Below are 72,089 nucleotides of genomic sequence, written 5' to 3' on the forward strand. Positions count from 1 at the left end.
AGTACTGCCACCTCCTCCTCACTGAATAAGCCCCGTGCCCGCACCCTTTGTGGGTGCCGCCTTCAGTAAGGAAGTTGGTCACGACTCTCACTCAGAGCCCTCCTTTTATTCTTCCCCTGGCCTTTTACCATTGTTCTGGGCAAGGGGGGGACGGAAAATAAAAGGTAGGAACTAAGAAAGTAAGTAGAAGAAATGAAAAAGCAAGTAATAGAAAAAGGTGAAAAACGCAGTAAGAAAGACACAAAAAGTAGGAAAAACGCAAAATATACAATCAGGAATCGAGAGGGATAGATAATAAATAAAAAAGATTTAAAAAATGTATCCAGAAACAAAGGATTGAAAAGATATGAGGATGGAAAAAAAGGCCCAGGACCATAGCACAAAGTGAAAAACAAGATTGCCTATTGGTGACCGCGTGGTAAATGTTGTGCGATATTTCCACCAGAGCAAATAACAAGCGTCCCAAACACGCAATACGCATTCCTGAACAGGAAAATCACATCACAAAAGGGTGGAACAAAAAACTCTGCATCCTTGCGGAGCTCCGCGGAGGGTTAGATATAATCATTCAAGTCCACTGTCACCAGAAATTCCATCAGGTTCTGGTGAGCTATTGCTACTTCTGCCGCACAGTCTGTTGAATGGGGAATGGGCTCATCAGAGCCCATTCCCCATTCAGTAGTCGAGTCCTCAAAATCCTGGGCATGTCTGATCTTTAGACCTGCAACATTCTTTTTTTTGAACTTTTGTTTTGGTTTTGCTTTATCTTCTTTTTTGGAATTATAGTCTTGAGCGTTCTGCTTGTCTCTGGACTTTGCATGCTCTTCTTGTCTGTCTGACCGTCCTTTCCTCTCTGAGTTTTTTGATAAACCCTGAAAGGAACGAGAGGAATGTATATCAGTATCCTGATACCTGTCAGGTTTCGTAATATTTTCCCTATTCCGGGGGTTATACCTCCTTTCTGAGGGCTCCTGTGTAGGAGATCTACCACTGGATTGAGATCTGTTTTCTTTAACTGTTTGTTTTTTCTTATTGTCCCACTTCTTTTTAGAAAGAAGTAGGGGGCATATTATCAAGGGGGTTTATCCCCGCTTTTGTGGCTTTAGAAGCCAAGAAAGCGGAGATAAAATTATCTCCCTATTAGCTAGCTGTCGCTAACACCAGTTAGCGACAGCTAGTAGGAGATAGCGACCATCTTGGGCCCTACTTTGCATGTCAGTGATATTTATCACTAATGACATGCAAAGTGGGTGTGCCAAGATGTTAGCGACTGAAAACAGTCGCTAACATCGCTATCTCCTATTACCAACTTTTGGAGATATTCGCGCTAAGCGCGAACATCTCCAAAAGCTAACACCTGCCCTGAGCAGTTCTTAGCCATGTTGTCCAATGGGAGGGGGATAACATGGCTAAGAGCATTAGCTCGGTAATGCATGAATATCGCTGACTTTTCAGCGATATTCATGCATTGCGGTGATTTTTATCGCATTTGCGATGAACCTTGGTAATACCTGGACTCAACGCTCTGTATGACCCATCAAGTCAAAGCTGTCTCCTTCTCCTGCTTCAACACCCTCTGCATGCTCTGCAAGATCTACATATGGATCCCCACCAACACCAGGAGGGCGGTCACCCAAACCCTCGTCAGCAGCAGGATGGACTACAGCAACGCCCTATACGCGGGAACCACGGCCAAACTCGAGAAAAGACTCCAACACATACAAAACGGCCTTGCATGCCTCATCCTCGGTATCCCCTGCCACAGTCACATCACTGTCCACCTGAAAAACCTGCACTGGCTCCCGATCAACAGGAGGATAACCTTTAAGCTCCTCACCCACGCCCACAAAGCACTCCACAATACTGTACCAGCATACCTCAACGAACGACTCACCTTCTACACCCGTTGCACCAGCTTTGCTCCGCAGACCTCGCCCTCGCCACCATCCCATGCATCCGCTGAACGAGCACTCATGGCAGATCATTCTCTCACCTCGCCGCCAGGACCTGGAACACCCTCCCCATCCACCTGCAACAGACCAAGGACCTGCTGACCTTTAGGGGACTCCTCAAGACCTGGCTGTTGGATCAGTAGCTGCTTCACCCCCCCCCCCATAGCACCTTGAGACCCTCATGGGTGAGTAGCGTGCTTTATAAATGTTCTGATTGATTGATTGATCTGTGGTGTTATCCCCGTGGGCAAGCGCATTGTCAACATTCTGTGTTTTTCATAAGGACTAGTATTTGGGAATACTGCTTCTGTTATTTTCTGAGCTATCCAGACCGGCATTTGTTCACGTTTTGCGGGCATTTTATCCATTACTGCATGAAATGCTTGTGGTCTAATTTTAGTTGATATGCTTTGAACATGAGCTGTATTTGTTGTTTCCATTGCTGGCTGGACTGTAAGTGTCCTCATGACGAATTGTCATGTTTCTGTAAAGTTTTTTAAATTCTTTGTGAAGTATGAATACGTCTGGTCCTGGCATTGTTTCAATGTCAGGATGTGGTGTGTAGGCTGCTAATATTGGCCATGTTGCTGTTTCTCTTCCGAGAGGACAGAGTCTTACTCTGCCTGTTATATGCGGTAGGGCACCTTTAAACCAGCATAAGTGTTCCTGGTATGCGAGCAGAACCTCAATGTTATCATATGTACAGTATTCCGCTGGAGCATCACCTTCTGTGTAGAAGTGAAATGTTTTTGTCCTTGCATTTGCTACTGGGATTTTAACTCATGAATTGAATATCTATGTTTTGTATGATTAGTGTGCCTCAATCATGAAAGCTACTACATCACCCCTAGGTGTTAAACCATGTGCAAGCAGTTTCAGGGTGACTGCATTTCTAATATTTTTTGCAATGTGAATTGCATCTGCATTTTCTTCTTCATCTGAGAGGTGCAAGTTTTGCACGGCTCCTCCTGCATTATCCACGTCTTCAGTCATTGTTTTAGAGAAGAACTATTCAAGGAAACTTAAGATAAGGTGTTTTGCACAATTTTAGGAACACTGTGTCCTTCAAGCTTGATTAACAACCAGCCAATAAATAGGATAGTTTGCGTACCCAGCTGTGGCAGAGGGTAGCCCACCCGCTCCAGACGTCTCTGGTTCTTTGTGAATAGGGATTTCTGAGAATAGCACAACTCTACTGTTAAGTAAGTGCCCAACCAAATTTGGTGGCGCCATGTCGTGTAGTTCCTTTAAAAAGTATACAGTATCTGAGCTGTTGGACAACATGCACTGTAGGATTGGTGTCAGACGAACTGTAATCACCCCTACAGGGTATGTTGGCCCTTTTGTACCAACTACCTCACAGTGCCACAATACTCTCCTCTTACCAAGGAGGGAATAGTTCTTGGCAACCATCGAACATGACAACCCTGATACCTCAGGACCGTGGAAACCATATACTACCTTTCGCTTAGTCACTTGTGCTTACTTAGTTTGTCTCAGAGAGATACACCAAATAAACAGGCTGGGTGTTTTTAATAATCTTTTTTTGAAAAGTTGTCATTCTGCAACAACCGTTAGACAGTATAAGATATAAATGATTAACAATACTACAAAGGTAAAAGGATGGTATGGTTCTACCATCTTGCTACATTCATGAATATAGTCAAGTATGTAAAACACATGTTAAAAGATGTGTACTCCTACGATGCCTGCCTATCTAGATGTATCTAAGTGTACCTAGCATGGGTGTAGGTGTTAAGCCAAGAATCCCTCAGTGTAATGTAGGGAGAGAATATTCGTGAAGGGTAACGAGTGTACCGAGGCCTATATTATGGTACTTATATGGAATATAACACTCGAACATGACAACCCTGATACCTCAGTACAGTGGAAACAATATACTACCTTTCGCTCAGTCACTCGTGCTTACTTAGTTTGTCTCAGAGAGATACACCAAATAAACAGGCTGGGTGTTTTTAATAATCTTTTTTTGAAAAGTTGTTATTCTGCAACAACCGTTAGACAGTATAAGATATAAATGATTAGCAGTACTACAAAGGAAAAAGGATGGTATGGTTCTACCATCTTGCTACATTCATGAATATAGTCAAGTATGTAAAACACATGTTAAAAGATGTGCACGCCTACGATGCCTCCCTATCTAGATGTATTTAAGTGTAACTAGCATGTATGTAGGTGTTAAGCCAAGAATCCCTCTGTGTAATGCAGGGAGAGAATATACGTGAAGGGTAACGAGTGTACCGAGGCCTATATTATGGTACTTATATGGAATATAACACTTTGGCAGAATGGTTGCTGACGAAGAGCAGCCAGTGACTCCCCCTATTTACACACGTATATTTTGGTCCACAAAGAAAAACATATTATGAACTTTTTTTGAGATTTTATTGCTATTGATTCAGGGTAGGGTGTCCTGGGGTTTGGAACGTGATCAGGATATACTGTCATGTATTAAGAATAAGGTTGCTTTCCAAGTCTGTAAAAAAAGGACAGTCCGAGTAATGTATTTCTAGATCCTCATAAAACGTTTTTTGGAGAAGGTACTGCTTGCTACCCTACTGAGTCTGTTACTACCTTATAGACAGATTATCCAAAGTCAATTGTTAATTACACTTATACTTGACCCCCTGGTTTCGTAGAAGTGCAAGGAGTATTTGGGTTTGGTTATCTGGACCCTTGTTTATATCACAGAAAGCCAAGAGGCATAGGTTATCCAGGGTGTAACAACAACACGTATTGTGACAATTTCTTTAAGGAAAAACAGAATGTAACATTGGTGGGTCTGCTCAGTGATAGTTCTGCGTAAATGTGCATATTCTATGGTAGATACAAAGAATCTTAGTACTGTTGGGTGGAATTCCAGGGGCCTCATTTATGAGGCTGTGCGTCACTTTTACGCCGCCGGTGCGTCACTTTTTGTGATGCACCAGTGGCGTAAAAAATGCGCCTTGTTGCGCCATATTTACAAATTGATGCATCTAGGTGGATGCGTCACTTTGTAAACCCCTGCGCCACATTATACCTGCGCCAGGTATAATGTATGGAAGAGGGGCGTATTGATGCAAGGAAGGGTCGTGGAAGTGACGCAGTGAAATCTATGAGATTTCACTGCGTCACTTTTAGGACGCTGTTGCGTCAAAATCTTGCGCCTGCCTCACAGCAGACGTAAGACTGATGCAGGCCCTTTCACATGGGGCTTGCCCCATGTGAAAGGATGCATTGCTGGAGTTGTGTCACTTTTGTGACACACTCCAGCAATGCGTCACTTTTGCACCACACAGATACGTCAGAAATACTGACGTATCTGTAACTCCTTGCGACATGATGCGTCATACATTAAATATGACGCATCAGGAATGTCCCAAGGAGTGCGCACTGAGAAGTGATGCATCACTGCTTTCACGCAGCGATGCGTCATTTCTCATAAATGAGGCTCCAGGTACTCTGCTGTAGATTATGTTAGGCCTATTTATGCACACCTCGGCTTTTTCTTTTTATCTTATGGGACCTATTCTAATATGCATAATGGTACCAATGATTTGGCCCTTGGGATGGTGTTGCCTCCTGATGTGCCTTGTAAACACGATATGCCTAAGGTAAGGTTAAAAGAAAGCTGACAAAGGAATTCTGTGAAGGAGTGACAGACCTCAAAGTCAATCATTATAGTAATGATATCACCTTTGGGTATATTCTCTCCTCTATTATTACTTTTGTTGGTAATGATATGTCCAGGCATGGGAGAGCTAGAGAATGTTTTGGATGTAAGATTCAAATATTGTCTAACTCTACGCCCCCACCCAACTGGAAAGTATGCAAATATATTCTGAACAAACTAGATATGCAGTCGATTTTATTTTAGCTAAGAGCAGTGGTGTGTGCACTGTAGTAGGAGACCAATGTGTAGTCTGGATCACCAATATGGAAAAAAATTACCCAAGATATTTTAGACATTCTAGAAAATGTTAAAGGAATGGAAAGTGGGAACTGGAGTTGATCACTTTCTGGTAGTTGGAAAAAGTGATTTTTGATGTGTGTTACATTTTGTTTATAAACCTTATTTTCATTGCCCTTATTTTAGCAAATTGTATTTAAAGACCTATTCATTTTTAGGTTGTGCATAGGCAGGGCTTGCACTGTCTCTTCCAGACCTCTTGCTGTGTCCTGGTTCTCCCATTCTGTTTTTCTTATTGCAGCACCCTTCTTGCTCCTAAGAAAATATTGATTCATTATACTAATGCATCAATTAAGATTCAGCAAGAAGTAGAAGACATCATGCAAATAGAGGAGGGCATGTTTTAGACTTCTTCCCTGCTTACTATTTCCCTTCCTAATGCTGAAGACATGGAGTGCTCTTAAAGCAGTTCATTAACAATTTATGAAATTGCATGTATTTTGCTATAATACAAAATGTTTAGCTCATGCTATAAGGAGGGTTTGTTAGAATAAAAAAAAGATATGCTTTTGAATTGTTTTACATAAGTTAGCATTCACTGTGCCATTTTGTGTATGGACACCATTTTAAATCATGATCAAAACGAATCCTTTGCAATTTCTGAGAAACAGCTTCATCTGAGTTATGTTTCTTCTCTTTAAGTTCTACTACACTAATGAATGCACTGTTCTTATTAGCGCATACCTTTCCATTTAGATATAGGCCTTTTCCCACTAGTCTATCGGTGGGCACAGGCAGCGTAACCTTGAAAAGTAGATAATGTGTGCCCGGTCTCGGAATCAAAACCTACTCCTTTGTAATTTTCTGTTCAGCTGCATTTGTTTGGAAAATGTCATGGTGGGCATGCTCTTTTTGGTTTTCGAAGTGTACATCGTTAAGATTGTTGAGGGCAGTCCCTCTGCAGCACTCCTAACAGACTGGGCAGACTGAGCTCCACTCTGAGTGTATCTGAGTAAATAAATAGATATTGGTTTGTATTCTCTACTGTTTACCGACTCTTCATTTGGTATGGCAAGCTGAGAGGTTGTAGTGAGTGACCCTGGGGAATCTATTTGGTCCATTTCCTTCATATGCAAATCAGTCTTGACCCTGTTCCCCATGGAAACAGTCCAGCCTGAACAGTGGTGTGTCCTAGATAACCCCACGACCACCAACGGTTGGCCGCAGAGACAAGGGGGCCCGGCAAAGTCGCTTTGAGACAGCCTTTTTTTTATCAGAAAGGCCAGCTCAGAAAGGCTGTGGAAAACTGACATCGTAACCCAGATGGCGGAAACACCTTCCATAGGGGATTACAGGGCAGGTCCGACTGGCCAGAAGACACCGAGAGCCGGTTGGAACCAAGTCGGAATGACTGGCCTGTTTACATTCTGAAAGCGAACATTGTAATCAGGTCGTACCACAAACCAACCGTGCCGGTCTAAAAGCCTCCAACTGCAGTCGAAAAGCTTCTAACTAGCAGTCGAAGGCTTTCCAACCGACATCATACTGGGCCCCATTGAGTTCTACAGATCGAAAAAACAGGAATCAGCAAAAGGGAAAAAAATCCAGGGTGATCCTGCAGAAAAGGTAAATTTCCAACAGATGGCCTTCTGTTTAATGACTGCAGTAATTCTCATGGATTTTTTGTAGTGCCTTAGACAGTGTTTAAACATTGCATGGAGCTGACCACAGAAGAAATCTCAGTCTGCCTTATCCTCTTTTGTTTTTTTTTCCAGGATGTCTGTCTTCCCCATGTTGATGTGTGCCCAGTACATTTTGGTCCAGAGAGCAGATGAATTCCTAGCAGCATCAGCTTGTCTACCACAGGAAAATCTGCAGCACTTATGTGGAAACCACAGCACCATCTTAATTTGAAGCACAGCATTTCATCCTATTGACAAAATGGTGCAATACAGTCTTCCATCTAATACTGGGTGTTCAACAGCCCTGTTCTGCATTGAAGCACATTGTGAAAGGCACAGATTAGAATGCAGGCACTCAGATTGTTTAACCTGTGATTCCTTGGACCAGTAGGAGCAATGTGAGTTGATAGAATGCCAATAACGGGCTGCGCATTCCAAAGTGAGCAACTTGAAGACGGTGGGGGGATCGCCATTAAAAGACATATGAATATCAGGTAAGCTTGATGGAACAGCAACTGTTTGCTTCTGCCTAGAAAGACTTTGCAAGACGTTGCTGTATATTTCAAGAGGATTCTAGAGATTTGATGTGCTTTCCAAGTGAAGTGAGAAAGACTTTGATAGAAGTTTCTGGAAGCTTCTAGATGATTCAGGTGATTGAGGATGTTGTTTGTGAGTCTTTGCTAGAAGATTGTGGGAGTTTCTAGATGCTTGTGGAGATGTGCTTTGCAAGTTCACCAATGTGGGCATTTACTCTGTGGCATGCCATATAATTTATTATCCAGATAACAAATCAAAAATCATTCCTAAAAACAGAGTTCAGGCTCATTAAGGGTATATTTTACCAATGCGTGAGCCTGCAGGTTTCAAGGGCATTTCATTTGTACCCTGATTGATAATAATTTAGTATAGCAGAATCTTGTCATGAGAGGGCTCAATCCAACATAGGCCAGAAAGGCTCATAGGGTAGAGTGCATGGAAGTTAGAAAATAGGACATGTATATGGAAAATCCTAACTTTGCTATTCTTAAATGCCTTTTGTGAATATCAAAAGATGTAAAGTTAGGATTAGTCTCAGTTTAGGAGTAGTAAAGTTAGGAATCCTAACTTTGCTACTACTAAATGCCTTTTGTGAATACCAAAGGTCGCAAATTTAGGATTTTGTCCCAGTTTAGGAGTACTAACTTTACTACTCCTAAATGCCTTTTGTGAATACCTAAAGTCGTAAAGTTCGGATTTTGTCTCATATTACTTTTGTGAATTGGGCCCAATAACTCTAAGTTAGGCCTGACTGCTTCTGTGCCAAGCTACCAAAGTGTTAAAAACCCTGACAAAGATTGCCTGGATTTAAATTGCATTTATATAGTGCTTACAACCTCTGAAGAGGGTTTGTGTTTATTACTTGAGTCGGGCTGTTACCCCTCTCAACTAATCACCAAGGGGTATATTAGCAAGGAATAGCGATATTTATCGCAAAATGCGCTTAGGGCATTTTTTTTATTGATGGCTATCACTGGATATGTTAGCAGAGAAAACATGCTATTAGCAACGTTTTTCTCCATTGTGCTAAAATATCCAGCGATAGCGGCGAAATGCTTGAATATCGCTGGAAATCCAGCAATATTCACGCATTAACAGCAATAGGGACTTAACCTTAAAATCCACCTCCCATTGGATATACAGGTAATTCATGTTTTTAGCAGGCGCTAGATTACAGCGATAATCACGCTTAGCGCAATTTTTTATTTTTTCAGGCTTTCAGTCCTCATCAGCCAGGATGGTTTGATTCCAGTGGCATGGAGAGCACGAGACTCACGTCAGAGCATACCCGTCCCACTCGGGTTACCAGTTGCAAAAACAACAGTTGGTGGACAGAATGCAAGACAATGTCCTGCATTCACCCTAGTACAGAGATCTGAGCCAAAATCCATCATTTTTTTCCTCACCATGCCATTCCAGTTTGAACCCAGCCATGTGCAAATCAGTCTTCACCCTGTGCCCCAAGGGTACAGTCCAGCTCGAACTGCCATGCCAGGTGCTCCCTAGATGAGAAACAAGCATCCTAGGACAGGTATCTGGCTTCTCAGCACTCATCAGCCAGGACAGCTTGATTCCAGTGGCATGGAGAGCATGGGACTCACGTCTGAGCATACCCGTCCCACTCGGGGTGACAAATGCAAAAACAAGTTGATGGACAGAATGCAGAAAAATGTCATGCATTCACCCCAGTACAGAGATCTGAGCCGAAATCCATTCTTTTTTTGCTCACCATGCCATTCCAGTTTGAGCCCAGCCATATGCAAATCAGTCTTCACCCTGTGCCCCGTGGGTACAGTCCAGCCCGAACTGCCAAGCCAGGTCCTCCTGGGACTGGAAACAAGCATTCTAGGACCGGTTTTGGGCTTTCAGCCCTCATCAGCCATGATAGCTTGATTCCAGTGGCATGGAGAGCACAGGACTCACATCTGAGCATACAGGTCCCACTCGGGGTGACCAATGTAAAAGCAACAGTTGATGGACAGAATGCAGAACATTGTCATGCATTCACCCCAGTACAGAGATCTGAGCCTAATTCCATAGTTTTTTGCTCACCATGCCATTCCAGTTTGAACCCAGCCATATGCAAATCAGTCTTTACCCTGTGCCCCATGGGCACAGTCCAGCCTGAACTGCCGAGCCAGGTCCTCCTTTGACTGGAAACAAGCATCCTAGGACCGTGTTCAGGCTTTCAACACTCATCAGCCAGGATAGCTTGATTCCAGTGGCATGGAGAGCACGGGACTCATGTCTGAGCATATCTGTCCCACTCAGGGTGACAAATGCAAAAACAACAGTTGATGAACAGAATGCAGAACAATGTCATGCATTCACCCCAGTACAGAGATCTGAGCCAAACTCCATCATTTTTTTGTTCACCATGCCATTCCATATTGAACCCAGTTATATGCAAATCAGTCTCCCCCCTGTGCCCCATGGGTACAGTCCAGCCCGAACAGCCAAACCATGTCCTCCCGGGACTGAAAACAAGCATCCTAGGACTGGTTTCTGGCTTTCAGCCCTCATCAGCCAGGATAGCTTGATTCCAGTGGCATGGAGAGCACGGGACTCATGTCTGAGCATACCCGTCCCACTCGGGGTGACCAATGTAAAACCAACAGTTGGTGGACAGAATGCAGGACAATGTCCTGCATTCAGCCTAGTACAGAGATCTGAGCCAAAATTCATCTTTTTTTTGCTCACCATGCCAATCCAGTTTGAACCCAGCCATATGCAAACCAGTCTTGACCCTGTGCCCCATGGGTACAGCCCAGACCGAACTGCCATAAACAAGCATCCAAGGACCTGTTTTGGGCTTTCAGCCCTCATCAGCCAGGATTGCTTGACTCCAGTGGCATAGACTTCACGGGACTCACGTATGAGCATACCCGTCCCACTCGGGGTGACAAATGCAAAAACTACAGTTGATGGACACAATGCAGAACAATGTCATGCATTAACCCCTTTACAGAGATCTGAGACAAAATCCATCGTTTTTTGCTCACCATGCCATTTCCAGTTTGAACCCAGCCATATGCAAATCAGTAGTCACCCTGTGCCCCATGCATACTGTTCGGCCCGAACTGCCGAGCCAGGTCCTCCCTGGACTGGAAACAAGCATCCTAGGACTGGTTTCAGGCTTTCAGCACTCATCAGCCAGGAAAGCTTGATTCCAGTGGCATGGAGAGCATGGGACACAGGTATGAGCATACCGATCCCACTCGGGGTGACAAATGCAAAAACAACAGTTGGTGGACAGAATGCAAGACAATGTCCTGCATTCACCCTAGTACAGAGATCTGAGCCAAACTTCATCCTTTTTTTGCTCACCATGCCAATCCAGTTTGAACCCAGCCATATGCAAACCAGTCTTGACCCTGTGCCCCATGGGTACAGTCTAGCCCGAACTGCCATAAACAAGCATCCTAGGACCTGTTTTGGGCTTTCAGCCCTCATCAGCCAGGATTGCTTGATTCCAGTGGCATAGACATCACGGGACTCACGTCTGAGCATACCCGTCCCACTCGGGGTAACAAATGCAAAAACTACAGTTGATGGACAGAATGCAGAACAATGTCATGCATTGACCCCAGTACAGAGATCTGAGCTGAAGTCCAACCTTTTTTTTTGCTCACTATGCCATTCCAGTTTGAACCCAGCCATATGCAAATCAGTCTTGACCCTGTGCCCCATGGGTACAGTGCAGCCCTAAGAAAATATTGATTCATTATACTAATGCAACAATTAAGATTCAGCAAGAAGTAGAAGACATCATGCAAATAGAGGAGGGCATGTTTTAGACTTCTTCCCTGCTTACTATTTCCCTTCCTAATGCTGAAGACATGGAGTGCTCTTAAAGCAGTTCATTAACAATTTATGAAATTGCATGTATTTTGCTATAATACAAAATGTTTAGCTCATGCTATAAGGAGGGTTTGTTAGAATAAAAAAAAGATATGCTTTTGAATTGTTTTACATAAGTTAGCATTCACTGTGCCATTTTGTGTATGGACACCATTTTAAATCATGATCAAAACGAATCCTTTGCAATTTCTGAGAAACAGCTTCATCTGAGTTATGTTTCTGCTCTTTAAGTTCTACTACACTAATGAATGCACTGTTCTTATTAGCGCATACCTTTCCATTTAGATATAGGCCTTTTCCCACTAGTCTATCGGTGGGCACAGGCAGCGTAACCTTGAAAAGTAGATAATGTGTGCCCGGTCTCGGAATCAAAACCTACTCCTTTGTAATTTTCTGTTCAGCTGCATTTGTTTGGAAAATGTCATGGTGGGCATGCTCTTTTTGGTTTTCGAAGTGTACATCGTTAAGATTGTTGAGGGCAGTCCCTCTGCAGCACTCCTAACAGACTGGGCAGACTGAGCTCCACTCTGAGTGTATCTGAGTAAATAAATAGATATTGGTTTGTATTCTCTACTGTTTACCGACTCTTCATTTGGTATGGCAAGCTGAGAGGTTGTAGTGAGTGACCCTGGGGAATCTATTTGGTCCATTTCCTTCATATGCAAATCAGTCTTGACCCTGTTCCCCATGGAAACAGTCCAGCCTGAACAGTGGTGTGTCCTAGATAACCCCACGACCACCAACGGTTGGCCGCAGAGACAAGGGGGCCCGGCAAAGTCGCTTTGAGACAGCCTTTTTTTTATCAGAAAGGCCAGCTCAGAAAGGCTGTGGAAAACTGACATCGTAACCCAGATGGCGGAAACACCTTCCATAGGGGATTACAGGGCAGGTCCGACTGGCCAGAAGACACCGAGAGCCGGTTGGAACCAAGTCGGAATGACTGGCCTGTTTACATTCTGAAAGCGAACATTGTAATCAGGTCGTACCACAAACCAACCGTGCCGGTCTAAAAGCCTCCAACTGCAGTCGAAAAGCTTCTAACTAGCAGTCGAAGGCTTTCCAACCGACATCATACTGGGCCCCATTGAGTTCTACAGATCGAAAAAACAGGATTCAGCAAAAGGGAAAAAAATCCAGGGTGATCCTGCAGAAAAGGTAAATTTCCAACAGATGGCCTTCTGTTTAATGACTGCAGTAATTCTCATGGATTTTTTGTAGTGCCTTAGACAGTGTTTAAACATTGCATGGAGCTGACCACAGAAGAAATCTCAGTCTGCCTTATCCTCTTTTGTTTTTTTTTCCAGGATGTCTGTCTTCCCCATGTTGATGTGTGCCCAGTACATTTTGGTCCAGAGAGCAGATGAATTCCTAGCAGCATCAGCTTGTCTACCACAGGAAAATCTGCAGCACTTATGTGGAAACCACAGCACCATCTTAATTTGAAGCACAGCATTTCATCCAATTGACAAAATGGTGCAATACAGTCTTCCATCTAATACTGGGTGTTCAACAGCCCTGTTCTGCATTGAAGCACATTGTGAAAGGCACAGATTAGAATGCAGGCACTCAGATTGTTTAACCTGTGATTCCTTGGACCAGTAGGAGCAATGTGAGTTGATAGAATGCCAATAACGGGCTGCGCATTCCAAAGTGAGCAACTTGAAGACGGTGGGGGGATCGCCATTAAAAGACATATGAATATCAGGTAAGCTTGATGGAACAGCAACTGTTTGCTTCTGCCTAGAAAGACTTTGCAAGACGTTGCTGTATATTTCAAGAGGATTCTAGAGATTTGATGTGCTTTCCAAGTGAAGTGAGAAAGACTTTGATAGAAGTTTCTGGAAGCTTCTAGATGATTCAGGTGATTGAGGATGTTGTTTGTGAGTCTTTGCTAGAAGATTGTGGGAGTTTCTAGATGCTTGTGGAGATGTGCTTTGCAAGTTCACCAATGTGGGCATTTACTCTGTGGCATGCCATATAATTTATTATCCAGATAACAAATCAAAAATCATTCCTAAAAACAGAGTTCAGGCTCATTAAGGGTATATTTTACCAATGCGTGAGCCTGCAGGTTTCAAGGGCATTTCATTTGTACCCTGATTGATAATAATTTAGTATAGCAGAATCTTGTCATGAGAGGGCTCAATCCAACATAGGCCAGAAAGGCTCATAGGGTAGAGTGCATGGAAGTTAGAAAATAGGACATGTATATGGAAAATCCTAACTTTGCTATTCTTAAATGCCTTTTGTGAATATCAAAAGATGTAAAGTTAGGATTAGTCTCAGTTTAGGAGTAGTAAAGTTAGGAATCCTAACTTTGCTACTACTAAATGCCTTTTGTGAATACCAAAGGTCGCAAATTTAGGATTTTGTCCCAGTTTAGGAGTACTAACTTTACTACTCCTAAATGCCTTTTGTGAATACCTAAAGTCGTAAAGTTCGGATTTTGTCTCATATTACTTTTGTGAATTGGGCCCAATAACTCTAAGTTAGGCCTGACTGCTTCTGTGCCAAGCTACCAAAGTGTTAAAAACCCTGACAAAGATTGCCTAGATTTAAATTGCATTTATATAGTGCTTACAACCTCTGAAGAGGGTTTGTGTTTATTACTTGAGTCGGGCTGTTACCCCTCTCAACTAATCACCAAGGGGTATATTAGCAAGGAATAGCGATATTTATCGCAAAATGCGCTTAGGGCATTTTTTTTATTGATGGCTATCACTGGATATGTTAGCAGAGAAAACATGCTATTAGCAACGTTTTTCTCCATTGTGCTAAAATATCCAGCGATAGCGGCGAAATGCTTGAATATCGCTGGAAATCCAGCAATATTCACGCATTAACAGCAATAGGGACTTAACCTTAAAATCCACCTCCCATTGGATATACAGGTAATTCATGTTTTTAGCAGGCGCTAGATTACAGCGATAATCACGCTTAGCGCAATTTTTTATTTTTTCAGGCTTTCAGTCCTCATCAGCCAGGATGGTTTGATTCCAGTGGCATGGAGAGCACGAGACTCACGTCAGAGCATACCCGTCCCACTCGGGTTACCAGTTGCAAAAACAACAGTTGGTGGACAGAATGCAAGACAATGTCCTGCATTCACCCTAGTACAGAGATCTGAGCCAAAATCCATCATTTTTTTCCTCACCATGCCATTCCAGTTTGAACCCAGCCATGTGCAAATCAGTCTTCACCCTGTGCCCCAAGGGTACAGTCCAGCTCGAACTGCCATGCCAGGTGCTCCCTAGATGAGAAACAAGCATCCTAGGACAGGTATCTGGCTTCTCAGCACTCATCAGCCAGGACAGCTTGATTCCAGTGGCATGGAGAGCATGGGACTCACGTCTGAGCATACCCGTCCCACTCGGGGTGACAAATGCAAAAACAAGTTGATGGACAGAATGCAGAAAAATGTCATGCATTCACCCCAGTACAGAGATCTGAGCCGAAATCCATTCTTTTTTTGCTCACCATGCCATTCCAGTTTGAGCCCAGCCATATGCAAATCAGTCTTCACCCTGTGCCCCGTGGGTACAGTCCAGCCCGAACTGCCAAGCCAGGTCCTCCTGGGACTGGAAACAAGCATTCTAGGACCGGTTTTGGGCTTTCAGCCCTCATCAGCCATGATAGCTTGATTCCAGTGGCATGGAGAGCACAGGACTCACATCTGAGCATACAGGTCCCACTCGGGGTGACCAATGTAAAAGCAACAGTTGATGGACAGAATGCAGAACATTGTCATGCATTCACCCCAGTACAGAGATCTGAGCCTAATTCCATAGTTTTTTGCTCACCATGCCATTCCAGTTTGAACCCAGCCATATGCAAATCAGTCTTTACCCTGTGCCCCATGGGCACAGTCCAGCCTGAACTGCCGAGCCAGGTCCTCCTTTGACTGGAAACAAGCATCCTAGGACCGTGTTCAGGCTTTCAACACTCATCAGCCAGGATAGCTTGATTCCAGTGGCATGGAGAGCACGGGACTCATGTCTGAGCATATCTGTCCCACTCAGGGTGACAAATGCAAAAACAACAGTTGATGAACAGAATGCAGAACAATGTCATGCATTCACCCCAGTACAGAGATCTGAGCCAAACTCCATCATTTTTTTGTTCACCATGCCATTCCATATTGAACCCAGTTATATGCAAATCAGTCTCCCCCCTGTGCCCCATGGGTACAGTCCAGCCCGAACTGCCAAACCATGTCCTCCCGGGACTGAAAACAAGCATCCTAGGACTGGTTTCTGGCTTTCAGCCCTCATCAGCCAGGATAGCTTGATTCCAGTGGCATGGAGAGCACGGGACTCATGTCTGAGCATACCCGTCCCACTCGGGGTGACCAATGTAAAACCAACAGTTGGTGGACAGAATGCAGGACAATGTCCTGCATTCAGCCTAGTACAGAGATCTGAGCCAAAATTCATCTTTTTTTTGCTCACCATGCCAATCCAGTTTGAACCCAGCCATATGCAAACCAGTCTTGACCCTGTGCCCCATGGGTACAGCCCAGACCGAACTGCCATAAACAAGCATCCAAGGACCTGTTTTGGGCTTTCAGCCCTCATCAGCCAGGATTGCTTGACTCCAGTGGCATAGACATCACGGGACTCACGTATGAGCATACCCGTCCCACTCGGGGTGACAAATGCAAAAACTACAGTTGATGGACACAATGCAGAACAATGTCATGCATTAACCCCTTTACAGAGATCTGAGACAAAATCCATCGTTTTTTGCTCACCATGCCATTTCCAGTTTGAACCCAGCCATATGCAAATCAGTAGTCACCCTGTGCCCCATGCATACTGTTCGGCCCGAACTGCCGAGCCAGGTCCTCCCTGGACTGGAAACAAGCATCCTAGGACTGGTTTCAGGCTTTCAGCACTCATCAGCCAGGAAAGCTTGATTCCAGTGGCATGGAGAGCATGGGACACAGGTATGAGCATACCGATCCCACTCGGGGTGACAAATGCAAAAACAACAGTTGGTGGACAGAATGCAAGACAATGTCCTGCATTCACCCTAGTACAGAGATCTGAGCCAAACTTCATCCTTTTTTTGCTCACCATGCCAATCCAGTTTGAACCCAGCCATATGCAAACCAGTCTTGACCCTGTGCCCCATGGGTACAGTCTAGCCCGAACTGCCATAAACAAGCATCCTAGGACCTGTTTTGGGCTTTCAGCCCTCATCAGCCAGGATTGCTTGATTCCAGTGGCATAGACATCACGGGACTCACGTCTGAGCATACCCGTCCCACTCGGGGTAACAAATGCAAAAACTACAGTTGATGGACAGAATGCAGAACAATGTCATGCATTGACCCCAGTACAGAGATCTGAGCTGAAGTCCAACCTTTTTTTTTGCTCACTATGCCATTCCAGTTTGAACCCAGCCATATGCAAATCAGTCTTGACCCTGTGCCCCATGGGTACAGTGCAGCCCGAACTGCCAATCCAGTTCCTCCTGTGACTGGAAACAAGCATCCTAGGACGGTTTCGGGCTTTCAGCCCTCATCAGCCAGGATAGCTTGATTCCAGTGGCATGATTCTGTCCATCAATTGTGTATCTTTTGCCTTCTCGCCCTAAGTGCGCCAGGTATGCCTAGACGTGGGTCTTGGAATCACTGTGCCACTGGAATCAAGCTATCCCTGATGAAGAGGGGTAAAACCCCGAAACCGAGCCTAGGATGCGTATTTCAGGTCCAGGGAGGACCTGGGTTGGCAGTTCAGGCTGGAATATTCCCATGAGGCACAGGGTAAAGACTGATTTGCATATTGCCAGGTCTAAACTGGGGTGGCATGGTGAGCAAAAGAATGATGGATTCAACCCAGACGTTTTGACTGGGAGTGAATGTTTTGATTTGTTCTGTATTCCGTCCATCAATTGTGTGTCTTTTAATATTCTGTATGGTCTGGAATGCGTGAAATTTGATTTAATAACTCATTCAAAGAAAATTGAGGGCCTCTTATTGATAGTGTATTTCACTCATACAAAAAGCATGTAAACAGAAGATTGACATTCCGTCCATCAATTGTGTGTTTTTAAATATTCCGTATGGTCTGGAATGCATGAACTTTGATTAAATAACTCATTTAAAGGAATTTGAGGGCCTCTTATTGAAAGTGTATTTCACTAATACAAAAAGCATGTGAACAGAAGATAGACCTCAGTCTTGTGGACCTAATCATCACCGGATAGGCCTAAATCATACCATACTAACTATGTATGGGCGCAAAATCCGCTCGCTCACGAAATTTGCGAATATTTGGCAATTTCGCGATCCGCGAATCTCGCTAAATTACCGAAAATTTTGCAAATTCACAAGCGTAAGTGCTTCCTGTGGGCCAAAAATTAAACCTCAACCGGAAGCACTTAGAGATATAAATAAAGCAGGTGCCCTAGTTGAAGCTCAAATTCAGTAACGTTTCAATCAGCCCAAAACATTAGTGAGCACGGTTGAGGCTGGGCAAGTGTGCTTTATCCCCATATCTGCCGTCGAACATTATCTGTAATACCCGAGGGAGGTCTTTGCATCCCTGAGTTTCTCGAGCGCAATCCCCATTCCTGTGACCAGGAGGCTGCTTTCTCCTCACCTGCTGCCCTGCTCGCTCTCTAACCCTTTATACGCGAGACATTTTGACACACATATAGGCTCTGCGCCACACACTAGCGGTATTAAACGTCTTCCCGCCCTTTCCCAACTATGATGAACAGCTCACTCAATGGACCTCAGAGCCTTTAGGCGCGGTGGCAAAGTTACAGGCACACATGGTCAGTGGAGACAAATCTTCTGGCCCTACCCAGCTGCTGTGTAGGAAAAGCACTATCATTTACCCAACGACGTAGCACTTATGGGATTAGCCAGTATAAAGTACTCCAGTTGAGTAGAGGTATTGCACAAAACGGTGGCAGATTCGTGGATAACTATGCAGGGCAGGATTCATTCTGGCATGAGGCTTCTGTCACAAAAATTAAACCTCAACAGGAAGCAATTACAGATATAAATAAAGCAGGTACCCGAGTTGAAGCTCAAATTCAGTAAAGTTTTAATCAGCCCAAAACATTAGTGAGCACTGTTGAGGCTGGGCAAGTGTGCTTTAACCCCATATCTGCCGTCGAAAATTACCTGTAATACCCGAGGGAGGTCTTTGCATCCCTGAGTTTCTTGAGCGCAATCCCCGTTCCTGTGACCAGGAGGCTGCTTTCTCCTCACCTGCTGCCCTGCTCGCTCTCTGACCCTTATACACAAGAGGCATGTTGATACGCATAGAAGACCCGCACAACACACTAGCGGTATCAAATGTCTTCCCGCCCTTTCCCAACTATGATGGACAGCTCACTCAAGGGACCTCGGCGCCTTTTGGTGCGGTGGCAAAGTTACAGGCACACACGGTCACTGGAGGCAAATCTTTTGGCCCTTTATGGAGCTGCAGTGTAGGAAAAGCACTATACATTTACCCAACGAGGTAGCACTTACAGATTAGCCAGTAGAAAGTACTCCATTTGAGTAGATGGAAATCGCCAAAAAATCGGTGATTTCGCAGGAAAATCACGAATTCGCAGGCTTTTTGCGATTTTGCACGAATTTGCTGACTTTTTTGCGATTTCGCGCAAATTTATGGACCGCCGATCCGCAAAATTCGCCCATATTTAATACTAACATGCACTTCGTCATTCATCGTACTAGCTGACAACGATTTTTTCAGGAATTGGCTTTGATTAGAAATGCACGGTAAACATATGAAGAAAGTACCAAATGTACAAAAGTATTTTTGCGATCGGAACCAGCCTTATTTGAAGAGAGCTTTATTCTGACAGCGAGAAGATGAGCTTTGTCTTATCATCATAGGAGATATTGTTGTGTCTGTGCGATCTGACGGTGTTGGCCAGGGGGTTACGTAAGTATTGAAGAGGGTGGGGCTGGGGAACAATCCTTGGGGGACACAGCAGATGATCTTCTTGGGTTCTAAGGCGAATGGTGGGTGACAGATTCCCAGAGTTCTTCTGCTGAGGAACAAGGAGATCCATTCGCGGGTGTCTCCCTGGGTTTCACTGTGGTGGAGTCTGTTGATCAAGATTTGATGGGAGGGGGTGTCAAAGGCATCTGACAGGTGCAGAAGGATGAGGGCGGGGGGCGTGGTCACGAGCCGAGCATGGCGGATGTGCTTTAGAGCGGCTCTGTCCACTGCCCGGAAAATAAGCTGAATATCCTTACTTCCCTCTCTCCCCGATTGCCCAGATAATCCCTGTGCAACTCGAAAGGCGGTGAGACCTTCCGACAGCCGTCTGCCGACTTCGGCGGCCACTGGTGAGCGGAAACGGCGAACTGCACCGGTGCGGCCTGGATCCTGTGACGAAGCCGCGGACCAAAGTAAAGAGGCGGGCCGACGGCGAAGGAACCAGCTACCGAGGGCACACGGAGCGCTGCCACACGGCGAGACGCTTGGCGAACACAGCGTGGCCAGAGGGGGACTGAAGCGGTGCAGACAATAGCGGAACGCCGGCACTTGTAAGGGACTGAGCGGAGGGAGTCCCGCGAGCCGACAGAGGAGTAATCCTGAGGCCCCACAGAGACGGCGCCAGGAACACCGGAGCACCGAGTGTGCACGCCTGACCCGACGAGCGCTGTGCTGGAGCCCGGGAGGCAGCGAACACTGCCTAAGTACTCGGACCGGGAGTCTGAAGCCCGGTGGCCTGAAGGCGTGCGCTGCATCGGACGCGCTGAGCTGAGGGGTGCCTTTATTACGGGACGCGCCGGTTGCCATATTGCTGCCACCATCCAGCGATTGCTTCTGAGGACAACGGGGGCATAAGAGAGGAGCGGAGGCAACTGTTACAGCGCACCTGGGGTACTGATCAGTGGCGCAGTGCCGGTACAGCCAGTGAGATGGGGCCTACAAGATGTATGATAACCAGGGCTGAATAGAAAAGTGCACGTGAAAAAACCCGAAGTGATTTGGGATATTAGCTTTGCACTTGCTGTTTCTGTGACTCCCGACTTCGCCGGAGCGCTTGGTGTGGCGCATAGCACTTATTAGAGTGACTGGAGTTCGCCACTTTACTACGGGACACCGGCGGCACCCCAGCAGAATGTCCATTGGGGGCACTGGTATGAACTGCTGCTGGAAGCGGACACAGCTCTGACACATTGTAGACCACCTACCCAAGCATAGGTACAGGCGCCTGTGAAGCGACCATGCTTGTTGATTATCAGTCACCTGCAAGATAACTGTGCATACCCTGACCCCAGTGACGGAGGAGGGACACCGCGGCTGTCACCCTGCAGACGAGAGCCATGGGCAGGAATAAGGCAAAGGTACAAGACCACGGTGCCAGCGCCGATGTCCAATCTACAGGATCAGAGGATCCATTGGCCTCCTCCAACATGGAGATGATACCACCAACGGGCAAGAACTCACAGGACGCTAAAATATACCTTATCTTGGCCGAGATAAAGGCGTCCAGGGAGTTGCTGGAGTCACGTATGGACAATATGGCGCCGGGTTTGTCGCTCCTCAGGGCAGACCACAACAAACTGGCGGAAAAGGTCACTGAACACAAGATTGCACTGGATGACCTAATTCCGCAGCAAACAGACCACTCCACGAAAATTGAAAACATGGAGAAACAGATCAAAATGCTCTGGGACAAAATGGATGATGCGGAAGGGCGGGCCCACCGTAACAACGTGCGAATTTTGGGTATTCCGGAGCGAAGTGAAGGGAGGAACCCCACACAATTCGTGGAGGATTGGCTGAAGAAGGTCGTGGGCCCTCAGGACCTCACCCTAGAGCACCTTGACTGGGGGTGCCGCCACGCCCACTGATTGCGCGTCTATTGCATTATAGAGATAGAGATTTCGTGTTGTGAGTGGTGAGACAAAGAGCCCCATTGCGTTACGAAGACAAGACCATCTCAGTGTACCCGGACTTCACCCCGGCAGTACAGAGAGCTAGATCATCATTCTTGGGGGTGAAACGCAAACTACGGGATCAAAGCCTGAAATACGCTCTGCTGTTTCCAGCTCGTCTTAAAATACTGCATGATAACAAGTCGTATTTCTTCGACACGCCTGAGGAAGCAGCGGAGTCGATGGAGATAACCCTGACGCCTCCAAATACGCAGGACCCGTTTGAGGAAGACCAGGGTGAAGGACCTTCACGCCAAGGGGAGCGAAGCCAGAATGACATGACTGAGGAGCGTGCAAAAGGATCTACAGCAAGTGGAGGGACACTACCGGCCAGAGCTAGGAAGACGACAGGGATTGGTCACCTGACGGAGGCCGAACTGGCGGAACATGACGCAAGAGACCAAACAGCCACAGATAGCCGCTCTGCCACACATACGGAGGTGTCGGGCTCGGCTGATAGCCTACAGATATTCCCTAAGATCACGGCGCAGGAAGCAAATGAAATCTGACTGCAACAAAAGAAGACTTCGAGTTGGAACGTATAAACTTGGTGCAAGGCGATCGGGGGTGAGGGACACACTTGCCAAGGGCACAACGGAGTAACAACAACAGACTCAGGACTGGTGTAAGTGGTCCCCGCTCCCCACCACATAGACATGTATTGGTTTTACCGGTGCCCACGTTGGGCAACAATGTTTGGACCCCGAAGGGTTACACTTGGGGACCTTGTAGTTGTGGGGTTGTATATTGTTTTGGCACGGGGATCACAATGAATTATGTACACGCACTTCATGGTGCAATGCTCACTGACTCTGCCTGCTGTAGACCAGAATGGGGACTTTTAATGACTACAAACTGTGCACCTGGAACGTTCGTGGTATGGGGTCTGTCCACAAGAGGCACAGAATATTAGCACAACTCAACTGAAGGAATGTTAAAATTGCTTGCCTTCAAGAGACCCATTTGACACGTGCAGAGAATGGGAAGCTACTCAAAAATGGAAGGGGCAATTATTCGCTACCTCTTACTCTGCATTTTCGAGGGGGGCAGCTGTGCGGCTGAGGAACTCAGTCCCCTTCAAGCTAGTGGAGATGAGGTTGGACACGGAAGGCAGATATGTATTCGTTCGAGGGTTACTGGATGGCTCCCTGTTCTGATAGGCAGTGTTTATGCGCCAAACACAGGCAAATCGGCCTTTTTAGTTAACATCAACAGAGTACTAGCTGACTGGGCAGAATTCCACTGGCTTATGGGTGGGGGGTTTAACGCAGTACTGGATATCGCGATAGACAGGTCCCACCTGCCCCTGCAGGCCACTGAAAATAGAAGACAGGCTGAAGCGCTGGCCCAATGGGTAGAGGGATGGAACCTAGTAGATGCATGGCGAGGTAAACACTTACTGAATAGGGAATACACCTTCTACTCACCACCCCATAAGTTACATACCAGAATCGATCATGTTTTTTGCACTAAAGCACTACTGGGGGCGGTAACCATAGCGGAACACATGGGCAAGACTTTATCAGACCACAACCCAGTAGAAGTCACATTCCAATGGGGTAGGATTCCAACACCCATACCAACGTGGTGTCTCACACCAGACCTACTGGAGGACACGATCTTTCGCACAACACTCGCTGAAGCAATAACCAATTACTTTGCCGTGAATGATGTCTCTGCGAGCTCCCGCCAAATAGAATGGGACACCTTTAAAGTAGCAATCAGGGGAGAGGCGATGAGCACACGGGTGGGTATGAGACACAATGTGATGGCAAGGCTTCGAGAAGTGGAGGGGCGCCTGGCTATGCTCAAAAGTGAGGCTGCTGGCACGAACGTACCATTCACACCACTACAAGAGGCACATATTCAACAGGCAGAACTGCAGGAGGAGTTGCGCATACTAGACTACAGAGAATACACATGCCGACAGCATGCACAAGCAGATAGGACGTGACCCTTGCTGGCCAGACTGGTACAGGATGAACCAATACAACTGCCTATACTGGAGGTCACTGAGCAGGGGGGGTCATTAGCAACGACGCAGTTAGGTGTTAACACAGCGTTTAGAGATTATTATGAAATGCTCTACGGCCCACACAATCCACTAACTGACGCGGCATTTGGGGAGTTCATGGAGGGGTTAGAGCTGCCACGACTTGAGGATGGCCAAAGCAAAGAGCTATCACGCCCGATTACAGTTGCGGAAATACGCCAGGCCGTACGAGCACTTCCGCAGAAAAAGGCCCCAGGCACAGATGGCCTTCCCGTGGAATTCTATGGAACCTTCATAGACCTCCTGCCGCCGCAACTCCTTGTGGTATACCGGGAGGCACTGCGAACACGGGGCCTTCCACAATCCTCACTCCAGGCTCTAATAGTGTCACTACTGAAGCCGGGCAGGGACGGCTTACACCTGGCAAACTATAGACCTCTGTTATTATTGAACACAGATTACAAAATATTGAGTAAAATTCTTGCGACGAGACTGGCCCAGAATATCCCGAAGCTGATACACCCAGACCAGTGCGGTTTTGTACCGGGCAGGAGCACTGCCATGAATCTAAGACGGCTCAGTCAACTCATGCTGGGCGGGCCGGGACAGTTGGACTCGGAGGGCTGTGTTTCGCTAGATCTAAAGCAGGCATTTGATTCCATTAGATGGGACTACGTGTTTGCCGCGCTTGCATACTTTGGAATACCATCAGAGTATATTGACTTGGTCCGACTGCTTTACACCCGCCCTACGGCCCGGGTCCGCACAAATAGATGCATCTCGGCGCACTTGGACATAGCGAAGGGCACAAGGCAGGGGTGTCCATTGTCCCTGCTATTATTTATTTTGGCACTAGAGCCGTTGCTATGTAAACTTCGTGGGTTTGCGCAGCATAGGGGCATACGGAGAGATGGGATGACCCATGTGGTGTCGGCGTATGCAGATGATATCATTCTATACTTCGGAGACCAAGGGGGGGCATTGGACCCTGTCCCTGAAATATTTGAAGGCTTCCGCTCACTATCGGGGCTTACTATTAGTGAACCCAAGTCAACAGGTTTTTCTTCTCTATCACTGGGGCGGAGGCCCAACTGCCCTTTGCACCACACACTTTCCAAGTGGCGGAGACCACCTTCCGTTACCTCGGACTACAGATATATAGAGAGGCAAGGGATATGTTAGATGGCAACCTGGGGAAGGCACTAACGGCGCTGAAATCACAAGTGCAATTTTGGACTGCACTGCCATTTTCGGTGGCGGGCAGGGTGACCATTTCTAAGATGGTGGTTCTGCCCCGCCTCTTATACTACTTCACAAGCTTGCCACTGTAGGTCCCCGCATCCATGTTCAAAACACTCAATACACTATTGTCAGAGCTGGTTTGGAGCTCGGGGAGGCGACGTATTAGCATAGCTAAACTGCAGCTCCCCACATAGGCAGGTAGCATGGGAGTTCCGGATCTCCAGGCATATAATGTTGCCTGCCAACTGCAATGGTTGGCTTATTGGCTGGCGGGGTGCAACTTCCACGAAATTGGCATGTCGGAGACGGAGTGGAACAGGGGAAGTGTCCACACCCTGCTGTTACCAAAAGCAGAAGTCCCGAGATCGAAGCCCCCGCTGCTTCGACTAGCGATTGATTACTGGAGGAGGGCGGTGAGATATACGTCCAACACGTCCTCCTAGGCCCCAAAATACCGCTACTAGCACTCCCAGTAGGATTGAGAACTTTATTGAATCCACTGCTTACGGAGTGGCACGATTCAGGAATAACACAGATTGGGGACCTATTTGCAGATGGCAGGATTATGGCGTTCGAAGACTTCTGGAATGCACACCACACATCGGGAGGATTATTCCTACTGCACGCTGGGGTGAGGCGCTATGTCACACAAGTATGGGCACCGGACGGGGCAGAGCCACCCACGAACCCACTACTCACAATGCAATACCTGATGGGATCAGGAAGCCACCTGACTAGATAGATAACACACGGTATAAGAGAGGGCAGGCCTATCTCATTGCAACCTTTACGAGACAAATGGGAACATGATATAGGGAGACCAGTCAGGGACAAGGAGTGGGATCGAATTCTTAAATACCCTAAGAAGGTGTTGAGAAACCCGAAATTCAAATTCATACAGCTCATGATTATACATAGAGCGTGCCTGACACCCCACCGCATACACACAATGTTCCCCAACGCGACTGATGCATGTCCCCGGTGCGGCGCGGAGGACGCACGACTAGTACATATGTTATGGACATGCCCAAAACTGGGGTACTTCTGGACAACAATACAAGGTGACCTGGCCAGACTAGTCCCCGCTAAACCATACACCACACTGTAATATACCATATTGGGGTTAGGCCCTGTAGAACGTGAGAAAAGCGTAGGCACACGTTTCACTGATCTAGCCCTGATTCTCGCAAAACGCACCATAACCATGAAGTGGAAATCGCCTAGGCCACCAGATCCTGAGACATGGAGGGCGGAGGTGGTATGCTGGGGGAAGGCTGAGAGTACTGCATTGCAGCATAAAGAACGTAGGGGACTCAGAAAAAAACCCATATCACTGGATTGGAACACGTTATTGGGGTCATTTGAGGCAGGTGAGGACATAGAGTCTGACCATTCTGTAGCTATAGGATAATAGGTGTGATGATACCCACATGGAATAAAGTGCCCTTTCCTTGACTGGGTCCAACCAAGATGCAAGCATTATGAATACCTCTGGGTGCACGGGACAAATACAATATACAAAAAGAATTATGTATAGTCCATACAAGGTTGCAGCAGGTCCACAACGAGAAATGTGCATCTATAGAAGGGGCTAAGAACCATGAGTGTTTAGAATGCGAATTATATACGTGCCAAGGGAGGGAGGGCAAGGGAGGGGGGTGTTGTGTTGGGAATGTTTTTGGACTTTATAAAATGAAAATGGTTACATTCTGAAGGAAATGACGATTATATGAACATAAGCAAAGCGAAACTTACAAACATGCTAAGCCTGTCATGATTGTTTTCAATTACCCTGTCAATAAAAAGATTTTCCAAAAAAAAAAAAGAAGGATGAGGGCTGCCATTTCACTCTGGTTCAGGAGGTCCCCTTTGTCATTGGTGGCTGCGATCATGGCTGTCTTAGTGCCCTGGTTGTTCGGAATCCAGATTGTCAGAGGTCCAGGAGGTTGTTGTGTTCCAGGTGTTCGGTGAGTTGCTGTTTGATTGCCTTCTTGAAATTCTTCACTGGAAACAGTAGCAGGATCAATGGCTGGTAGCTTTTCAGGTCTGCTGGGTCAGTGAATGGTTTCTTCAGGAGGGGCTTCATTTCAGCGTGATTCCAGTCTTTAGGAAAGGAGGCCAAGGTGATGGAGGTGTTCAGAACTTTCTTGAGTTTGTCGCCAATTGTCTTGCTTCAGAGATTAAAGCTGTGGTGGGGAAAGGGGTCCATGGGTGTTCCAAAGTGCATGGAGATCATGATGGAGATTGTGGCTTGAGTTGTGAGATGGTCCGAATGGGTGAGCAGGTGTTCAGGGTTTGTGTTCATGGGTGTGAGCAGGCTGATGCTGTCAGCTGCAGGGGGTTTGGGATTTGAGGTTTTTGTAGATGGATAATATTTTGTCATGGAAGAATCCTGACAGGGTGTCACATAGTTCTTGAGAGGGGGTAATGACATTTTTTAGAGCTACAGGGTTGGAGAATTCCTTTGCAATGGCAGAGAGTTCCTTGCCTCAGTTGGTGCTGGCTTCTATGCCGTCTGTTAGGGCAATCTTTTTTTTCTATCAGGAAGCAGTTGTACAGGTTGAGTGCTGTCATGAAGGTTGTGTGAACTAGTGTTTCTTTGCTGTTGAGTCATTTCCTTTCTAGTTGCCATGAACAATGTGTGGTGGATTTTAGCTCTGCCGTGAACCAGCTGGTTAAACCTTATATATTATATTTTTTGAAATGCATCCCATTTTCTTTATTCAAAATGTGATGCAGTAAAACAAAATATTTCTCATTAAAAAGCAATCACAGACATGGTGGTCTACTAACCTCAGGAGGTCATCCATCCCTGTGATGGATGCAATTCCTAATTGGTTACCAAATTGCTACCTACCTCATTGTATTCATGAGGTAGGTTGATTTGTGACCCCAGTAGAAATGTATATCTGACATTTGTACTTTCTCTTACATAGGAATTCTGATTTCCTGATTGCGATTCGGTAAAAATCGCAATTAGGAAATGGAAATTCTCAATAGAGGATGCAATATAAAAAAGGCAAGTACAATTGAAAATGTGTCAGAAAAATATTTTTTGTGCATGTAGTTTTGCGCATAATTGCGATCATTCCACTTTAATTTCATAATTCTTAGAGCATGACCTCCAGATTTCCGTATGTCTGTTTCTAATTGAATACAACTTCATTTGGTTGCTAATTGACCCTTCAGTTAAGGGCTGTTGTCTCTAAAGCCAATGACCAGCCTTTTCTCCTCAAGGCCAGGGGCAGCTACCTGCAATTTCAAGGTCCTCTGTCCCTGTGTGTCTTCAAGTTTAGTAGGGGATGACATGTGAGAGGACACACTGCACCCTGCCTGGAACAATGCAGGTGATGTCGCTCCATGGTGAGAAAACTCCACTGGCACTGGAGCCTCCTTAATGTCACTCTCATTCTACACTGAGGTGACCTTGACTGATGGATCTTCTCTTAGGCTCCAAGGGTAAAGTGGTTATCCTCCTGCTTGTTCAGCTTTAGCCCTTGTTGCTTGCACATGTTCCTCAGATGTGTCATGCATAGGCTCTATACATTAGCCAGATCCACCTCCATGTTCCCAACAATGAAAAGTGCAAAGAATTTGAAAAAGAGTGAAATTGTAAAAAAATTAAAAAATACCAATTAAAATAAAAACAAAAGCAATCCAAAAAGTCATTGTTTGCTGACATTTTAGATATATTTTTCATTTCAGCTTAAAACACTGTGTGGTAGTGCAAAACTCAAGTTCTGAATCCCATTGCTGAATATCAATGTAAGAAACTGAATTATTCTTTGGAGTGGGTGACTGATCACTCAAGGAATAGTCAGAACTTTTTGAAGGGGTGAACCCTTAAGGTCAACAAATTAACCTGCGCTCAACCCCTTCATAGCAATGGCGCAGAGTAGGCAGACATAACTATGGGGAATGTGTAAAGTACTTATGCAGTACTAAAACTGTAATATAGTCAAAGCACAAAACAATTTCAAAAATACAAATTAGAAATCTAGTGTAACTTTCAAAAAACAAAATGACAAAAATCCAAATATGTGAACTAGAGATATGTATTGTTAAAGACTTAAGTGGATAAAGCACCACCAAAAAGTAAAGAAGTAAAGCACCAATGATAGTCAATGGTTGTGGTTGTGGTAGACTTTGGGCCCAGGAACAATTTCACAGGGACAGTGTTGGAGTCCTGATCAGATACACCAACTAAATTGGTCTGTATGAAAGACTCCATGTGGGGCGTAGTTATTGACAAGTACCTGGGCTGGAGAAGACTCTACAACTGCTGACAAGATAGGAGATAAGTAACCTGAAGGTCGACAGAGCTCTTCCAGGGAGTTTGCAGTGGTCCTTCAAACTGCTTGTGCGAATCATGTGTGCCTCTGTTGAAGAGTGGAATCGACGTTTGGCATATGTGGAGTCAAAGTGTAACTCCAGCCAGTGTGAAGCAGTTGATCATAAGAAAAGCTTCACTGAGGAGGCTACCATTGTTGGCCAGGAACCTGCTGGCAAGGCTGCAAAAAGAGGTACCACACCACTCTGCATCGTGAAGACATACACCATACGGAGTGATAATGCTAAAGGTGCATGCAACAAGGTTTTGAAAAATGCAGCAAATAGCGACAGCAAATTGTAAAATGCACTGTGAACATAAGAGCTACAAGGCAGATATCAGCCAGGTGCCAGCCAGTACAAAGAGACGCTTACAAGCAAAGCAATTCAAAAACAAGAAGCTGTCATATGCTTGCCAGAAACGAGTAAAGAGAGCCATCTTACTACAAAGCTGGGTGGAATGGCCCCAGAGGAAGTGCCCGGGGTTGCGCTTTCTGGGCTGTCCACAAACAAAATGACACACTACCAAAGCTGCTGAGAACAACGCCAGAGGTTTCCAAAGATCAGAAAGCCAAGAGCAGTGATCTGAATTGTGAAAGTTTGCTTTTCCAATGGAGACTACAAAAGAGGTCACGTTTCCTGCAACTATTAAGGATTGCCAAGAGGCCAGCACATTGCATTGACTCAGAGATGGTTTGCATCAGTAAGTTCCACCAATGGTTACAATGCCACTGCCTTCTTGAAACATTATACACCATTTGATACCACCAAAAAGCTGAATATTGGCGAAATAAACTCTTGGATAGAGACTTTTGATGATTTCAGTGATGCACTAGAACAAACAGATAAGAAGATTAAGAAATACCTTAAAAATCCAGCTACTGAATGTGTAAAAGAAGTCACGAAGAAAATGTTGAGAGTTGACAAAATTACATACTGTCAAATTAAAGTAACTGTGGGGCATATTACCAAGCAATAGGGATAATTATCACTATTGCTTGGTTAGAGACAAAAATTTACCACTAAGCTGCGGCGATTTTTATCGCAGATAAACCTTGGTATTACCAAGGTTTATCGCAAATGCGATAAAAATCGGCCGCAATGCATGAATATCGCTGAAAAGTCAGCGATATTCATGCATTACCGAGCTAATGCTCTTAGCCTTGTTATCCACCTCCCATTGGATAACATGGTTAAGAACTGCTCAGGGCAGGTGTTAGCTTTTGAAGATATTCACCCTTCGCACAAATATCTCCAAAAGTTGGTAATAGGAGATAGCGATGTTAACGACTGTTTCCAGTTGCTAACATCTTGGCACATCCACTTTGCATGTCATTAGTGATAAATATCACTGACATGCAAAGTGGGGCCCAAGATGGTCGTTATCTCCTACTAGCTGTCGCTAACTGGTGTTAGCGACAGCTAGGTAATAGGGAGATAATTTTATCTCCGCTTTCATGGCTTTTAAAGCCAAAAAAGCGGAGATAAACCCCCTTGATAATAAGCCGTTGTGAATCTCAAGTTCAATTCAGTGCCAAATGTAGACTGTGAATGATACATTTTCAGTCAAGAATGAGTGAAAGTTGATGAAACCATTGACACATTTTTTGAGAGACACACTCTTCAAACACTGTAAATTCAGTGAATTTAATGATAAAGAAACTATACCCGTCAGAGTGATTGATGGATGCCTGTCAGATTTATTCAGATGACAAATGCTGAGATAAACTCTTAGATGGAGCAAATTCTCATGGCTTATAGAGCTGAAGAGCATGCTGATCAACAAGCTTCTTGATAGGGGGCCGGAGGTGCCCAAAGTGAGTTAGTCATGAAAATGAAATGTAAGCCAAAGTACAAGACAGAGGAACACAGAGTAATGTCTCCAGGGAAAAAGAAGTTGTGCTTTAGGTGTGGATTTTTTTCCTGCCATTTAAAAAATCTGCAAAGGCAGTGGGAAGGAGAACCATTTTGTAGTGGTGTGCAACGTGAAGGAGAAAGTAAGTGCGTCAGGACTCAAAGACAAAAGGGCTGCTCAAAGGTTCCAGAAGCGGCATTCGATGCACACCTACAGGGAAAATCAACACCCCTAACTGATGCAAGTCTACACCAAATAAAGTTGATCATCATTTAAATCTTCATCAAACAGTTCTTCAATTTCAATGTCAAGTGAAAGTGAAAGTGAAGAAGATGGTTGTGCAATTTCGATGGTTACCTCAGGGAAACAAGCACATGTTGACTGGCCGCATGTGGGGACAAATACAGCTCAGAGACAAATCGACATGACAAAGCACCAAAATTATTCAAGCATTGTCCGAAGATTCCACTAAAAGTTATTGCTTGCGCAATAATTTTTATAATCAACAGTGGTGCATTATTAAACATTATAACTGAGAAGTAATATAATAAACTATCCCCAGTGCCTCAACTTATGCCATTGAAAACTAAAATATATACATGGACTGCATTTGTAGTGTAGTTCCTATATTCCCAATAGGCTCTGCGCATTGGAATAACATAAACAGCAGTGTAGACGTAGGACTGAGGTCATCTAGGTCTCTACTGACTATGTTAGACTTAATTAGTTTGCCAGCTAGCTCAGAGGTCACTAGAAACTTTCAGGAAAGGCTTAACCGTCCTGACTTAGACAAGAAGGGATTTGTTTCTGACATCCGCATAAACATGACAACTTTGCTCCCCGAGAATAAAGAGTGTATCTCCAGAGTCGTGTGAAAACAATAGACAAATATTTCACTCAGTCAGTCGTGCATGCTTAGATCCACCAGAGTGCAGAGAAATAGAGAGACTGGCGTTTTCAATAAAAGGTGTTATTTTATTGAGCAGTCTTCTTTCTCATGCAAGAGAAATGAATTGCCACAATTGCAATACTTATTGTAAAGTAAAGTGCATACAGTAAAAGTAGTATTATGAAATAATACTGTAAAAGCATTGATATAGTTTCTTAGCCACATGATACTTTAAAATGGATAAAATTAATACATACATAAAAACATTGACTACGAACTCAACTGGTGCTTCTAAATATGCCTACCCCGGTGTACCTGACCTAAACCTAATAAGTGGGAAGGAGTAAGTAGGTTGCAGTTTTTAAGTTAAGTTTTTTGCCAAGTATCGGAATCAAGAATTCTCTCTAAGGTTTTAATCAGCTCCGTACCTTGGTTATAGAATGAAGGAGGTCTTGTATCTCGCTTCTCAGGACTTGATCTCCCAGCAACCCGCGAGGGTGACTTGGGAACACCGGAGCTGGATTTTCTCGGCTGGAGAAAAATACAGCGGCTCTCTCAGTGCGTCAAGGGGAGGGGCGGTTTCCGTCGGCTCTCATAACAGCTGGGCTCCCGGGCAAGTAGAACGTTGCTCTGCTCCCAACCACCGTGTGTTTGTTAAAGGCAACGTTGGTGTATTTATACCTGAAAGGTGCCGGGTTTGACGTAAGGCTGGACATAAGAAGTCACTAAGAACTAACAGTTCTTTCTGGACTCTAGGAGTTCTTGTGCAAATCAAAACAAGAGCAGGGGGTTCTCCAGGGCTGCTGGAGGCTTGGTTTGTTTAAAGAACGCGTTGTGCTTTCTAGGAGTTTATGGGAGTAGCCTTGCTGTGTTTTGGACTGCATGGGCTATTACTAAATATGGAAATGATTCTTATGCCTTTATAAGGATATTATTAATTATAACCACATAAGGGCATGAATCGGGAATATCGAATTAGGAACCTAGATAGAAATACAACACCCACTCCACGTATTAATGTCCATCATTACTAAATAATAAGCAATATAAACATATAACGATGCATGTGTGTTTTCCAACCCACCCCAAAATACATAATCGCATTTGAAATGGTGTATGGTTTTTACACGAAAATTATTATTGGTACTGTACGCTTTTCAAGCAGGGTTATCATTCAGTTAAATGCATATATATATATATATATCAGCTGAATGAATTGCGAAATTACACATGAAATGGCTCTGTATACAGAAGAGAAGGTCGAGACCATTTCATCACATATTTATACGATATTGTACATGTACTAGAGGCTGAGGTAAATATTGTCTCTAACGTCTCTAAAAATACAAGCTCTGTTCTCTGAGAATAGTTCTACTTTAGGCAGAGTACCATGTGCCGGAAAAAAATGGTAAATATTTTTGATGTGAAAGAAAAATAATTCTGCTGTCAGAGGAAGAAATAGTTCCAAAAGTTTTCAGTTGCTTTGTTTACCAGAACTGAAGGCAAAATTCAGAGTTCAGGGAACGCTGTGTGCTTGTTGTTTTTAAAGTTATTCTCATTGTTCAGGGGAGAACATCATATCAGACAGGCTTGCAAAAAATTGGTCTACGACATCAGGTGAAAGTTCGACCAAGTTTGAAAATACTGAAACTGTGCAGTTCTGTGCGTGATTGCTCTCATCGATGTTTGGATCAGCAATGCTCACAGAAGGTTGTACCTGTTTGGTGCTGCTTTCCTCTCGTACTTCACCGCCACCTACTCGTAATGGTGAAGTCTCAACGAATGCCGTCATCAGAATAGGTAGCCGCTGGAGACAACACGTTGCATGAGTCGTTACAGGACAAAGCAAAGTATCGATATCCATTGGTACTGCTGATGGTAGTGTAAGACAGACGTCCAACACGCATTCTTCTCCGCATAGCAGACATCGAAGCACAGGTAAGATGCAATCTTGCCAGATAGGTCTGAATGAAAGAAACCAGGTTGTACTCAGATGTCTTAGCCGGGCCAATCCGAGGATCTTAGTGATACGGTCTCAGTATCGAATTGCTAGGATCGTTTCTTCCATTGTTGCTGGAGTCTTGTCTGTGGATTGGCTTGCCATATCGGAGCAGAAGGAATAAAAATAAAATTCCTGCCACGAGTCCCAAAATTAACAGTAGGCCGCCAAAGACAGAATGAACAAAATTCGGGAAGATGCCCAGAACTGTTTCAAAGGGTGCTAACAGTCCCGAAAAAACTGTCTTAAATACATGTGCGATGCCACTGGTATCAGACATGTTTAAAATTTGACTTAACATTTCTAAGAAATGCACGGGCAGTTTGTTGATAAAAAGGTATGTATCTCTGATGCCGTCCTTGCAACTTGCAGATCATACGTTTCTTTGGACGACGTCAGAGGCACAGTAGTCTGTAAAAGAATAGACTTCATTCTGCTTAAAGTATCAATTCGAATAGAAGAGATATTCACATAAGGCCATATTGCCGCCTCCATGTCTGGTTTGCTGTTTGGATACAATACTTGCATACAGCAAACGACACAGTAATGAGATAACATTCTCCTGGCACCATTCCACAACAGCTGTGGTCATTTATTAAAATGTAGCTTTGGTTGGAAAGCTGTCTGAAGAATGGCTCTATCTGCTTTGCAGGAGTGCCTTGCAGGTGACATGAAAGGTTATTTGAAGACCCTTCGCAAGCTCCATGCAAGTTAATACCTTGACACAGAAGTGTACCGCCTAGTGATTTTTTACAATTATTGCCACTAAGGAATACCTCCTTTTTGCCTTCACTATAACATTTGTGTGTGTAAGGTAAATCCCAGGTTGATTTGATGTAACCTTTACCCAACCTTTCATACTGACCTGCTGGTATATATTCTTGGCAATATTTAAACTGGAAAGTTGTTATTGGAATTGTAATTGTTCCGTGTATTATCCATTCAATGACAGGTCTCTCTGACATTGTCAATGGTAATCTCTCAAGTTTTTCAATGCTCAGAATCGTATAATCTGCTCTTTTTTGTGCAAAGCTGATTTGTTTATCAGTAAGGTTAAAGATAGAAAATAATGATGTTATGTTGATTAGATGCCATGGCACATAGCCTGAACGTAGGTTTTGCAACGTCCTGCCAAGCTGTACAATAGAACGCAATTGGGACTGACCATGCTGTAACATTAGCAAGTCTTGCTCTATTATATCAAAGGCAGATGATCCAATGCTGTCCAGTGAATAATTTCTATAAGACAGAGTCGTTAACCCATTGTCCACAACAGAAAGTGATTTTTCAAAATGTATACGATCAATTTCTCGTATTTTTTCTGCTGTTTCAATTTGCATTACTTTCCAAGCTTCGTTGTATGCAGTGTATATACCGGCCGCTATGAAACGTTTTTGACGCTGTTTGCGAGGTCCCATTATGAAATCTCGCAAGTCAGCACCTTCTTTAAGTAAAGTCAAGTGTTGCTTAATTTCAGCCAGTGTGGATTTCTGTAGCCACTCAAGGCATAATTTCCCTACACTGTATGTTGTAACTATCCCTGGATGTTGTCTCTGGGAGTATCTTGGGTCTGGCCTGGTGATTTTTAACCCTTTTGTTTGTTCAGGAATCTATCTTGATAGTTGTTTGTGTCTGTGGGCCAGATCAGCCATTTTTTCCAATAAGGATTTGTTCTGTTTTGGTGAAAAATATGGGATACGTCTATTTCCACATCCGTAGTGCTATTAGTATCAGGTATGGGCTTCGGAATAGACAGTTTATTTAAGTCTTTTATCTTAGCTAAACCAAGACAAGTCGTTTGTTGAATGGTATCATTCAGGAATATTATTTGTTTTGGGATCATGCAGGCTCTAAATAATGATTTTAGACCTTGTACCTGCCAGTCTTTTGTACCCCAGATGGTTTTTGTTTCGATGGTATTTTTCCAGAACTCAAAACCAAATGTAGACATTTTGTCATAAACTTTTTCATAATAAATCAATTTAGTATTTGTCAACATTGTTTTCATTCCTATTTGTTTAACATTTAAAAAAAAAACGTTTCTGGATCACTATTGTTAAATCCTGAGAAGTATGGAAATTTCTCATAGAATGTCTTCGAGCTGCCTTTTGGCGGAGTTGGACAGTGTTCCCATTGATTATAATGAAAAACATTTCTAGGTTGTACAGATTTATGCAAATAGTGATGACCATAGTGATTGTAACAGTATCATTCTTCATAATTTGATGAACCCTGTAAATAATCATGTTCTGTGAATTTAGCTGACAATACCAAATCTGACATTATATTATTAATATTTTTCAAAATCCCAATCATCAGAGAAGGAACTTGGTGTCACAAAGTCACTTAAGGAAACCTTAAACTGGTGTGGATACTTTAAGAGCTCAATCGGGCCATAAATATCATAGTCAGTTTTGTCCCATGCTATACCACCAGGTATTCGGCTGGCTGTGATGTTCACTTATGATAGTTCTCTTTTCTCGATGTGAGAGGATCTGTGAGACTTTAGGACCAAGTTGATGTTCTGGCTTGCTGTGTCCATTGTACTATATTTTCCATCAATGAATCTACCCAAGTATAAAACCATGATGAGCCAAAGCAGGAGAAAAAGTACACCTAACACAGTCCAAAATTCAATCCATGGTGAAATCAGATATGTTTCTTTTAGTTGGTGAAAAAGCTCGATTATTTTCTCTTTGAATGTTTTTGTTGCTGGCTTGTCTCCATGTTCACTTGTATCATCGGAAAAGTCATCGAAGTTGATAAAATAGCCAGATGCAGTTCTGTCAATTGGTGGGATTGCTTCCGGATTTCCATTGATCTTTACTTTTTCTTTTGTTACATTTGTACAGTCTGATGCTACATCATTGTAGATTGGTGTATCATCACAAATTGTTGCAATTTGGGTTTCAAGAGGCACAAGTTACAGGGCTTTGTTGCATAGTTCCTTGTTATTTACTGCAGGTTTATCGAATGTGATTAGTCTCTGAGTTTGAACCTCTTGGATTGTAGCAAAGTTTGGTCTTCTGCTATTTCTTGGTAGTCCACTGGCCTGCTATTTATTATCGGCCACATGTTTGTGGTTTCACCAGATCGATAGAAACAATTCTGTTTTCCTTTTTACCTGCAAGTGGCGGTAGTACTACTGATCTTGTTCTGCTGACAGCTAAGACAGGTACTGCTTTTCTGTAAGAAGGCCCAAATTCCTTCTTTACCGCAATCTGTTCTCTGACCAGATCCCCAATCTTCAGAATCGAGGCAGGTCTTGCTGGGACAGGTGGTTCTTCAGTGGTTGTTGGCTTGAACTTTATGTTACTTAGACTCTTTCTTGTTTCATTCAAGTCCTGTAAAACAGCCAAACGATCTTTGATATTAAAGGTTTTTTCTTTCACCACTGAAGTTTGACGCTCCAGATCCTGGATAATCATTCTAGTACCAAACAATAGTTCGTACGGACTGATACGTCCTAGAGAATTTCTTGGCATGTTATTAAGACTGTGTTGGACACTTATTAAATGTTTGACCCAACCATCACCCAAACCTAATACCAGCGTCGTTATAGATTGCTTTATGTCACGGTTTTTTCTTTCCACTACCGCATTTCCCTCAGGATGGAAGGGAGAAGAGTACCGCAATGCGATGCCCATGCTGGTCATGGCCTCTTTGTAAGCTCGAGAGCTGAATGCAGGACACTGGCCAGAATGTAGCATGCCAATTGCGTATGTGCTGATAAAGATTCGCAAATCTTTTATAACAGTTCTGGCGTCAGCCGAGCACTGGTGGTCTATATTTTCAAGTTAATTTTGTGTTAATAATTATGGGGACGCATTTCTCCGGTTGGATTTCTGCGTTATAGATCGCCTGATGCTTTCTAATAAAGGTGTCCTGGCAATAGTCTGGTCCGGTTCACAACTGCGATCTCTGTTGCAGTCTGGACAATCCATTGCAAATTTGTAAATTTGCAAGCTCATCCCCGGCCACCAGTATTCTGATTGTAATTCTATTAGAGATTTCAAGATCTGTTGGTGGCTCGGACCCAGTCCCATGTGTGCGTCTTTAATCAAGAAAACTCTCCGGTTTGTGTTTGGAATTACTCTACCCCCCACTCCAGGGATTTTTGAGCAAATGGAACGGAGTTTGCATCAATTATGTATGTATTACTGAGTGGATAGTTGAGAGGTAATGCTGCATAATCGCCTTTTAGTGAGGCTTTTACTGCCAGCATGGTCTCTCCATCTATGTGTTTTTCTGAACGCTTTTTTGTGGCTACGGAAGCCAGTTGAACCGCTTCCGCTGTGGCTGTGTTAGCCAAAGCATTCCCTGCACCGTGAACGCCATCACATTGATGACTCAGTGTATGTATCAAGTGAGTCTTTTGTAGTTCTTTCTGTAAAAGAACTAATTGTTCCCAAAGCATTTTATGCTTTATTGTGGCACCTGTGTCATCTTTATAACCGTTGTTGCTCCATGTCTGCATGTCACTGTTGTATGACTTGACGCAGTAATGCGAATCGCACACTATTAGTGTGGGGAATTCGCGATCAGCATTTTCAAGCGCCATCTTCAAAGATCTTATTTCAGCTCGTTCAGCTGAACAGTTTCTGAGTGATTCAGTTTTGGTAATCATAGGTCTGAATTTACCAGAGCACCAGCGACCTTTGACAATCGCGCACGCTGCATTGTAGGATTTTTTAATCTACATCGTAGTGTTGTGCGAATCTGTCCATATAGATTACGCAGGTATATTGTTCGAGAGGCAGAATTTCGATTGGCAGAGGATATTCTTGTTCATATTCTAGATCATCTACAGGCAGATGCATCAAAGAAAATACCGGGAGCAAACGGGCAGATTCTCAGAATCTGGCCGTTTGCTCCCGGTATTTTTGCATTTGGGATGCATCATCCCAAATGCAGAAATCGCAATTTAAGGAATCTCTAAATAGCGATTCCCTAAATTGCTCTTGCATTTAAGGAATCCCAAAATGAGATTCCTTAAATGCAATGCATGAAACCCAAAGAAATAGCGATTTCGCTAATAGGGGGAGCAAATTACCATGAAGTTGAACTTCGTGGTAATTTGCTAAAACTTTGAAAAATGCACTTTTGTGCATTTTTCAAAGTTATATGTTGCGCACACACATGCCCTTAGGGCATGTGTGTGTGTAACATTTGTGCACAGGTCCATTTCAGGGGTGCAACAGGGTGACCTTTGGACACCCTGGCACCCTTGAAATAGCGGAACATTAGCGATTCGGTAATAGCTAATCGCTAATAAGGAATGGCTTTCCTATTCATTCCTATGGGCCTTTAGGCCCATAGGTATGAATGGCAAAGCCATTCCTTATTAGTGATTAGCTATTACCGAATCACAAATAAGGAATCTGTAGGAATTGCTAATAACATTGCGATACCTACATGCATCCCGTTTTGCGAGTCTTTAATAGCGATTCCTTAAAAATCGCTATTAAGGACTCGCAAAACATAACTTTGATGCATCTGCCAGCTAGTTTTTTCAGTTTCGGGTCAAAATAGTATTTCATGTCTTCTGTAGCAAGAGAATTTTCCCATTGTATCCATTTTGGATCTAAGGCCACTGTATTCAGATTGCGTGGACTTGTTAATGCCTCAAGGGCTGATTCTGCTGCATAAACAGTTATTCTCTTGCCTTGGGCTAGGGCTCTTTCTTTTGCTACAGCAGTTTGAACCGCTGTCAGAATTTTTTCTGTAGAACTGAATTTCATTTCAGCTTGAATGTACAAATGTGATTTGTAAGCTATAGGTACCGTTTCTCCCTCATTAGAGGTCAGGTATGTGAATCTGCATCTTCCTGGGATGACTCGGATTACAAGGTTGCGTACGTTTTCGCGAGAGCTAACATGTCTGTTTGTAGTGATCTTAAAATTTCTGTGTGTTTCTGAGTCCAATTTATTGGTTTTAAATCAGGTTTTATTAATTCATAGAGAGGTTTAACCCTCTCTGCATAATTTAGAATGTATGTTCTACCGAAATCCAGGAAGCCTAGTATTGATTGTACATTTTTCAGGGTTTTTGGTGCTTGGAGTACTGCACACTTCTCTTTGAAGTTGTCTTCCAGGCTTTTGCCTTCACTTGATAATTCATATCCTAAAAATAGGACTGTTAGATGGGCAATTCTTGAGTTTTTAAAGTTGAATTTGTAACCCTCTGATTCGAACCCAAGAATGATGGTGTTCACTCTTTTTAAGTGAGTCTCCAGGTCATCGTCTCTAAGATAGATGTCATCAACATATGATAATGCCTCATCATCATATATTTGTAGTAACTCTGTTACCCTTGCTGAGAATAATCCTGGGCTATTCTTGAATCCCTGTGGGAGTCGGCAAAATTGTTTTTGCGACCCCATTATTGAGCAAGCGGTCAAATACCTGCTTTCAGATGCAATGTTCTGACAGAAGAATCCCTTAGAGATATCTAATGTCGTTTTATATTTTTTGTGCATGATGTTACATTAGTGCTGTACTGTATGAGTTTTGTACTGCAAAGGTTTTGCAGCAGGAGTTTAAATGTCTGTAGTCCAAAACTAGGCGATATGAATCATCTGGTTTGGAGACAGGAAACAAAGGATTGTTCATTTGTGAGGTGCATGTTTCAATCACCCCTTGATATTCAAGTTGCTCTAAAATCTCCCTGACTTGCTTTTTATCTTCTTGTTTAACTAGGTACTGACTTTGTGCAGTGGTTTGATTTTGTAACTGGATTTTGTGTGGAGGAGACTCCTCATCCCATCCTACATGATTCTTATAAAAAGCAGGAGCTTCGGCCACTGCCCATTTTCTTGCAAATGTGTATTTTTTATAAATCGGAATATGATTTGAGAAGGCAGGCATAATAATTTCTTCGCCATGAGGGCACTCCCTGACAAACTCTGGTGGCCAGTTTTTTTCAGCTAACAGGATGTCCTAGCCTTTAGAAAGTTTCTCCCAAAAGAGACCTTTTATTTTCCTAGTTTTATCTCCCTCTATGCGTAATGGTATTTCATATAGTGTATGGGGCACACTAACTCGTGTGTCTGCAGTTTCCACCTGAATGTATTCATTCGTGTCCACTGTTTCCAGAAGATTCATCAGTATCTTGCGAGCTATTGTCACTTCTGCAGCGCTGTCTAGCATTGTCTGGGCCCACTCTCCGTTTTTCAGTTGTGTCCTCAGAATCCTCGACATGTTTAATTTTAATACTTTCTACCTTCTTTCTGGAAAATTGCGATTTATTACTTTGATTAGCAGGTTCTTTGTCTTTGGACTTGACGTGCTCTTCCTTGTGTTCTGACCGTCCTCTTCTTTCCGATTTCTGTGAGGAAGTCTGAAAAGATCTAGAGGGACGTGTATCAATATCTTGATATCTATCAAGTTTTCTTAATTTATCACTATCTCTAAACTGTATCTGTTCTCAGAGGGTTCCCTTTGGGGAGACTTGCCTCCTCGGCCAGGAGATCTTTCTCTCCGTTGAGGAGACCTTCCTCTGGACTGGAAAAATTTTTCCTTGGGAGTGGATTGTTTATTACCCTCCCAACCCTTTTTCGGAGTATTTAGATTATTTTCAATAAATGTTTTTTTCAGGATCTTCAGTTAGTTGGGGTTTTACCGGTTTACCACCCAAACTATCTCTTCCTAGCTCTTCATAAGATTTTTCTATGATTCTGGCAAGTTCAAATGGTTGGTCTGTTATATCTGTTTCCTTCAATTTCTGGCGGATTGCCACACATGCTGCTTCTCCTCTTATGTTGGCCAATAATATAGCCGAGACCTGCTTAAAGTCTTTTAGTAATTTCATACCCAGATTTAAGGCAGGTTCTGGACCGTATTCGTTTTGAATTTGTCTTAGTACATCTGGTATTACCGCCATAGACGGAACACCATGTGTTTTTGTGTAGATGGAAGCAAAGACCGTGCCCCAAGTTTCACAGTCCTCCTCATGTGGTGCAACCCCCATTGGGAGGCAGATAGTCAGAATTCTGTGTTTCTCATGAGGTGTAGTATTGGGTAAATACTGCCTCTATTTGAGTTATTTTCTGAGCTAACCAGAATGGAATTTGTTCCCGTTTTATGGGTGTTTTACCAAGACATGATTGGGATGTATGACTTTACAACGCATACTTTTACCACGCATACCATTACAATGCAGTTTTTACAACACATACCATTACAACGCATAGCGCTTTGGGGTGCTGGATAGTGAATAGTTTAATTTACTATTCCAACTCCAGTCCCTGTGGACACTAGGGAAGGTGTTGGATAGTAAATTAAACGTATTCCCTATCCTAGAGCACCCCCCAGCGCAATGCATAGTAATGGTTTGCGTGTTAATGACTGCGTTGTAATGGTAGTGCGTGGTAAAAGATTCGTTGGAAAGGTTGTATACCCATGATTGTATGTTCTGTGGTGTAATTTTGTTTGTATTCCCCTGATTAGAGGTCAGTTGTGGGATGTTAATTGCTGGTTAGACTGTTTCAGTCCGCATGACATATTGGACTATTTGTCTATGTATTTTAATTAATTGTTTTAGCTGAGCTAAAAGTTCCACGTCTGACATGTTATCAATGTCTGGATGTGGTGTGTAGCTGGCTAGAACCGGCCACGTGGCTCCTGGTCTACCTAGTGGACCGTGCCTGGTGATGTGATTTTGATGTTTTAGGGCGCCTTTAAACCAGAGCAGGTGCTCTTGGCAAGTTAGTGGGATTTCAACGTCCTCGAAAGGAGTATGTATATCCAGACTTTTCTCTATTTTGTAATAGTGGAAATCTTTTGTCACAGCGTGTGCTGCTGGAAAATGTATCCATGTGTAGAACACCTCTGTCTGCCGAAACTCATGTGCCTCTATCACAAATATGACCGTACCATCTCTGGGTGATAGTCCATTTTCTATAAGTTTAAGAGTTATAGTTCTTCTTATATAGACCGGAATGATTATAGCATTCGGATCATTTTCTTGGATGGTTGTGTCATCCGCTAGGAGTTGTGCTGCTAATGCTTCTCTGTCTCTTTCTTCTTCACTTGCCGTCATTTTACTGAAAGAAAGTTTTTTTGTTGCAGATCAAGTTTCAAGGAAACAAAGATTAGTTGCACAATATTTTGGAACACTGTATCCTTCAACGTTGACCAAACCAAGTACTAATACATAGGATTCTCATCCTACTAAGTTCCGGTGGATATTAACCCCTTCCGTGCGGCCGCGATTTTCCCCGTGTGCGGCCGCCGGCAGAACACGGGCGGGCCATGACGAACCCCAGCCTTCATCAGCACACGAGCACCGTAGTGCATGACGGCTGGGGTTCGTCACCAGCATGGAAGGGGTTAACCTTTCACCCACTCCAGATGTCTATTGGAGTTTTTACGGGTCTGTGTGAAAAACACGACTGAGTTACTCTAGTGTCTTGCGTTAGTTTTATCGCCTTACCAAACGTTGGGCGCCATGTAGTGTAGTTCCTATATTCAAAATAGGCTCTGCGCATTAGAATAACATAAACAGCAGTGTAGACGTAGGACTGAGGTCATCTAGGTGACTACTGACTATGTTAGACTTAATTAGTTTTGCCAGCTAGCTCAGAGGTCACTAGAAACTTTCTCGAATGTTCAGGAAAGGGTTAACCGTCCTGACTTAGACAAGAAGGGATTAGTTTCTGACAACCGCATAAACATGACAACTTTTCTCCCCCAGAATAAAGAGTGTATCTCCAGAGTTGTGTGAAAACAATAGACAACTATTTCACTCAGTCAGTCGTGCATGCTTAGTTCCACCAGAGTGCAGAGAAATAGAGAGACGGGCGTTTTCAATAAAAGGTGTTATTTTATTGAGCAGTCTTCTTTCTCATGCAAGAGAAATTAATTGCCACAATTGCAATACTTATTGTAAAGTAAAGTGCGTACAGTAAAAGTAGTATTATGAAATAATACTGTAAAGGCATTGATATGGTTTCTTAGCCATATGATACTTTAAAATGGATAAAATATATACATACATAAAAACATTGACTTCAAACTCAACTGGTGCTTCTAAATACGCCTACCCCGGTGTACCTGACCTCAGCCTAATACGTGGGAAGGAGTAAGTAGGTTGCAGTTTTTAAGTTAAGTTAAGTTTTTTGCCAAGTATCGCAATCAAGAATTCTCTCTAAGGTTTTAATCAGCTCCGTACCTTGGTTATAGAATGAAGGAGGTCTTGGATCTCGCTTCTCAGGACTTGATCCCCCAGCAACCCGCGAGGGTGACTTTGGAACACCGGAGCTGGATTTTCTCGGCTGGAGAAAAATACAGCGTCTCTCCCAGTTCGTCAAGGGCAGTGAATGACTGGGCTATTCTAAGGCCCAGCGGTGCCAGGGGACAACACCTGAAACCTTCGTGGGTTACCTGTTCCGGCGTACAAACCACAGAGACACGGGACACTTCCTTCGGCGTCAAAGATCAGCGTTTATTTACTGCAGGGATACAGAAATCGCAAGAAGTACACAGCGTGTAGGTTCTGAGAGACTGCTTCGAATTGCAACAGTGGATCGCTCCTTTTATACATATTTTAGTAATCGCACAACATGGCGAACAAAAGGTTACAACTCAGTTCCCACAGTAAACTTCAAAAGGGTTGCTTTCATGTATTCAGGAGCCGGGAACATAATTACAGTAGCATCGCCGGTTCCCAACTGTAAAAGTACGTTATCCCACCATTAAGTACATTCCATTCTGGCTGTAAACAAATTAAGAGAAGAGACAGAAACAGGTGCAAGGAAGACAAAGATAGACAACAGATTGAAAAAGAGTGTAGGGGGCAATATCGGAAGCATGATTGCAGGATCAAAGGATTCGTGCCTAATGCATGCACGACTGAAACAATAGACTGGCACGGCAAGATGAGCCTCGAGCGGAGCCATCTGCCTTTGCAGTGTCATCCCCCTCGTCATAAAGACACCCTCAAAGGAACACGTGTCTTCCGCAAGAGCTTGGGGATCCCAGGGTCACGAAGCGGACAGTGTCTGTTCGCTGACTACTTGAGGGCAAGAAACAAAATGGATGCCGTATCTGAAATGGAACCCGTGGGTTCAGATGGAGAAACCCACGAATGAGACGAACGGTTCAAGGCAACGTAGCGAAAACGCGTACACCCACTAAACTCGTCATTTGCGGTTCATAGATGCCAAACTCGTCCATATTCGAACGAGTCAAAAACACCATTACGATTCTCACGGAACCTCAGGAGGGGCGGTTTTGTCGGCTCTCATAACAGCTGGGCTCCAGGGCAAGTAGAACGTCGCTCTGCTCCCAACCACTATGTGTTTGCTTAAGGCAACGTTGGTATATTTATACCTGAAAGGTGCCGGGTTTGGCGTAAGGTTGGACATAAGACGTCACTAAGAACTAACAGTTGTTTCTGGACTCTAGGAGTTCTTGTGCAAATCAAAACAAGAGCAGGGGGTTTTCCCGGGCTGCTGGAGGCTTGGTTTGTTTAAAGAACGCGTTGAGCTTTCTAGGAGTCTATGGGAGTAGCCTTGCCGTGTTTTGGACGGCATGTGCTATTGCTAAATATGGATATGATTCATATGCCTTTATAAGGATATTATTAATTATAACCACATAAGGGCATGAATCGGGAATATCGAATTAGGGTCCTAGATAGAAATACAACACATTGACGCCATTAAGAATTCAAGGATTATTTATAGAGATGAAGAAACACAAGAAAACAAAAGTATAAAGCACCCATTCATGTACTTCAAGATGTGGCGTAGAGTGCCTGTTTGCTCAGTTTCAGCGCAGATGCTAATATGCTATTGATATCAGTAAACTATAACATGAATGCTCATAACAAAATAGTAACTAAATTCCCTTAGTTGCTTCATGGGTTAGGAAAACACAAGACTATGAAAGTACAATTACAAATTAACGAGGGTGTCCATCTAATTGCTCAAACCCACAGACAAACTGCATTTCCTTTACAGGAAGCTTTTGAAAAAGATCTTGAATACATATTCAAACATGATAATATTGTGCAGGCCACTGGTCCAACGCCATGCGTTTCTCCCATAGTGGTAGTCCCCAAAAAAGGATAGAGAAGGAGCTGGGCACATCTGCATTGATATGCGCCACATGAAAAAGGCCATTGAAAGAGAATAACATACAAGTCTGACATTGCTAACATGATAACACAATTGAATGGTGCACAAGTATTTTCTCGCCTTGTTTTGAATAAATTATATCATCAGTTGAACTCAATGGGAATTGCAGGTACCTTACAACCTTTTCTAACCATATTTGTCTGTTCCGTTATAAAAGTCTATGCTTTGATGAGTCATCAGCTGCAGCCTTTTTCAAGATGTCATTCAATGTATCTTATAGCCAGTAATGAATGCTTTCAAATATAGTGATGACTCACTGCTTTTCATAGCTACACAGAAGGAACACGAGAAACCTCTCATGCAAGTGTGTCATTTAATCACTGATGCGGATTTAACTCTGAATTCTCAGAAATTTGAGTTCCTTAAGACAAAGGCATTATTTTTTTCTGATGGGGACATGACATCCGATTCAGCTAAAGTGCAAGCGTTGACAACTGCCAGTCCCTGATGTTTCCATGTTACGTTCATTCCTTGGCATGACCAGCTACTGTCATTGTTCAAAATATATGAACAACTTTGCCATGGTGAGTGCTCTATTAAGAGACTTGACAAAAAGAATGTTTCATTTCATTGGTCACCTGACTGTGAATAAAGCTTCAAAAAAATCAAACAAGCTATTGAGCAGGCTACTTAAATGACATATTTTGAGACATGTTAAACTATGCTCTTCTTGTGGCATAGTCATGGGCGAGTACCGAGGCTGGGGAAGATCCTACATCAGGGACAGGAACGGTGCTGGGAAAATAAACTGAACTTCATAGCTTGAGGCACAGATGTCACAGGACACAGGGCAGCCCCACTTTCTTGAGCCCCAGCCAGATGGGAGTGGCATAGGATTCCTACTAATTCAATAAGACTGTGTATTTGAGCAACATAAGCATCAAAACTATGAGGGACACAGTCCACTCATTCCATCAGAATATGTTGATCTAGGTTCTGGCTAGCTGGCAGTGCACCATCTGGACCTCTAAACCCTACAAGGTACAGATGAATGATTGTTAAATATCAATTTTTTAACTCTCATTTTTTTAAATGTATTTTTTAAATGGGTGATGTAATGTCCATTTACGGAGACATCTTGTGTTTAAGTTTCTCAACACCATGGAAAATCCATTAAGAAAGTTAATTTTAGATCAAAACAGATTTCATGTTCAAGAAATGACAGTGGGTTGCAGAGATTATTTGCAATATTATTCTTGAGCTGCCTGCTATGTTACAAAATTGAAGCGAGCCTCACTGCCCCTGAATATTAAATGAAAACACCCTTAGAATTTGGACTAGTGGGTCTTTGCAGTGTCAGTGAGCTGGCTAAGGAGTACATGAAAAAGCTGTCATTTGATCATTAATACAAAGGTCTTCCAAACATGGGCCCCAAAATACATCTTCCCCAGGGTCTCCAAAACTCTTAAGATTTTTCTGACCCACCCACATCTGCCAGAACAGACAACAACAAACAAGGCTAGTGTGCGCAGTGTACCCGGTCCTTGAATAGAATGTTCTACAGTATGATAGCATGCCTGCGTGCAAATGTATTTGTAAGCAAACCTTTTCTGACTAAACTATCATGTACGGGCATGCATGCAAGTTTGTGTTAAAAGTCACTATTTAAAAAGATGTCAACTTTAAATGTAAACATGTAAAATGTAAGTGTTTGTGCACAGGGCTTACTATCCTCATGACACACACTCCTTGTCATAACGTGCCTTTAAAAGCTTCACTTCAAACCTAAAAATATACTAAAATCCAACTTCAAATTGCTCATGGAACCTAAAAGGCAAAAAGGAAAATGACTTTAAATACAAAGCATAAGGAAAGTCAAATTGCATTAAAAGTCAATTTAAAAATAAACAATTAATATCTGCTTGAAAAGTCAATTTTGCATTAAAATGTTGCCAAATTAAAACGTTCATAAAAGTGTCTGAATGTTTAAATGTTCTGAGAGTCAGTGGAATTACATTAGGGGATGGGCTGGAAGGGAGAGTAGGGAAAAGTTAGCCAGGCCTGTGGGTCAAGTTGGTCAGACATGCACTCCACGGAAATAATTTCTCCATTTTGATTTTTGGTGAAATGTGCCTTATGGGACAAAAATATGCCAAACTCCCCCGAGCATTGTCATGGCAGAGCTTAGCAACTTGAACGCTATTGGTTGGGGTGCCTCTACTCTTGCCGGACCAGAATGGAGAATAAATATGTGAAGTCTGCAGGAGCCCCTCAGATCCCTGCCTGAAACATCTGGAGAAGAAGGACTGCCTTACAGGACCCTTGGATGACACCACTGACTCAGATGGAACCTGCTGCATTCTAAAAGGCTCCACACAAGAAGGACTGTGCCTGTGTTAAAGGTTACGGAGTGAACTCCCTGAGCAGCAACAGGAAGGAAAGTGCTGAAAGAGGCCACCTGCAACATCCACTGAAAGGACAACTCCAGATTTTCCTGGATAGACCTGGTGCATTGTGGGAGTTGAAGTTCCAGATCCCAGGAGGCTAGCCAGAACTTCTGAACCCATGGCTGGTGCTGTTGGACCCTTAATGACCCTCAAGGTACCTTTCAGTAGAAGACACAAACGCTTGGGAAGTTGTGTGAAAAAGCTCCTCTCTCTTGTACAAAGTTTCTTGCGCAAGGCCAGAAATAGCTGGGCAAAGTTGTGTTGCTCTACAACAGCCAAAATTGCAATATGGTCCCTTTTCTTACTGCTAGGAAAGGAATATTTAGGTATTTATAGCTTGACCAGCACCATGTACTCTACTGCTTTGTTCGAGACACGGTTGTGTCTCTCTCTCTTTGTTTGACCAAGCACTATTGGCATGAGAAGTTAGGCAGCACATCTCTACCTATTCTCATTTTATGGAAATAATAATTGGACTTTCCCTTTACTATTTGTATGTAAGGTCTACAACTTTGAGACGGTAATAATAATCACAACCGATTCTCTGGTTGCATGTGTCTGTCTAATACACACTTCCTTTGCTTCTTTTGTAATCTATGAACAAATAAGAACACATATCTCAATGTGTTTTCAGAAATTCTTGATATACATACAACCTATAATGTTCTTTGTATATGTATATATTATTTGCAGCCTTGAAAAAGTCCAAAGAACAAAACACATGTAGGCTGCCCTTTTGCTTTGCTATGTCTTACGAGACTGGAATGTAAACACCACGTATAAAAGAAGAAGCAATACTATGAGCTGCATTTTTCTTACTTCCCATGATTTAGCAACACTGTATGGACTACTGATGTGTGCTTGGTACTTATTATTTGTTTATCATTTTCTACCTGCTCCACCTTTAAATATCATGCAACCTGCCTTGTGGGCTACAAGACACACATGGGGTGACTTACTAATATTTAAAAGGGAAATCTTTATCTGTAAGACAGAATTATTATGATGGGCCAAGATGCTGGGTTTACACTGCAGCAGTCACGCTTCACAGCGTAGGCCTGTAGCTATGTTTGCACTGCTGTTGTAGTGGATGGCACAATAGATAATGCAGTTCACCAACTGCATTTAACTTCTAGATCCAGGGTGCACATCCTACACCAGTGATACTAAAAGTATGACCCGGGGCCCGCATGCAGCCCTCCTGACCTTTACATGCAACCCCATGATTAACAGCAGCACTGGACTTGATGACCATTAAAAGATGTTAAATAAACAGGCAAGCATGTATTTCAAGGATACATTAAGTTAAAGAAAGGAAGTAACTGGGGTGTCCTGCACTGCTTAAATTTAGAATCACCCTTTATGAGACATCTTGCAGCAAAAGTGAAAATATATGTTAAGGCCTATCTAAAATAGAAAGAGTGTATTTCATTAACATGCGAAACCATTTCACCTAAGTGCATCAGATTATATTAGTGCATTGAGAAGTACTTTTTTAAGGGATAGTATTCAAACATGAATTTAGAAACTTTCATGCTCTTCCTAAGAGAATCCCCCAGACATCAATGCCAAAAGTAAACTAAGAAGCAAGTCAGTTCTTATGTGCAGTCTTTGGGTAGCCGGGGCTATTATATACATGAACAACATTATGTTTTATTAAATCAAACACAATAGAAGCTTTTGTACAGCACACATCCTGAAGTCTTCTTTTTCAAAATCCTCATATGTGACAATGAAAAACGAGGGAAAGTGAAATAAAGCAATTGCCTATGATCACATAATTTAGTTTAGTTGAGAATCTGAAAATAATCCTGAGGTTTTGCTTTCACGTTGTGCAATTCAGACACTTGGGGGCCCATTAGGATGTCGGGCGGATTGCCCCCGCCAGGCTGCCGGTAGCCAACGCCAGCCTGGCGGGGGCAATCCGCCCGACATCCGCAAGTGAATTCTCCCCCGCCATATTAGTATGGCGGGGGGATGGAAAGACCGTCCGCCGCTTTTCCGCCCCCGTCTTCTTGCGGCCGGGGCGGAAAAGGATTAATATGGTGGCGGTGTCTAATAAACACCGCCAACCATATTACGATGGGCCAATTCAGATTCCGGAAAGTCATGCCGTCTTCACTCTGGGGGCCCCCTGCGGGCCCCCAGAGTGAAGGAGGGGTGGGGGTGCACACGGGGGGTACCTGTGGTACCCCCCAACATTTGCATACACGAAGCAGCAGGCACCGCACGGTGGCTGCTGCTTCGTGTATGCAAATGCATGCATGCATTTCTGACATTGTGGCAGGCGGTGCAGTGAGCACCGCCCACCACAATGTTAGAAATGAGGGATGCGCCCATCACTGTGGCGGGCGTATCCTAATGCTAACGTTGGGACCCCCGCCCTTAAGGCGACTGTCCAGTTTTCCATAAGGGTGGCAGGCGGGCAAAGTCCGCCCGCCTCCTAATGGGGGCCTAGATGTCTATGATTGGCTTCCCATACAACCACCTTATTTTTTAATCAACCCCCAACTCCCAACCACTACCCTGCTGGCATCCATGCAGCCCTCCATCGCATCACAGACCAAACTTTGTGGCCTCTGGGATAATGTTTGCAAGTGCCTGTGTTCTACAGCATATGTTAAGAAATTTACAGGAAAGTTACATGTGCCAATCAGGAATACGCCTTAAGGGTTGAGCACAGGCCTGTATAGCTAGGGGTAAAGTGTGCAGAGCTGTAAAACCAGCAAAAATAGCATCGGGCAAAAGGTGACGAATGTGGGGTGACCTTGCGTAAAAGACTGATATTTGACAATAATCTGGAAGGGCAGGTTTGTAGATTGTGTAAGATTTTTAAGGCATGAGAGGAATTTGTTTGAACTGGGTAAAGTTACAACTAATTTTGCTCTGTCGGTAGTGACATTGCTGTTGCAAAACGAAAATCTCTGAACATGCCAATGTTCTTCGAACGGCTGATACTTTTAATACTGTTGTCCATTATGTAGCTTTTAAGGCTACTTTGTTTTGAATATAGCATTACAGCCCGCTATATCGGCAATTAAAGACCCCCTCGAGGCCTTTAACAAGGGAGCAGGACTGTAAAAGCTGGTATAATCCAGCGACGAAGGGCTATAAGGCTATTAGAACATTCTGCTAGTAGAGGGCAGAATGTTCAAACAAACTAAAAATAGGCCTCTCGCAGTCCGAGGGGATTGAAATCCCTTCGGGCTCCGAGAGGCCTTTGTTTAAACAACATTAGAATGTTGCTCCGCGGGCCTATACCGACCGTAGAAGCACAAAGCACTCCATTGTCTGCAATGGAGTGCTCCGCATTCCAATGATCAAATTATTTGTACTTACTTGGCCACTGAACCTTTATTCATAAACTTACTTGAATACGTGTGCTAAATAAAAATGTACTTCAAATTAGCATGCTTTATTTTCTCAGACGGCTTGAGATTTTTTTATGAGGAAAAACCCTTCTTTCCCAATGAGGTTTAAAGGGGGGAGTAGGGGTAATGAGGGCGGGATGTTGCTTGCTACCCGCTGTTGCTGCAGAAACCCATCGTAGAGATCATATGATTTGTCCCTCGACAATAACTGATAATATCGCTCAGCCCGTGCAAATTGCACAGTTCTGGATGTTAGCACTATATTACATCATAAGATCTATGTTTCATTCCAATGAATAATATTTTGTTAAGCAAATTAAAATACCTTTAGCGCAACACTATTTGCATGAAACGGACAAAACTACCCACACAACAAGGCCATAATAATTAGAACTCATTGTTAAATGACGGCGTGCCTTCCTTGAAATAGTTTCTGGAGAGACCGACAGCAATGGCACCATTCTTCTAATTAGGGAACAATTTGTGGCTTGGGAATGGCTTGTTAACATCTTGAAAACAATATTGGCCATTACAACTTCTCCGCACCTGCAGGACATTAATGGGATGTCCTCTGCTTCTCTCGTAGGTCATAGTACACACACAGCCTCATGCTATTAATAGCTCCAAGGCAAAATATAATACCAAAAAATAGTAAGCCAAACATAGAAAGACATTATATCAGTCAGGCTAGCTTGAAGCCAGTGACAAAGTGAGCAAGGGACCCAGGTCGAGGCATACCCTTGGCCACTTAGGGCGAACATATCAAACACACACTATGATGGACAGAGTGCTGAAACTTTTCAACCACTCACCCCCAGTTCTGTGACTGGGGTGAATGATCAATTCAGTATTCTGTCCATAATCTGTTCTGTTTGTATGTGTTGCCCTAAGTGGGAAGGGTATGTCCAGACATGTGTCTCCTGCTTACTAAGCCACGGAATTCAACATGGCTTGGCTGATGAGGGGTGTGACCCTGAAACCGGTCTCAAGATGCTTGTTTTTGGTCCAGGAAGGCCCCGGCATGACTGAGTTGCTTATGGTTGGATCTAAACTGGAATGGCGGGCGTGCAAAAAAAGGAAGGATTTAACCCAGACCTGTGATAGGGAGTGAATGTTTCATTAATTCAGCATTAAGTACATCATCTGTTCTTTTTGCGTTTGTTATCGAAAAAGAGAACTTCATACATGTGGTTTGTATGTGCTATTTTTTGTACAAATCATGCACCACTCTATTAAAACACAGTATTAGAGCCAGAGGAATCAGTACATGCAGAGAATCTATAAATATAAAGTATCAACCGAGCTGACCCTCAGTTGAACTACAGAAACTGGGCCACTCTTGGCTATCCTGCCCATGGTCTGGGACAAAATACTTTGTTTACATAAAGACTGATCACTCTGCTCATATTAACACGAACTACTGTGCCTACACGGGTCTTGCTATCACTGTAGCCATTTATTTAGCTGCCCATCTGTTGTTTTATATATTAAAATGAACTCTTGTATTTCAATCAGGTAACCAGACTCCTTTACACTATAGTACCTTATTTAGACGCTCGTTATGTTTCCATGTAATTATTATGGCTTTTCGCTTTGGTAAACGGTTTATCCGGGGATACTGCTGAACTTTATTTAGCCAGTCATTTATTTATATCTGTGAGTTTTAAATGTAACATTGCTTCGGTTTTATTAAACTAAAAAAATTAAGGGGCATATTACCAACAACTAGCGATAATTATCGTTATGTTGGTTTAGCGGCGATTTTTTTATCGCCGAGCTGCGGCGATTTTTATCGCTTAGGAACCTTGCTATTATCAAGGTATATCTCCTAAGCGATAAAAATCGGCCGAAATGTATGAATATCGCTGAAAAGTCAGCGATATTCTTGCATTACCGAGCTAATGCTCTTAGCCATGTTATCCACCTCTCATTGGATAACATGGCTAAGAACTGCTCAGGGGCAGGTGTTAGCTTTTGGAGATATTCGCGCTTAGCGCGAATATCTCCAAAAGTTGGTAATAGGAGATAGCGATGCTAGCGACTGTTTCCAGTCGCTAACATCTTGGCACGCCCACTTTGCATGTTATTAGTGATAAATATCACTGATATGCAAAGCGGGGCCCAAGATGGTCGCTATCTCCTACTAGCTGTAGCTAACTGGTGTTAGTGACAGCTAGGTAATAGGGAGATAATTTTATCTCAGCTTTCTTGGCTTTTAAAGCCAAAAAAGCGGAGATAAGCCCCCTTGATAATATGCCCCTAAGTATTTTTATTGATCTGATTTTTATTTGAGTCAGGCGTGGTTCGACGCATTAGTTTTGCTTGTCTTCTTTTGTGGGGTATTTCACTGCACCCGGAACTCAGGGGCATATTATAAAGGGGGTTTATCTCCGCTTTTTTGGCTTTAAAAGCCAAGAAAGCGGAGATAAATTATCTCGCTATTACCTAGCTGTCGCTAACACTAGTCAGCGACAGCTAATAGGAGATAGCGACCATCTTGGGCGCCACTTTGTATGTCAGTGATATTCATCACTAATGACATGCAAAGTGGGCGTGCCAAGATGTTAGCGACTGAAAACAGTCGCTAACATCGCTATCTCCTATTACCAACTTTTGGCGATATTCGCGCTAAGCGCGAATATCTCCAAAAGCTAACACCTGCCCTGAGCAGTTCTTAGCCATGTTATCCAATGGGAGGTGGATAACATGGCTAAGAACATTAGCTCGGTAATGCATGAATATCGCTGACTTTTCAGCGATATTGATGCTTTGCGGCGATTTTTATCGCATTTGCGATAAACCTTGGTAATACCAAGGTTTATTTGCGGTAAAAATCGCCGCCGCTCTGCGGTACACTTTTGTCTCTAACCAAGCAATAGCGATAATTATCGCTATTGCTTGGTAATATGCCCCTCAGTCTTTTGAACTCTAAAACAAAACGTAATGTCTCCTTGATTTTGTTTTAACAGATGGGAAGGATGGCGAGAAACACGCGTAGCACTTGGATCTGAGTGAGGTGGTTAGCTGGGTGGGTTTATGTGGCTACAGCAGACCCCTGTGTTACCCACATGCTTAAGTGTAAGGTCAAAATAGGTAAAAGCTGTCATTTGGACTAAACTTAACACATAGTATTTATAATGCATCTGAAATCACTTGGCACTGAAACAAAGTATTTTAAGTCAGTAGAAATCTTACAATGATAAGAGACTCATACATCCACGAGAATGGAAAAAGATTTTTGGCAGCGCCTTCCTAGGTTGTGAATAAATGTATGGTTCGTGACAAAAGAAACTTGTAGAGCTCCAACCTGTTTTTAAATCTTGCAGTGAGGCCTACATTGCATCGAGGCGCTTGACTGGCAGTCCAAGGGCCTCCTAATAAGCCAAGGTGAGTATCACTGACAACCCGTGAGTCTTCACAACCGTGTTTAGAGTTCGTCCCGGTAGCCAAACAGGTCTGTGTCCCGTAGTTTTGTCGAATTAATGCATATTCCAAAGACTTAATGTCATGTTGCCTGGAGCCCTCGTTTCACTATCAGTACTTTAATTGGAATAATAGAAGTCCTGGTACTCACTATCCAGAGTAGGATGTTTTCTGTCTAGAAGGGCCGGTACTCTCCTATTGGAAAGGGGCGACCATTCGGTCCCCCCGAACGTATGGTGGAGTACCACGATCCCCCCGGGAAGCCATCTTGGGCGGGAGGCGAGTCTCGGCTGGTATGCCCGAAGCGGCGTAGCCGGGGCGCGCCTTTTTCCCGCCCTAGAGTGGGCTGGCCTAGACACCGACGCGGGCGGCCACGCCCTCGGAGGCAGGCGGGGGCGGGTTTACGCCCACCCTGAAGACGGATAAAAGGAGCGGAAGCCAAGAAAGCATCCTCTTGTTCCTGTGCTCTGAAGCTGCACCTCCCCGCTGCACGTGAGCTCGAGACGGAACGAAGAGCAATTTTGAGCGTTGTAATCTTTCTTTTGTCTTACAGATATCCCGTCTGAGAATGCCCAAGAAAGTCGGAAAGCGGGTCGGTACCGAGGAGATGCTCCGCATGCTCATGAAGGAGATAGCCGATCTGAAGAAAAAGGTGGAGGCTAAGGACGGGGAGGGAGGACCGAAACGGCCTTTGCAGGGATCAATCCCCGGTGGAAAAAGCAAGAGGCCCAGAAGGGGAGCACTTGGGGGAGAGACCCCGGTTCCCGAAACCCCACGAGAGGAGCCAATCCCGGTGCCGAAAGAGGGGAATCCAATCCCTGTGGTGGTCACCCCCGTGAACAGGGAGGATATGCCCCCCGAGTTAGCGGCACAATTGGCAGCGTGGTTGGGAAACGATAGCGAGGGCGCCACGGCTGACGACGCCCGGGCAGTAATGAGGCAATTGCGGGAATCTAGGGAGGCTGCGAAGGCAACATCTTCTGTTCCCCCGCAGGTTCCGGCGGCTGGAAGTACAGCAGGCCCAAGTTCGGCGACAAGCGCGGGGTCTACTTCAGGTAAGCGGCCATTGCCGATTGCGGGGGAGGGGTCTGTACCTTCTCGAAGGGAGAAGATTGCCCAGCACGTCCCACAAGAAATTAAGGAATTGATTTGGGCGGATAAATATGTAAACATGTTTTCATTGCTTACCGACCATTACGAGATTGAGCATGTGAAGAGTCAAAAGGAGCTCATGCATCCGAGTGTTTGGCGCGCAAAAATGGCCGCCTTTAAGGTCGACGAGACCATTGGTACTTGGGGCAGAGCGTGGGGCATTTTTACTTCCATCATGGGTGAGCGCAGGCCCGAGTTGTTGACCGAGTTACCCATTTATCCGTCGCGTATTATGGAGTATTCTGTGGCATATGGGGGCAATCAGTGGTTCTGCTATGACAATCTGTTTAGAAAAGCTAAAGAACACAACCCATTGTTGACTTGGGATTGTTACGACTCCGTGTCATGGCAAAAAATGGAGAGTACAGGGATGTTGAAGGTGCCATTGGTAGGGAGTAACGGGGGGGAATCTTCCCGCCAAAACTCTGGGACACCCTTTCGGACGGGTGCAGGTAACGAGTACCACTCGAAGCCGAGTGGCAACACAGGTAAAAGGGGGATCTGTTGGAATTTTAACAGAGGGAAATGTACTAGGCCCCAGGGGTCATGCAAATTCAGACATGAGTGTGGGGGGTGCAGGCAGCCATCCCATCCTGAGTCCATGTGCAGAGCCAAAACGGGTGATAACGGTGGTAAGGGAGGCGCCAAACAGGTCTTATATAGTCCGAGGGGCGCCTTTACCGACCCCGATTGATACCATGGCAATGATTCCTTGGCTCAGCGAATACCCGGATCATGCTTCCGCTGGGGTGTTACGAAACGGGTTTTCATATGGTTTCCGCATCCCAGTGGGGGATTTTCAGGGGGTACCAAACTGTAAGAATCAAATGTCGGTCTTACAGCACACGGCGGTGGTGCAGGTAAAGATTGGGAAAGAGGTGACTCGAGGTCGTGTCGCCGGTCCATTCGATTTGCCACCGGTTGCTAACTTTGTTTGTTCTCCTCTGGGGGTGGTCCCCAAGAAGGACCCGGGTGAGTTTCGGCTGATACATAATTTGTCAGCCCCACGTGGTCTTTCCGTGAATGACGCGATAGACCCGGAAGTGTGTTCGGTGCGGTACGCATCTTTCGATGAGGCCGTTGCCATGTTGAATCGCCTGGGGCCCGGGACGCTGATGGCAAAATCGGACATCGAGTCAGCGTTCCGGTTGCTCCCGGTACACCCAGACGATCAGCGTCTCCTTGGTTTTCAGTTTCAGGGTCGCTATTACATGGATAGATGTATGCCAATGGGATGCTCGATTTCATGTGCCTATTTCGAGAAGTTCAGTTGTTTTCTGCAGTGGGTATTCACAAGGAAGACAGGTTTTCAACATGTTATGCACTATCTCGATGACTTTCTGTTTTTGGGGGCAGCCGGGGATTCTGAGTCTGGACAGGCTTTACATGAATTTTGTGTCCTAATGAATCAATTCGGTGTGCCATTGGCGCCAGGTAAGACTGTGGGTCCCTCGACCTTGATCGAGTTTCTGGGGATCGAGCTCGACTCGGTGGAAGGTTGTTTTCGATTACCCAAGGAAAAAGTGTTAAAATTCAGGTTATCCCTTGAGACATGTATTCGTGCAACGAAAGTAAACCTGCATCAATTGCAACAGGTGGTGGGTCAGTTGAATTTTGCCCTAAGAGTGATGCCGATGGCGCGCCCCTTTTCCCGCTCGATTGCACAATCCATGGTCGGCTTGAAGGAAGGACATCATCGCACGAGACTCTTGGCAGAGGTTCGCCAGGACATGCGCATTTGGATTGCATTCCTGGCGGATTTCAATGGTCGAATTGTCTGGAACAAACCAGCGGTGTCTTCCGAGGAGTTGGGGCTATGGACAGATTCGGCGGGGAGTATGGGTTTTGGCGCCATATTGGGTACACAATGGTCGGCTCAAAAATGGCCGTCATGGTGGCATGAGTGCGGGTTGACGAGTAACATTGCTTTTCTCGAACTGTTCCCTATTCTGGTGGCTTTGAAAACATGGCCTGAAGGGTTTAGGGATCACTCTGTGGTGTTCTGGTCTGATAACATGACCGTGGTTGAGTGTATCAATAGTCAGGCAGCACGATGCAAATTGATTCTGAGACTGCTCAAGGAAATTGTGTTGTTATGCATGCAACTGAATGTACTGTTTAGGGCGCGACACGTGCCGGGGGTGATGAACCAAGCGGCTGATGCGCTTTCTCGTTTCCGTATGCAGGCCTTCTGGGGTTTTCTGCCCACAGCGGACCCGGTGGCGGCACCCTTTCCCAAAGCTCTCTGGTCTCTCGGTGCCCCGAACTACAAAACCTCGTGGGAGAGAGTTTAGCACCCAGGACGAGGAAGGCATATGAAGGGGCGTTCTGTTCCTATTGGGCCTTTTTGGGTACTGCCGGGGGGGAGCTTTGGGGTCAGGAAGAGTTTGTAGTGAGATTCCTGCTCTCTTTACATCAGGCAGGCAAGTCAGTAGCTACGGCCCAGAGGCATCGGGCCGCCATTTCCTTTATGGCAAAGGCTCATGGGTTCCAGGACCCGACAGCGTCTTTCGTTGTGCAGAAAGCGCTACGTGGGTGGCAACGCCTTGAGGGTCGCAGAGTAGACGATAGGCACCCGATAGGTCTGGATAGGTTGACCCTGTTATTGTCCGTACTACCGGCAACGTGTTCATCCCAGTACGAAGCAGTGTTGTTCCGAGCCGCATTTGCACTAGCATTCCATGGGGCTATGCGGGTAAGCGAATTAGTGGCAAAGAACAAGCGAGATACGATGGGGGGACTGTGCTGGGAACACATTCAGGTCAGGGAGGAGACGATGACGGTCTCGTTTGTTAGGTCCAAATCCGATCAGGGTGCAATCGGGGACTGCGTAATCATTCAGAGGATCCCCGGGTCTTCCATGTGCCCTGTTGCGTGCGTAGAGGAATATTTAGCGCAGAGGGTGGCAGCATGGGGGGGGACCTTGTTGAGACACGCTGACGCCACCCCACTGACGAGGTTTCAGTTCCGGAGGGTGCTTGCGATGTCTGTTTCGGCCGCGGGCTTGAACCCCGGTGAGTTCGGGACCCATTCCTTTCGGATAGGGGCTGCTACTGAGGCTACAGCCAGGGGTCTGAGTGTGGAGCAAGTAAAACGTGTGGGGCGTTGGTCCTCTAATTGTTATAAAAGGTATGTGCGGTTGCACATGTTGTGAAGCTGTAATGATGTACTCACGCTTCTTGTCTCTGTTTGATTTTCAGTTACGCAAGCTTACGAAGCGGGGCGGACTGTACAGTCGACCCGACTCCTGGGGACCAGCGGTCAGAAATCACCGTCTGCGAATAAGGAGGTGTGGGTCGTGGGCCACTCATATGTGAGGCGTGCCGCGGACGTATTCAAAGCAGGTGATATGAGTCAAATGGCTGGGGAATACGGGTACAGGGTGTCCTTCTATGGAAAGGGCGGGCTCTGTATTGACCGGTTTCAAATCTTTTTTGAGGGTTTGTTAGAGCGGACGAGGTTACCGCCGTCTATAATCATAGTCCATCTGGGGGGTAACGATCTGGTTGCCACTGGTAGACGACTTCTTCTCGAGGCAATGCTTTCCACAGTAAGTTGGTTGGCAAGAAGAGTTCCAGGGTGCACGATTGCATGGTCCCATATGATCCCACGGAAAGTGTGGCGGGGGGCTATTTCGGTTACTGCACTGAATCATTCAGTAAGAAAGATAAATAACAAAGTGAGTAGATTGTTTCGTTCAAATACACTGCATTCTGTGTCGCATGGTTGTATCAAAGGGGACAGTATGTATTTGGGGGACGGTGTTCATTTGTCCCGGGTGGGGAACGAGTTACTCATAGGAGACTTCATAGCCTGGTTGAGGGGTTTACAGCATGACCTTTAGGTAGGAGTGTTTTGTGGGGGGTCCGGATAGCCGGTCAACTATCCGGCCTGTGGCGGTAAGGTCATGATCGGTGAGCAGTAATTCGAAGATCCCTATGAGGGGGCGTCACCCATTACGGATGGGAGCGCTCGGGGGAGGTGGCCAATTGGCCCCTCAATGGGGAGGCGGTCCTGTCTAAGGAGAGGCCGCCGGAAGGAAAGGAAAGGTGGTCAAGGCCCCTTCCTGGATAGGAGGGGCTACTGCCCCTCCTGGGGAATTTCCCGGGGCCAGGACATCTGCGACGGCAGATGGGTAAGTTGTGTGGGGTACGGGAGGGGGTTTACGCTACCTTTTAGACACCTCACACGAGTCCTCGAACGACCGTTAAATGGCGTCGAGTTTATTGGGGCCCCCGTCAAGTACAAAGGGAAATTGGTAGATGCACTTGAGGTACGCCTCTGTGCGGTCGCTCCTCTCACAAGTGAGGGGGGTATTTCTGGTTTAGGGATCTGACACCGGTTACGACCTTGCCGTTGGCCCTTAACGTTAGGATGTACAATTTCAAGTCAAATGTTTTGTAGGATGTTAGTTCGGCTAGGAGAACCTTTGTATTAGAGATCTGTTAAGGTTAGCCAAACATCGTAATGTGGAAATGAAATTGTACATAATATGAAACTGTTATTTTAATGTTTTATTTTTGTTTCATATTTTAATAAATACGGCCGGGAAGGGTAACTCCCTTCCCGCCTTCCAAAAGTTCAAGAACTGTTTCCGGTTTCCCAATTCTTGGGGATTGTGTTGAGAGGGGGTGGCGGGTATCTCAGCCATATGGAAAGGGGCGACCATTCGGTCCCCCCGAACGTATGGTGGAGTACCACGATCCCCCCGGGAAGCCATCTTGGGCGGGAGGCGAGTCTCGGCTGGTATGCCCGAAGCGGCGTAGCCGGGGCGCGCCTTTTTCCCGCCCTAGAGTGGGCTGGCCTAGACACCGACGCGGCCGGCCACGCCCTCGGGGGCAGGCGGGGGCGGGTTTACGCCCACCCTGAAGATGGATAAAAGGAGCGGAAGCCAAGAAAGCATCCTCTTGTTCCTGTGCTCTGAAGCTGCACCTCCCTGCTGCACGTGAGCTCGAGACGGAACGAAGAGCAATTTTGACCCACCCACCAGCCCCTGAGGACAGCGATTCGTTGTGAATACAGTTGATATAGTATCTTTTTTGTTTTCTCTGTTTTCTTACAGGTTGTGATGATTGTCGTGAAATTTCTTAAGATGCAATAAAGATTGGTTATTTTCAGTATGTTTTGCAAATAATGTAATTTGGAACAAGGATTGATCAGTATTTACGCTTGGTAATAAATGATGTTTGCTTTGTAATCTTAGTAACTTAGGTAGAATTGTCGTATTTATTTTGGTCGGGCGGTAAGGTCATGATCGGTGAGCAGTAATTCGAAGATCCCTATGAGGGGGCGTCACCCATTACGGATGGGAGCGCTCGGGGAGGTGGCCAATTGGCCCCTCAACGGGGAGGCGGTCCTGTCTAAGGAGAGGCCGCCGGAAGGAAAGGAAAGGTGGTCAAGGCCCCTTCCTGGATAGGAGGGGCTACTGCCCCTCCTGGGGAATTTCCCGGGGCCAGGACATCTGCGACGGCAGATGGGTAAGTTGTGTGGGGTGCGGGAGGGGGTTTACGCTACCTTTTAGACACCTCACACGAGTCCTCGAACGACCGTTAAATGGCGTCGAGTTTATTGGGGCCCCCGTCAAGTACAAAGGGAAATTGGTAGATGCACTTGAGGTACGCCTCTGTGCGGTCGCTCCTCTCACAAGTGAGGGGGGTATTTCTGGTTTAGGGATCTGACACCGGTTACGACCTTGCCGTTGGCCCTTAACGTTAGGATGTACAATTTCAAATCAAATGTTTTGTAGGATGTTAGTTCGGCTAGGAGAACCTTTGTATTAGAGATCTGTTAAGGTTAGCCAAACATCGTAATGTGGAAATGAAATTGTACATAATATGAAACTGTTATTTTAATGTTTTATTTTGGTTTCATATTTTAATAAATACGGCCGGGAAGGGTAACTCCCTTCCCGCCTTCCAAAAGTTCAAGAACTGTTTCCGGTTTCCCAATTCTTGGGGATTGTGTTGAGAGGGGGTGGCGGGTATCTCAGCCATATAAATGAATTGCAGCAACGCTGAGAAGTGCAGGTATCCTCCATTTCAAATTTATGAAGTGCAGGTGGACAGGACCTGCCCATTTTAAGCATTGGTCACGATATGATGGGGTATGGGGTGAGTGGGCAGCCAAAGCAATTTCAGAGTAACTGCAAGTAGGACTGGGATAACAAAAATAATAAAGAGTCCTGCCACTGCCATTATATCGTACCATGGGTCATGATGTGTCAACATAATTGGATGCAGCTAGCGGGAAAATTGTCTTCTCTGGAGAAATTGGATCTAAACTCTGTTATCCCTGTATCTAGACAGAGTGATCCTAGGCAAATCAAGTTTTCCTTCCTGAGCTCTAGTCCATTCATCAGCCACAAACGTAATGTTGCGTCACTTCTATATGTGACTTTCACCAGTCCATTTCTCAACATATATTCATGTGCCCTGCGGCATTTGCCTGACAATATCTGGGAGATTGGTGATGTCCCCTATTTGTTCCCTGACATGTTTGTTATCCTGAGCACATCTTGTGTTGACAGTGCACTGGTGCACCTCAAACACCCTAGAGGGTGACCCAGTTCATGGCCGCTGCATGAAGATGCCCCTGGTGGCTAGGGCGCCCCGACCCTCAAGAAGCATTTTCTTGTCATTGTGGAACTTTCCAATGGACAGCTCGAAGGTGCGACGCTAACCTTGCATTGGATGAATACTGGGATCCTCACCAATGGCGTGTGATGTGATACACCACCTTCCACCTATGTCCAGTCATCTACCACCATCGTCTTCGCAAAGAGTTCTTCAGTAAAGCCATTTCAATGAGCTATAACAACACTTTTCAGCTCTGCTGCAATACATTTAATGGGAGTGTAACAGCACTTTCCAGGAGTAAACAGGTGAGTATCCACACTTCTATATTTACATTCAAAGCACTGATTATTGTAGATTGTAGTTTAGCCTGACAGTATTCTGGTTTTGCTACCTAGTGCTCCTCCTTTCATAGGTCTAATTTAAATTCCAAAGGGAAGTTCAAAACACAGACATCAGCACACTATTTGTTGACCTTCTTGCAGCAGGGCTCCCAAGAAGTAATTAGCAGAGAGACTCCACACAGAAGATGAACATGCATTCATGGCACCTGATTTGCATTTTTACAGCAGTCTTAGTGGCACCCAATTTATGAACCACTTAAGGTGAAAGAAGGCACTGCCCAAGCGGACTTGGAGCTCATACACTGCTCTAAAGCATATGCTTAAACTCGCTAAAGTAGCATACAAGGTTTGTTTTCATCTAGATTTTTTGTGTAGCACCCATGCAGTGCCAGTCTTCCGAGGATGGACGCGGAGTCCCAGTGCTGCTCATGTAAGGTCTGTCTTGGGTTGTGAATAGAGTGGCCAACATTTGGGAAAAGGAGGTATTTTTCTCATATCAGTGTCCTGTGGCCCAAGTACTGTTTTCATCCACTTTGGTGGAACTTCTTTTAAGTGTGTCAGCACCTCTGCCTGCTTTGTGGGAAGACAATGCTCCAATCACAATGCACACTCACCAGTCCCCCCAGGCCGAAGCAGGGACCCACTCTAGTGCTCCCTTTTGTTTGCAAACACCAGTCCTCCTATGGCCAAAGTAGGAACCCACTCCAGTGCCCTCCTTTGTTTCCAACCCGAGCGAAGCACTCACCAGTCCCCCTGGCACTCAAGTATGGACCCACTCTAGTTCTCATAGACCTCTGCACAAGTGCAGAGTCGAGCTTACGAATAGCCATGCTGCTAAATTTTCGACTAATGGTCGTCTTGATATAGCACCAGAATCAAACCTGTATTACTGAAGCACTGTGTCATTAGGGCACAGACATCGTAGCCATAAAACAAGCCTCGACTCAGAGAAATACGTCTCAGCAGATGTTCTTCAGAAAGCATAGGAGTGTGACAGCCGCATTATTTTTATACATGCAAAAAGTACATTAAGGAGAGGCTCACGCAAGACCACCTTTTTTAAGGGCTGTGGTGCAGTCATTTGTAAGCAAGGAGAACGTTTATTGCCATTGAAGCCAGGGTGCCCAGGGAGCTTATAAATAATAGAGATATGCTTTGCTAAAGTGAATGCACGGAACAAGAGGTATTTTCTGCAGTTTCTATTACAGGGAAAACACCAGTACCTTCTGAAAAGCAGTGCCCGACACCCTTTCATGGTTTAGTCATCCTATTTATTTGTTCAGCTTTTAAGATTGAGTCTGAATGCCCCATGATAGTGTAGTAACTTCACTCTGAGGTAGCCTTCCCTTTCTACTAGTAATAGTGATTCCAAATATTTTTTCATTTGGATAGCTGGTTTAGAAATGGCCTGAGAGTTGGTGTTGCTAGCATATGTGGTTTGCCAATTGTTAGATTTGGCGGTCTCTAGTTGGCAGAGGTAGGTACCTTTGACCAAATAGGGATCCTTGCATCTAGTCAGGGTAAGGGGGTACACTCCAAAAATAACCCCTGCTCACCCCCTTGGTAGCTTGACATGAGGAGACAGGCTTATCTCAGAGGAACGTGTTATATCCTAAGTATTACTTTTATATGTAATCAGCCTAGGTCCTTCTAGCTGCACAGCCAGAGTGAGAGATGGAAATTGAATGTTGGTATGACTGTGATGAATGGAAGGCATGGGTGCCTGTGTGGATGAGTGGTGACAGTTGAAGATGGGCTGAGCAGCTAGGCAGGCTGCCCCTGGTGGGGCTGGACACGAGATGTAGGAGCTGGTACATGGCTAGTACCTAACTAGAGCTGGCTGGACAATGAATGATACTACCCTGAACTGGAACCAATCGGACATAGCCTATTTACCCTATATTAGCAATGTAGGTTGCATTGTTTAAAGTTTAAGCTAGATATTTAACATTTACAACATTTTTATGTTCTGATGCTACAGTTTTATGCTGTTTTTTGGTTGGGACGTCCTAGTCTCCCAGTGGGTGGACATCACAGTTGATCCCTCAGGTAAAAGGGTAAGGTTAGGTTTTATTCCCAGTTAGTGATCCCTACATGGTGGTAGGTATATGGATTTTCTCCCTTATACCTATGGGTGTCATTCCCAATTTATGTACAAGTGTACATTTTGTTTTATGCCACTGTTTTGTGTCATGATCTATGTGTGTAATTGTCTTGAGCTGCACATTTTGTCTGCACTTTTGGTTTGTTGTGTTGGTAAGTCGCCTTGCGCTGCACATCTTGTCTGTTTGTATGTGTGTAAGTCGCCCTGCGCATCACATGTTGCGGTTTTGTGTAAGTCATCCGATGCATCTCATGTTGTAGGGTGTAAGTCGCCCCGCGCTTCGGATGTTGTTGTGTGTAAGTCGCCCTGCGCCTCACTGTATGTACCCTCTATTTGGTCCATGTTGTGGTACGCATGTATTTTTGGTTTATGGTTCACCCTTGTTGTCTGTTTCTGGCCTCGAGTGTAAGTCGTGGGGTGTGTTCACCCTTTACTACTTTATTTTTCAATGTTTTTTTGGGAAGGATGGGTTTATTGGTTGTTTGGTATTTATTATTGCTTGTCAATTTTATTTATTATTGCTTGGTAATTATTACTGCTTGACAATTTTATTCCTTCCTATAGGTACACAGTGTTTCTACTGTCGCAAAGTTGCTTTTAGTTTGTCTTCCTTGAGTTTTAACTTTTTCTGTGATTGTATATCTTATTGATGCTTTGGAATGTCTTTATACTTTGTCATGAGGGATATTGACTGTATGTCAAACCAAAATTCCCTTTGGATTATTCAGTGAGAAGACAACAATTCTTACAAGCTACCAAACATTCATACATCAAGACCTAACAGTTGGAGCAATGCAGTATATAACAAAACAGTTCTGTCAAAACTAATAAATCCAGTGTGCGCAGTTTATTCAAATATAAAAAACACCAATTAAAAACAGATAAATGTTAAAATAGAATAAAATTTAAAAAATTTAAATTTTGGGAACACAGACAATAAGAAACGGAACAATTCATATACAATATCTAAACCTAAACAGTTCCTAATGCTAATAAGGGAGGTACAAAGTAAAGGTAAAGATTCCACAACAGTTAGAATAATCCTTTGCAAATGTATATTGCACTTCTCCCTTTCACTCAACACGTTTCGACGGACATTAACGATATAGCCGCCTTCATCAGGAATATTTTATGACTGTTATCCCAAAATTAGTTTCTTATTAAGAAGACCGTCCTTCTTAGCGAAATGGTTTTCAGCTACAGATATGTAATCCGCAGTTATAGGGATATCTTGGGTCCTTGGTTTATCAATAAATATAAAGTGCCATCCTCCTTACAGTAATGAGCATCAGCCGCAAATAAGTCAGCCGTGGTTAAGACAATGAAGAGATATCTTAATATCCTTTGTTGAACAACAATAAGGAGTCGGTGTATTTCAATGCTTGACAATAAACATAGGACTTTTCAAAGTTAAAGAAAGTATTTCAGCACGCGGTACATAACATAGACGCCCTGCATTCAGTTTAAAAATGTGCTTCTATGAACGAGTACCTGGTCAGATATCCCCGTTATGTTTATGGTTTGTACCTCAGCTTCTTCTCTATTGAAGCTTGAGGCGTCCCGCGTGCATACCCGATATTCTTCAAACGAAAGACGCGATACAGAGTATCTGCGCGTTTTAAGTAGAAGCGGAAATAGTTGCCGCCCACATATTTCAGCGTAGACGTTGCAACAACAGTAAAGACGTATTTCAAACTGTTAGGTCTTGATGTATGAATGATATTTGTTTGGTAGCTTGTAAGAATTGTTGTCTTCTCACTGAATAATCCAAAGGGAATTTTGGTTTGACATACAGTCAGTTTTGGTACCCTATCCCATTGGTGCTGGGGTCCCTCTCTCCTTTATTAGAGAATGGGGGATATTGATGCACATTTATTTTGATGTCGTTTTGATGTTGTATTTTACCCATCTTTTCTTGTTTTGTATTGTTCACTCTCTTGAGATGTTTTGCTTTGTGTTGATCGCTGAGTTACGAACCTTACTGCCTTCCTGTGTATAGTTCTCTCCTTTAGATTTGTAATTTTTGTTTCTATTTAAAGGAAAAGGATAATGGCATATCCTAAGTATTACATTTATATCTAATCAGCTTAGGTTCTCCTAGCTGCTCAGCCAGAGTAATAGATGGTAATGGAATCTTGGTGTGACAGGTATGCATGGAATGCCTGGGTGTCTGTGTGGATGAGTAGTGACAGTTGGAGATGGACTGAGCAGCTAGATAGGCTGCTCCTGGTGGGGCTGGTGTAGGAGATGCAGGAGCTGGTACATGGCTAGTACCTAACTAGAGCTGGCTGTACTATGAATGATACTACCCTGAACTGGAACCAATAAAGAAGACTTGAAATATACAACATGGTTTCCAGTGTCTCTGTGTGCAGGGTACAACACAGCATGTAAAGCATTTGTGAACACATACAGTAACCCAGTGACAACACTACAGAGGGACACCACACCAGTATTTTTATATCGACTACCACAAGACCACAAACGAAAAAAATCCACAATACTGTACTCTAGAATGATAGAAATAGCGTAGTTCTCTTTAGATGGTAAATGCAACACTTCATGTTCAATGTACCTTTTGATGCGTAACGCTATACAACGAAAGTGATGCAGGGAAGGTGATGTGTTGGTTCCTTACAAGCAAGAACGTTGATGCGTCAGTTCTCTACTGCTGCATAGAGGACGGTGATGCGTCGGTTCTTCTCTGCACGGAGAGGTGATGCGTCGGTTTCTTACTGCACTACTGTGGTGATGCGATCAAGATCCGATGCAAGGAAACAAAATGGTGTCTTCTTCTTGATGCAACGACAATGCGTGCACGCCCGACGGCCGTGCAGCGACTCAAATAATATTCTGAGCCCCGACAAGCCCTGCAACACGCTTCTCTGGTGATGGAACAGCATCTGCTGTGATGGCGACAGTCTTCTCAGGTGATGCGAGGCGCTTCGGTAATGCGACAGCGGCAACACCCCTCTTCAGTGATGCAACAACAGTCGCTGCGGGGGCGACACGCTCCTTCGGTGATATGACAGCATCTGCCGTAATGGCAACACTCTTCTCCGGCAATGCGAAGCACTTCAGCGGTGCGATGCAGCAGCGACTACACCCTTCTTTAGTGATGTGACAACAGCGGCGGCGCCACGCTTCTTCTTCGTGAGTCGCGCCTCCGGCTCCTTGTAACACGCAGTCCCTCAGAAGGCTCAGCACAACAGCAAGCACTTTAAAAGAACCCAGGCGAGCTGGTTGGTGAAGTCTGTTATCTCAAAGACTTCAGCAGGAGGCAAGCTCAATTTACAAGCCCTTGGAGATCCTTTACAAGTTGAGGTAAGTAGCACAACGTTCCTTTCTCCTTTCTTTGGCAGTCAGGCAACCACTGCAGGCCAATCCCCCAAACAGCACTCAGCTTAGGGATAGTCTCCTCCTTCAGCTTCTCTCTGGTTCCTCTCCTCAGCAAATGTTCTTCTTGTTTCCCAAAAGTGATCTACATTTCTGGTGTCTGGGTCCCCCCTTTTATACACCTATTTTCTTTGTTCTCTGAACGCAGAGAGTGTCTGTACCTAGTCCAAACCAGTCAAGGCCAGTCCTGGAGCACTTTATCGAGAAGACATCAGACACACCACAGAAGGTGGAGCCAGCATTGTGGAGGGCAGGCACAGCCCTATACAGGTCCCATGTGCTCCCCTCCCCTCACTCTACATGCAGATGGATCTATACAGCCCTGTGCTGACCCACCCTGTCTCCTGGAATCCCCAAGCCCCTGTCACTCAAACTCCAGACAAGGAATACACAGCATAACAGAGGCAGTCTTGGATAGTTAGGTAAGAAAATGCCTACTTTTTTAAAGTGGTATTTTCAAACACAGAATGTTCAAACCAACTTCACTAAAATATGTATTTTATCATTTTGAGTTCAGGCATACTAAACTCGAATTTCTACCTAGTTCCCTTAGTCAGTTAGGATTATAAGATGTCATAATCAAACTGCCCATTCTGGCCTATGGGGAACAGGTTGCCTTGCAATAGTGAAAAACTAAAATGGCTGTAATTCACTATAAGAACATGCTATACACATCAGGGCATGTCCTACCTTTTATCTACAATGCACCCAGCCCTTGGACCAACCATAACGGTGACTAATATGCAGAAAAGGGAATGTTTAGGGACTGGCAAGTGGGTGCACTTGCCCAGTCAACATGGCAGTACCAGATTACACACAGGCTCTGCAATGGCAGACCTGAGACACACTTTACAGGCTGCTTCTGTGGATGGCCGCTAAGTGGGCTGGAAAGGGTCGGCCATCGGGAGGGCTAACTATCTGGGTGGCAACTCATCTGGGTTGTACTGTAAAAACTCTGGACACCAGCTCGGAAGATGTTCAGTGTCTGCTGTTAGAGTGGTCGAATGGGTTCAGTCTGGGCATTATAAATGTCTATTCCAGGCCAGTTAGTGTCTCAGCTACTTCCAGAACTATTGAGGAACTATCCTCCTTCCTAACTTACTTCCCTGAGGGAGCCATGTTCGTGGTGGGAGGTGACTTCAATTGTCAGTTCGAACCCCTTGCTGGCTTGCTAGATGCAGCGGATCAGGAAGAGGACGATGTCTGGGAAATTCCCCCAGTCGCCGGACCCACTGCAAGAGTCTGGTCTCCACTGGCCCTGCAGATCACCACCCTGACATTAACTCACTCGATTAGGGCATGTAACGGGCGAGCGAAGTCAGACACGCCCCCCGCCTATACCTTCTCCCAGGCAGGAAGGAGGGCACGCTTGGACTATGTATTTATTGAATGCAGGGAATGGAAAAGAATCGTGGATTTCAAGATCACACAAAGGGGGGAGAGCGACCACGACCCTTTGACGATATGGCTCAGGATTCCGGGTACGAGAGAGGCCCGGTTGTCCGAGCAGGACAACTTTAACGCCGGTACTTTGTCTAGTAACAGACGCAAGATAAGATGGGACAAGCTGGCCAAAAATCCGACAGAGTTGGCCAAACTGTATAGCCTACTAATTCCTCTACTTGAGGGCGTTGCTGCACTAGACCATACTCAAGGCGATTATCACCACCAGCTCGGCAAACTACATATCTCGTTAGTCACTGCCATTAAAGGAACCCTAAACCCCATTGGCGGAAAAAAGCCTAGCCAAATAAGGAAGCCGTCCTGGTACAATAAGGCATGTAGGCAAGCAAAAAGAGACCTCCTAGAGGCGCTCAAACAAAATACCAGTAGGCCCTTAATAAAAACGAAGCGACAGATATATAGGGATCTCACACGCTACGCCAGGGAGGAATGGGAGGTTGAAAAATGGGCCAACATGACTACAACCCTGGGGGTCAAAGACGCCCGCAAGTTCTGGCAGCTTGTAGGCACAGGCTCGGCGGACCATGAGCAAGCTGTGATGCCCAATATAGCACCTGAGGCGTGGGAACAGCATTTCAGCAGCCTTTATAAGGAAGGACCCATTGACCTCCTTGACCCCATCGTGTCGACCATAAACAATACGGACTCGGATGGATTTGAGCTTACCTTTACCCTGATGGAAGTAAGGACAGCTATAGCAAATCTTCCACTGGGCAAGGCGCCAGGCCTGGATCAAGTACCAGGTGATGTATACAAACAGGAACCTGAGATCTGGGCCCCCTACCTTCAAAAAATCTTTAACGCAATCTTAGGTGGTATGTCTCCTCCGAACACCTGGTTGGGGGCAGAGCTGGTGCCCATATTCAAGAAGGGCTCCCCCCTTCTTCCGCTTAATTATAGGCCAATCAGCCTTATAGATGTTTCACAGAAACTCTTTTCAAGGCTGATTCTGGACCATCTTTTGGATTGGGTGGAGGAGTCGGAAATCCTTAGTGTGTACCAGGCTGGGTTCAGAAAGAAGGTATCCACAGTGGACCAAATCTTCAGATTGAGTATGATATTCTGGAAAACGGTCAAAATTAAGGGGGGCTCGCTGTACACTGTTTTTGTTGACCTTCGTGCGGCTTTTGATTTAGTCCCACGAGCCAAACTCTGGAAAGTATTGAGGGATCTAGGAATTCCCCTGCCCCTACTAAACATCCTCATCCGTCTCCACGCCCAGAACTATGCGAGGGTGAGATGCGGCAGACATGGGATCCTGTCGGCGAGTTTCCCCGTTTGCAGAGGGGTAAGACAGGGTTGTGTGCTTGCACCGACCCTGTTTTGCCTCTTTGTAAACGGGGTGATTGACCATCTTAACGGGGTCCCCAACCGGGATGCCCCAAGGCTGGCGGGAACCGGCATCTCCGCAATCATGTTCGCGGATGATACCCTGCTGCTCGCAAAGTCACCCATGGGTATACAGAGAGTTCTGGATGCCTTTGTTACCTTCTGCAACGATAGGGGCCTGGAAATAAATAAATCCAAAACTAAGTATATGGTATTCAATCCACCCAGACTGTC

The sequence above is a fragment of the Lissotriton vulgaris genome, unplaced genomic scaffold (genome assembly GCF_964263255.1).
Source record: "Lissotriton vulgaris unplaced genomic scaffold, aLisVul1.2 SCAFFOLD_307, whole genome shotgun sequence".
In the NCBI taxonomy this organism is placed as follows: Eukaryota; Metazoa; Chordata; class Amphibia; order Caudata; family Salamandridae; genus Lissotriton; species Lissotriton vulgaris.